Below are 72,089 nucleotides of genomic sequence, written 5' to 3' on the forward strand. Positions count from 1 at the left end.
TCTAAAGATCAAGTATTTGATAAATTCAAAGAATGGAAACTCATGATAGAGAAGAAAAATAATAAGGAAATTAAATAATTAAGGATAGATAATGGGTTGGAATTTTGTAGTGAGGAGTTCAACAAATTGTGTAGAGAGAATGGGATTACTAGACAGAAGACAGATAGGTTTACACCTCAACAGAATAGGGTGGCAGAGAGGCTGAACAGAAACAGTCATGGAAAGAGTCAGATGCCTATTGTCTAATGTCATTCTTAGTTTTCTGAAGTTGTTGCCTATATAGTTTACACTTTAAATAGGTACCCACACACATCCCTAGACTTCCTAACCCTTGAGGAGAAGTGGTCCAAGCACCCACATAACCTAGAAAATCTAAGGGCATTTGGATGTGTTGGATACATACATCAAAACCAAGGGAAACTCAAGTCTAGGGTTGTTAAGTGCATGTTTGTGGGGCTCACAGATGGTATAAAAGGTTCCAAAATGTGGAATTTTATTGAGAAAAAGTTTGTAAAGCAGAAATATTACTTTCAGAGAGAATGAAATGTTTATGCAAAGGGAAAGTTGACTGTTGAAATCCCTAAGAATCCTACCACTAGAATTGAGGTGGAGAATCCTAAAAATTCATCCACGGAAGACAATCCTCTAAGTGATTAAGAAGAAGAAGAGGTAACTATAGTGAGCAAGTTGAAAATATTGAAGTCCAACCTGATTTGAGTCAATACTCGTTAGTTAGGGATAGATAAAAAAAATAAAAAAATAAATAAAAATAAAGTGATTATTCCTACAGCTAGGTATACCAAGACCAACTATATGAACCTAGTTTTGAATACTACTGTGGTCCCAAGTGACCAAGAGCCAATTACTTTTGATGAGGCAATAAGTTGCATTGGCTAGAAGTTGGATTGAAGCTATGAGTGAGGAAATGCAATCACTAAGTGTGAATAATACTTGGATCCTAGCTTCTCTTCCTAAATGATGCAAGGCAATAGCATCGAAATAAATCTACAATCTAAAGAAGAGTATTACTATTGATCAAAAGTGTAGACTGTTGGGGTTGATGCTCTAAATCTCGTAAGGTCCTATAGTTTGTAAACATTTGTATCAACAAACATTTTTATGATTAATAATGTATGATATTTTATTCACTTCTGTCTATGAAATATATGATATTTTAGTTGCATTAACCACAAACCAATAAACTAACATCCATGGTTATCGTTGTAACTTAAACATGTATGTAGAGACATACAGGTGGATTGTGTTTAAATGATAACCTAAATGATCTATAGTATATGGAGAAAGTTGGGTACCTTATCCTGGTGACACTATGAGTATGACCTGCTTTGTAGGTATTACAAATGTTGTAAAGTGCTACAAATGATTTGATCCTACTACAAATGATTTGATCATGATCATTCATGTATTAGACATGCGAGCGGGGATATTCTATACAAAGGAGTTTGTATAAGACTGGACCACAAAATGTTTAGTCTCGTTATATAATGTCGTTCATAATTGAGACTTTCATTTCACTAGGATGACCATAGGTAACATAACCTTAGTTCTGAGTTGTGAACTCCTTCCTATAAGGGTGGTCCTTTGATTTGCATAGGTGAGAGTGGCAAGATCACCGACTCAACAAGACAAACATTTTGTGGATTCATCTGATTGGGGGCTGGGAACTCAACTACACAAGATGAAATTCACTCATTCCCCAAAGCAGGGGTAAGTAGATAAATTGCTCCCTTAAGGGTTGATTCCGGGTCTTGAACAATGTGACGTCACACCCTCTCCTAATCTAAGAGGGGTTTAGTCATAGTGGAACTACGATCTATTGTTCATTAGAGGGATCAATGGTACTTAAGGAGTTACATGTAACTACGGGGAAAACGGTAATTTGGCCCAGCTGTACTTACGAGCGATTTGTGAAGATTCATTGTACCAGTTGATTGGTTATATCCAATGGACACAGAAATATATCTGTAGTGCGAAAAGTGCAGCTGTCAGTCTTTAGTGTAGTGCCCAACAATTAACGGATGGTGGGTAATGTGATTAAAAAGTGTAATCAGTTATTCATGTACCATTGGAGCTTCAAGCTATAAATCTATAAGGTCCCCTTGGTAGCTCAATGAATTTAAGTTGAAAATCAGTTTTTGGCTTAATTTGAAATGTTCAAATTAATAAGGAAAATTTGATTATATATGATATAATTAAATTAATTAAATTATATATGGTATAATTGATATAATGTATTTGATACATTATTGTTTGATTGGAGGAACTAATATTTGAATATGATTCAAATATATTTTCTATGAATTAGATTTATAGTTATTAAATTTAATATAAATATAATTTATATTAAATGCCATAAAATAGAGAAAAAAAATTATAGTTTATATATTGTATATGATGCAATATTAAAACTATAGGTTATAAATATAATATGATAAGTTGGTTACCATATTAATTTATAATTTATTAATTATTTGATAATTCTCCATTTTTCTCTCTAACCACCCTTAGTGGGGAGTTATTTGGTTTTATGGCAAAAGTGGGATAAATGAAAATTGGTTTTGATTATGCCAAGTAAGACAAGCTTTCACGATCGAGTAAAAGAAAAAAAAAAGTCTTCTACACGATTCCTTGAGAGACTAAACGATCGAGTAATATAGTCTATGCGATAGACTTGATCGTCTACACGACAGCTTTGTTCTCTTCCTCGATCGTCTTCCTCCTCCAACTTCAAACTTCCCTCTAACCCAAATTAGCCAGAACCCACCACTCCTAGATTCTCACACCGAGAATATCAAGGTCACTAAGTGGTAGTGTCTTTGTTGGTTCGAGTTCTCATTGTTGTTTGCTACTGTTTGAGGAAAGTTCGTGACTTGATCGACACGTTCATGAACGAATTTGATCTGGGGATTAACTTGAAGAACGGTTCTTCAAAGGTACAATCTCTAAACCTTTTGTTCATTTATTAAAAACATGTTGTAATTTAGTTTTATGCATAATCTATTCTTGTTGACTGTAAATGTATATGTTCAATCGAAATGGGATTTGGACGATCCATTTTTGCTCAAAGATTCTTTGTCAAAAGAGTTCATTCATAGACAAGACTAGACTGGCAGCTAAGGGATTTATACAAAGGGAAGGTATTGATCATATAGAGATTTTTTTGCCAGTTATAAAGCAGACCTTTATCAGACTCTTATTGACATTGGTTGCTCATAATAACCTAAAACTATACCAACTAGATGTCAAAACTGCCTTCTTACATGGACATCTAGATGAGATGATAAACATGGTGTAACTTAAGGACTTTGAGGTAAAAGGGAAAGAAGAGTTATATTGTCTTCTAAGTAAGTTTATCTATGTACCTAAACAATCCCTTAGATACTGGTACAGAAGGTTTAATGACTACATAGAGAGTATTGGGTTCCAAAGGAGTACCTATGATACATGTACCTATGTTAATTCAATTTCCTACAAGAATAAAGTGTTGGAGTTAGCATGTAACTAGCGGAAGCAAATAGAATCAATAAACACTCTAATCCCCTCAAGTTTAGCAATTAAGCAAGCATGTTCATAACTAAAATAGGTTTTTAAAGATATACCTTTGAAGAATAAGTCAATCTTCGAATCAACTTGAAATTTCTCTCCAACAAGTTGTAGACCACCATTTGATCTTCCTTACAATTCTCTAGGACCTTATATTGGAAGGTGGATTCCAAAATGAGTAGGAATTTAAGGGAATTTTGGAGAGAAAAAGACTGGTAAGACTGGTTTTCAGTTTTTAGTTGAAGAACTCTTCTTTAACCCTATTTCTGCAAAATTAGCCATGCAAAACTTTGAAACCAACTCAAATCAGTTGAGTTTTTATTTAACTCAAGCATGCATCCAGAATGCAACCAAGATTAACACCACTAACTTGTAGATTAAGTGGGAATTAAATGTCTAATGTGGAATAAATCCACTAAGTTGATAATTTGATCTTAAAATCAATTTTAATTAAGAATAAAATTTTCAAATTTAAATTTAAATTTCCAAAATTTAAATTAAAACAAAAATCGATTTTATTATTTTATTATTTGAATATTCATACCATTCAAATTTCAAAATAAAATTAATTCAAACAATTAATTTTTAAATAAAATTTATTTATTTAATTAATTAAAATAATTTAATATCCAATATTAAATTATTAATACACTAGTTCCACAAACATGAATCTCTATTCATGTAATTAATATTTAAATCAAATTTAAATATTATCCAATTATCCAATTCCGTTTAATTTGATAATTAAACGTGTAATTATATTGTATATAGTTACTAATTCCCTTAATTCGAATTTGAACACTTCAAATTGTCTCATTACTCTATTCAATGGTTTAGTCCGTTTATGAGCTAGTAATCCTAATGGACCTATGGATCATGGGATCTAACGATCCAAGATTAACCGGTTAAACTCTTTAACCTAATTAATCAAAATTTGTTAACTACTGGGTCACTCCACTAAAGTCTAGTAGTTGCATTCCCCTCACTATAGATATATATTTGTCCACTCGATATAACCATAATTAGCAAGTCAACCCTTCATAGGTTATTCGTAATAACGGTTGGGTCAAAAGTTGTTTTACTCCCGAGATTACATCTTGTTCCTTAAGGTCCATTGATCCTCTAATGAACAATTGGTTCGTGATCCAATCACCAAACTGAGTCCCTCTCGGGCCAATGAGAGGGTGTAGTCCCTTATTCAAGACCCGAAATTAGCACTTAAGGGAACAACCTCTCTACTATCCCTAAAAGCGGGTAGGAGTGAATTTTGTCTTGCATCCTATGTCCCCAGCTATCTATATGGTCTTATCCCTGAAATGGGAGGCTTATTGAGCGACGTTATTGAGCCAACTCTCACACATGCAAATCTAAGGATAATCCCGAATAAACAAGAGTTCATAGTTAACTCAGAATTAAGGTCAAGTTACCTAGGTCATCGCTTTGAAGTAGTTAGTCTTAAATAGTAAACATCGTTAAAAAGTAAGAGTGACTTATTTCTTTGTTCGGTCTTATACAAACTCTTTTCATAAGACGCCTCCACTCGCACGTTTCCACATGAACGAATTAGGATCACATCGTTTGTAGCACTTTACAACAATTGTAACATCTACAAAGTGGATCATATCCGATAGTGTCCCCAGAATAAAGTACCCAGCCTTATCTATATATTATAGACCATTTTGGCTATCTACTCAAACTTGATATACTCTTATATCTCCATATAAAGTTCAAGTACTCATGTAATAGCTATGAATTTTAGTTTATTAGATTTAGGTCATTTCTGAAATGAAATGAGCAATTCGTTCATTAAATAACAAATTTATTGAATAAAATTTCAATAATATCTATATTGATTAACAAAATAAGTTTATTGTTTACAAACCACAAGTTTTAGGACATAAAACCCAAAATAAAATATATCTACTTCTCTATGTTAATGACATATTACTAGCAGGGAGTTCTAAAGAATATTTAATTCATGTTAAAGATCTCCTAAAGAGAGAATTTGATATGAAGGATATGGGTCAGTCAATAAAGATCCTAGGGATTGAAATCATAAGAGACGAAATTTTCTCTATTCTAAATATCAGTCAAGCTAGCCACTTTACAAAATAGTCAAAAGATTCGAACTATCTAATGCCAAACCAGTTACTATCCCTATAGTACGTCATTTTAAGTTGTCTTTAGCTAATTTACCTATAGAAAAAGACATTGAACACCTAAAACAGATGCAAACAATACTATACAGTAAAGCAGTTGGCAGTTTAATGTACTTGATGATCTCAACAAGGTCATACCTCTTCATTGTGCTAGTTTAGTGAGTAGATACATGTTTAACCCCGACAAAAGACATTGGGAAGCTACTAAATGGATACTCAGGTGTCTAATTTGGTCTAAGAATGTAAAGCTAACCTACAAAAGCACATAAGAGATAGAACGCAAATTGTATGGTTATTTTGACTCTGACTTTGTAAGGGATTCAAACAAAAGGATATCTGGCTATATATTCTTATATGGCCCTAATTTGCTAAGCTAAAAAGCTATTTTACAGTCAATCACAACAATATCTACTACAGAGTCAGAGTATATGACACTAGTAGAAGCAATCAAGGAAGGATTGTGCTTAAAGAGCTTGATAGCAGCCTTTGGTATATTATAAACAGTAGTTGAAATCTACTCTGACAACCAAAGTGTTATCCATCTTTCCAAAAACCCGCAGTACCACTGAAATACTAAACATATAGACATCAAGTATCCTTTTGTAAGAGACAGAATTGAAAAGGGTGAAATTGAGGTGTTGAAAGTACATATCTTTGAGAATGCGGCTGACATGCTCACGAAGCTTGTCTCAAAGCTCAAGCTCCTCAAATGCATTGAGCTAATTTACTTCAATTTACTTGAGAAAGGATGACAAAGTCAGATCTGGAAGGGTGAAAGCAACATGCATATGAAGGGATTAGATCCCACAGCAGAAGCGTTTTGTTAGAATGCCTTGCATCCCGCAAATCGATTTTACATCAACAAAATCATTATACAAAACAAAATATATAAACATGAAAATTAGTGAGGAAAAGATTAGAGCAGTTCTTACCTTTGTAGATTCCCTAAGTTCCACAAACAATACTCTTCAAGGTTCCAACGAACGGATCTCCAAACGGTCTTGATCACAAACAACTCCTTGAGCGATCTCGAACACTACCACGAGAATTATCGTTATTCTCTGGGATTCCAATAGAGAGATATGTGGTATCCAAATATTGGAAGAGAGATAGGAGAATAAGGTTTTAGAGAGTAGAGAGGCTCAGAGAAAATCCTGCACAATAACAAGGGAATTGTATATTGTTAGAGTTTCTCTATAATAAGAATTGTGTATTCAGTGCATTCCCAAAGGGCCATGGGGAGATCTTTATATAGAGAAGGATCAAGCTCCTTTCCCAATATATTTTCCTTTTCTATAATTAATTAAATAATATTTATTTAATTAATTAGCCCATTTAATTAAATAACAATTATTTAATAAATTGGCCCAATTAAATAACACTTATTTAATTTGCACAACTAAATAACACTTATTTAATTTTAATTTGCACAACAATTAAATAACTATTTATACATTAAACCCAATTTACTGTATACATTTAATTATCATATTCATCCCATATATATGTTCTCTCTCTATTAATTAATTCCTTGTGAATATAATTCACTTGAATTAATTAATTTGAATTTTATTCAAGTATTGCCCTCCAATTTAATTATAGATCATATCCATAATTAGTTATATATTAATATCATTAATATATAGTTTTTGTAGGATTGTATCAACAACAACGGAAGCACAAGGATCATCTAAGCATTCGAATTCACTCATTTTGGCAAAATATAAAGCATGTTTTTGCAAAAAAAGTGAGTTTCAAGACATACCTCTTGTAAAACATCTTCAAAGCTTCATCTCCAGTTGCTATCTTCTCCATATCTTGTTGTAGACTACCTCAAGATCTTCCCCTCTATTCTCTTGATGCTCTAGATTGAGTTGTGGGACTCAAAACAAGCTTGAATCAAGAGATGAAGTAGAAAAGCTCACTGCTGTCACCTTGTTGAAGAACATTTTCTTTAAACCAGTTTTTCTCTCAAAAACTCTATAGATTGCATGCCCAATTTTCACTCCAATATCTTCATTATATTGCAGACCAACATGCAAATAGAAGAGTTGTATAAACTGCAGTTCATGCTTGGAGAAGACAAGACAATGTCAATGCTTCATGTGTGAGCTATTTAAGTGATGGATAATGGAAAAATCCATTTTTCCATTTTGTGTTTTTGTTTCCAATTTTTCCAATTTTATCTAAAAATCAAAATTTGATTTTATAAATCTATTTTGATTTTAAAAATAAAAATTTAATTAATTTCATAAATTAATTATTAAATAAAACTTAATTAATTTAATATCAAATATTAAATTAATTTTAACACATATCCATCTTTATACATTTAAATCATATTTAAATATATAAATTCTACTTTTCCGTTTAATTCTAAAATTAAACATAATTATATCTCATATAATTATTAATTCTCTTAATTCTAATTTGAACGTTTCAAATTAATTTATCACGCTATTCTAGAGCTAGTCACTTACGAGTTAGTAGGGGGACCTCACAAACCGATAGATCATGGGCTCCAATGATCCGAGATTAATTGGCTAAACTCATTAGACCAAATTAATCTCCATTCGTTAACTCGGATCGTTGGAGCCCATGATCTGTAAATCCGCAAGAAGGGACTTAGAGGAACAGTTGAAATTGAATTCTCGACGGCTGGTAAGACGTTGGGACTTAGAGGAACTCCCGACGCAAGAAGGGACCGTCGAGAATTAGGGAAACTCCTGACATGAGGAAGGGGTCGTCAGGAGTTAGGGGAACTCCCGACGACGTATACTAGGTGTTAGGACTTGCTGAACAACTCTCGACGGTCTTTTTGAACTATTAGAAGTTCTTCTCCCGACGGATTTCTCCCGACCATCGGTACGTCGTTGGGAGAGGATCTCCCAATGCATTTTCTACCATATACCGATGATTTTGAGCGTCGAAAAAGGTGTGTTTTTTGTAGTATGATAGAGAAAATTTTAGATTATATATTATTACGTACTATTTTTCTCAAAATATTATATTGTATTTATAAGGAAATGAGTTATGTTATGGCGCTCAGATCTCGTTTGCCCTAGGTTACTTTATCGGTGCCTAGTGGCCTTACCTTCAGCCTGCGTCCCTCTTGTCTGATCTCAAAGTTGTTCGAGCTGACCTGTGTAAAAGATTCTCAAACTAATATGTTGTTGAACCCACGACACTTTGATGTCTAAGTTAGTATAAGGAGTAAAGAACTTAGCTAAGCACTAAGAGAAGTAAGGTCGGGTCTTTCCTTTATAGATCGATTATTATATATTTTCTTACTAGCTGATCGATCTAAATCTTAAGGCACTGATATTTCTCTTTTGGGATTTGTGCTCCTCTATGCTCTTTTCTTTGTACCCTTTGGGCTTGGGTCGACCCTTAAGTTATGGGTCTTATCTTGGGCAACCCTGAACAAGATAAAAAGTTTGAATTATGAAATGTATTAAAGCTTAGTTGAAATCACTTATTAGATGAAAAGGAGAGAGAGAATAGAGTAAAGATAAAAATGGTAGGTTGTTAAAATGGAGGAGAAAAGACGGAATCACCCTAGAATTAATGGTGTGTTTGATTTAACTTTTCAAGTGTATCATTTAAAAAATAAGTCATTTTGAACATTGAAATGTTTGACAATCACTCAAAATAATCTTCGAACCATTTTTAAAGTATGTTTAAAACCATTTTTATAAAAAGAGTTTAATAAAAGTGACTTTGTTTTTAAGAAAATATATAGAATGTTAGATGTAGAGATGGAAGTGAAGAGAAGAAGGTGGAGGAAGGAAAGGGAGTTTGTGTTTAGTGAAACATGAGTAGGGAAGGCTTTTAATTTTAATTTAGGAGTATAAGATGAGACAAAATAGGAAAATATGAAAAAGAAAAGGGAGAGAAGAAAGAAGGTTATAGATGTAGGAGGTTGTGTTTATAGCGGGGGGGATTTAGATTCTTTTTGGGGTAATAAAAATAAATTAAGTGGCAATTGGTAGGGGTGTGGAATGCCAATTATATATTTTAATTGAAAATTAAAATATTACACAACTTTACATTTTTATCCGTATTCTCTCTGTGCTATAGGCTGTCTCTCCTAGAAATTCTAACATATATAATAATAACTAATAAGTAGAGTAGTAAGTAGTAACACTTTTTTTTTTTTTTTTTTATAATTTAATTCTTTTAAAGTTTTTATAATAATAATAATAATAATATTGTAACGGCGGTGGTCATGTGAGAGAGAGGTGGGTGGTGGGTAGACGTTGTTTCACTTTCACTGCGTTTTATAGATTAGAATAGAATCTTCTTGGTCTTTGGCTCTTCAACATTGAACATACGAGGGAGAGAGAGAAATAAATAAATAAATAAATAAATAAATAAATGTGTGGTTTTTTGTTTTGTTTTGGCAGTCATGGGTGGTGGGCTCGGTAGGATCTGTCTCAGTTGCTGACGATTTTCAAAACAAAGCGATATTTAAAAATAAAAAAGATAGAGGAAAAAGAGAAAATATTTATGAATATAGTTGAGTGGGGCCGGGTAATTGTTTCTTGTTGAAGGAGGAGTTTTGTCTAATATTATTCAAACAACAATCATACTGCTTTCTCTTACTTACCCATCATATGATCTTCATCATCTTCCTATGCTTGATTCTTGGACCCACCCCTTCCCTTCCTTCCCTATCTTTCTCTTCTAATTGCCATCCCTCTTTTATTTTATTACCACTTACACTCCTATTCCCCTTCTTCCGTTTTTTAATTCACTATACTATTCCATTTCTTCTCTTCTAACATGCACCAAAATGAATTCCACATTTCCACCCACATGAATAATTTATGGACATTTATCACAAGGATAATTTAATTTACATTCTTTTTCCATCTAAATTATTATTTACTAATGTAACATATCCAGAGAGATTAAGAAGGAAAATTTTCTTTATTGAAAAGATGACATTCCCACTTCAGTCACATTTAACCTACATCAACTGTTAAAGAAATTTCATTTATAATTACTTAAAACTATATAGATTTAAATAAGGTGACTCTTACTGAAATTCACTCATACTACAAAAGATTTGGCCCATATTCTTCAAATCAAGATAAATCATCATCGCTTCAAGGGTTCTAACTTTACTGCAACTAAGGATGAACTTTGTACCAGCAAGATTGATAACACCCAAAATGTGTTATCATGCTTCGCTTAATTCAAAGTTGTTCCTAGATTTTACGTGTTTATTTGATGATTTTATAGGTTTTGGACACCTAAGAAGTAGAGTCAGGTGTTAATGACGAAACAAGTTAAAATGGTGTGAAACGAAGCTTAATTACATCAATTGGGAATGAGAGTGCTTAAAATTATCGTTTTGTCCCTGCGTGCATGACGTTTTGGCACTCTATGGCGCCATGCTCAGCAAGGTAGAATGCCCAATTTTCTTGAAAAGCGCACACGTCGCAACACTACCTCAAAACGCCACAATGCTCCGAAGTTTCATCTGCGTGCATGTCCGTTAACGTAGCGTTGTGCCACCATTCCGATAATTATAAATAAATCTCCAACCACCTAGGTTTATTCGATTCCAATTCCAATCGAATTTCTTATGTTTTCTATCTGATTTTCCTCTATCTCTTCATCTTTGATGTACCAAACTTTACCTCGTCGATTTTAATGTCGATTATGGATTAAGGTACTCATTCTAGCTTAGGCGTGAATAAATTTTCCTTATATTGTAATTTGTGATGCTTAGATCTTTCTATAATTCCATATATTGTTCTTTGGATTCTTTTGCTGTTGTTGAATAATTATGATTATATTTTTGCTTTGAGGTTGTATGGATAATTAGCTAGGGTTCAAATTACAATAAGTGGCATATAACTGTGATTTGATTAAAAGTGGCAAAGGGTTAGATTAGCTTATAAACTATTGCATCTAATAGTGAATAATGCTCTAATCAATCTAGGGAGAATCATGATGGATATTAATTTAATTAGGAAATTCCTAGTTGATATTCATCTTAGCGAAAACTTCGAGATCCGAATTCATAATGCGATTAGTCCAAATTAATTATGTTGCTTTCATCTAATTAAATTGACCAATTAGATTAATTGGACTCTCACCTAGTTTTTCTAGGTGAATTGGCTAAGTTTAGACAATATGGAAATTAATTTGATGAACCTATAATCAAGTTGCAATTGAAAAAATAAGTCGAAAACCTAAGCTGGACCATTTAATATTACTGAATTTGATCTTTATTACTTTTTTGCAATTTATTTTTCATGCAATTGAACATATCAATCTCAAAACCTCCCTCGATGACTTCGGATTGTAAATAATTTAATTAAAAAATTCTTCGATTTTCTGTATTTGACCTGTGCTACCACTACTGCATATTTGGTAGAAACGATAAATTATTTGGTCTAGAATTAGGCGAAAAATTCCGTCGACCAAAGATGGACACGACATAAATGGTCCCGAAGTATCCACCCAAGACCTCCCACTTTAGATTCAGGATTCTAAGCAGCATCAATGTTTAGTTTCTAAAACGCCACCGCGGGTGGCTGCCACCCAAAGGAATCAGTGGAAGTAGATGATCGGGTCTTTGTCATGCCTTTCCATCTAAACCCACCTCACCAATCTGCCTCTCTTGTATACGTCGGCCAGTTAATTCACTAGTGAACTCAACATCAACCAGCTGCATATAACACATCATCTTATTCCTTGTCTTCCAAATTTTCCAGACAATGATCACAACTTTATTTCAATCCATGACGGAGACATGATAAAAAAGCCAATATAATTAATCTTTATAGCTCCACGAGCCTCTGCCATCACAAAGAGGGTTAATATTAATAGAAATGAACCAAAATCATATCTCTTTGACTACCTGACATTGCCACATAAGATGGACAGTAGTTTCCACATAATTTTTAAAAAGAAAAAAAATGAACAATTAGTTAGAACACCTCTCTTATCCATATTAGTTTTAGTCAGAAAAATATCGTGAATTATTTTCCAACAACAAATCTTAGTCTTATGAGAGGTCTTCCATAAGGATTGGTTGATGGTGCGTTTGGTTGGTTTCAAATGCATATTTATATTATAAATTTGCCCCTGTCTAATTTTATTTTTATGTTCTTTTTATTTTTCTTTAAAATTGAATGATTGGAATTTTTTAAATAAAGAGTACATATAAGTTTTCAAAAACATTTTTTTTAGTTTTCAAAATTCTAACATATATTTGAAACATTTTTTAAGAGTAGATAGTAAAATCGAAAATTCGAGTGAGAGGAGCAAAGTTAGACAGACTCTCGAATGTTTGGTTTATAGAATTTCTTATTTAAATTTCTAATCTGACAAAAATTGTTTGTAATTCTTTTTATATCCTTTGATGCTTGTTATTTCAACAAAAAAAAAGTTGAAAACACGGGTGAAAGTATTATAATCTTTTAAAAAAAAAAAAAACGAAGAGCTAAAAGATTTTATACACACAAAGGAGTTAATAATTGATTAATGTCTCTTTCATTTTTAGTTTTTGAAAATATGTTCTTTAATTGGTAAGTGATTTTTTAAAACAAATTAATAAAGTTTTTTTCAAATTAGAATCAAACGTCACTTATCAAATCAATTACCTCCAACCTTTTGATGAAACAAGATATATGTCTTACCAATTAAAATATGCTTAAGTTTGCATTATCTTTCTTAAATTAAATAATAATAATAATAATTTACATTTTTTAATGTCTCACGTTTCTTTTTTCATGTACTCCATTCCTCTCACTCTAAACCGAAACTTTTTTTTTTCTTCCTAACTTCTCTCTAAACTCTTTTCTCCATCATATTTGTAAATATTGATACGATGATAGAGTTCAAATATTTGATAATTGTGAATAAAAACAAAAATGCGATTTCATCATTATTGCATTGTCGACAGAAGAATCCTAGAACACTTTCTAGAGTAGGTTCGGAAAGTTTTTTTTTTTTACTCATTATTTTCATTATAATAATATTTATATTTATTTGCGTAAACAATTTTCAACTATACAAAAATAAATAAATTTATTTATAAATATAATAAAATATCACTATTTATCCGTGATAGATATCATCTATCTGTATTTATTACTGATACTTATCGATGCCTATTAGTCGATAGATACTGATGGATGTCTATCAATATTTATCATATATTTAAAAATAATTTTAATATTTTTATCATTTATATATGTGAGTGTAGAATTCTACTATTTGATTTCTTGATCAAGAGTTTATGTTTCATGATTGTCATATTTAGATGAGTGATAATAATATTATTTTTAAGTTAAACATTTATGTTTGAAGCATTAATTAGATATTTCCGCTCATAAAATACTATATTTCTACTCAAATAATATCATAAAATACTATATTTATGTTTGAAGAATTAATTAGATATTTCCAGCCATAACATACTATATATATTTAATTACTTTGAACCATATTGTTACCAAATACCACAAAAGATCAGTAAAGTACTTTTGGTTGTCTAAAAGTACTTTTTTACCATTTTAAAAGTTGTATCATATTTTTCGTGAATGAGAATCTTCTTTTCATTTTGTGAAAAGAAACTTCAAAGTTTTTTTTTTTTTTTTTTTTTTTTTTTTTGAAAAAACTTTTATGATTGATATAAAAAATGTGCTATTGAAGATCCTAGATATTTTTAGGGCAGCACAACATTAGAAAGTGGGAGATTTGGTCCATTAAATATATTTCAAAGTTTTTCAAAGGTATTTAACTACATATAAGAAAGGGAAAAATATCCGTCCATAAATTTTAGTTCTAGTTTTAATTGGTTTATAGATTTCAATAGGTTACACTTTTAATCGTCAAGTTTTAAATTTGATTTCAGTTTAATCATTTTGTTTCAAATTGTTAGAATTTTACTCTTAAGATTTAGATTTTGTTTCAATTTGCTCTTTCAAAATTTAAAATTTTAACCTCAATCTTTTTTACTAAATACTCACTTCAATATTTGGTGTTAATGTTTATTAATTAATTTAAAATAATTATTAAGTGAAATGTTGAAAATAATTTTAATAGTGATACAAAATAGTGAAACTTAATTAATTATAATTCTTTTAAATTAATTTATATGTATTGCCACTAAAGATGAAAAAATGAGCATTTAATGAAGGATCAAGATTAAAAGTATGAATCTTGAAAATAGGGACCAAGTTAAAACAAAACTCAAATATCAAAGGTAAAATTGCAGCATTTTAAAACGGGTGGACTAAATTAAAATCAAATTCAAAACTTAAGGACTAAAAATGTAAAATTTTAAAACGTATGGACCAAATAAAAATTAAACCCAACCGAAAAAATTTGAAAGTGTCTCTAGAATACTTTTAACTTCATTTATGACAATTTTATTCATGGTTTTATGTACAAAAAAGTAAAGGTGAGTTTGATAATCATTTAATTTTTTTTTTTTTGAAAAATTTTCATAGATAGAAAAAATATCAAATTATTTATAGAAGTAGTGAAAAAAACATTGATAGACATTGATAGGCTTCTATCAGCTATCAGTGATAGACTTCTATCAATTTCTATCACTATCATATCAATGATAGACTTATATCAATTTCTATCATTGATTGATACTGATAAACTTCTATCAGCCTTTATCAATAATGGTCTTCTATAAGCTTTTTATCACTGATAGATACTAATAAACTTCTATCATCGTCTATCGGTGATAGACTTGTATCAATTTCTATCAATGATAAAACTTCTCTCAGTTTCTATCGTTGATTGACACTGATAGACTTCTATCAGCCTCCATCAATGATACTTATATCAATTTCTATTACTGATGAATACAGATAGACTTCTACCAGCATCTTTCAATGATAGACTTGTATCAGTTTCTATCACTGACAAACGCTGATAGATTTCTATCAACATCTATCTGCGATAGACATTAGACATTGATAACAATGTTTATCACAACTATCTAAAAGCAACAAAACTCAAATATAGCATCTAACTTCATGGATAAGTCATTTTTAACACCAAAACTTAATGGGTGTTCAAAAACCAAACAAAAATAACCCAAAACGTCCAAAATCTTACCCCTAACGACCAAACATCCGACGAACTCTAGTGCTAGCAGCGACAAGATAACGACGACAAGGATTGGGTTGCATGGATCTAAGAGTGAGAAGAAGAGAGAGTGAATCGGGTAGAGAGAGAAAAATCAACTCACCGATGGCGATGTACGACGAGATTTGTGATGTAGATCCAAATGGCGGTGGATCAACAGTTGGGTATGAGTGGTGATGATGATGATGATGATGAAGAAGAAGAAGAAGAAGAAGGGGGAAGATGGAGAAGGAGGAAGATGATCAATTTTTACTATTTTGTGTAAATAGTTTTCCTTATTTTTTTATTTTTAATTTTTTTTTTTAGTTTTATGTAGTTTAAAATTATTCTTATTTTCAAGAAGAAGAAGAAGAAATGGCGAAGAAGACGACGAAGGGGGAAAATGGAGAAGGAGGAAGATGATCAATTTTTACTATTTTGTGTAAATAGTTTTCCTTATTTTTTTATTTTTTTTTTTAGTTTTATGTAGTTTAAAATTATTCTTATTTTCACATATATTTTTTTGGGTAAGGTTTTTACCTTTCTTAAAAACACACCCTAATTTTAAGTAAAATTTAAAAAACAACATCAAGTATTAAAAAAAAAGTTTATTTTATTTTATATATTTTTTTAAATGTGGTTTGGTTTTGAATATATGCTTAAAAATAGACAATAAAGTTAAAAAAGGCACTGTGATCATAAACTTAATTTTATTTTTTTTAGTATAAATTGGAAATGGAGATTTGAACTATGAACTTCTTAATCTTTTGTACAAATAGATATTAATTATTAAACTCTTATCGGCTAAACTTAATTTTCAAAAACATAAAATGAAAACAAAAAAGGGTTATAAAATAAGGCTTTTAAAGTATGTTTCCAAGTTGTCTTTTAAATTTTAAAAAGTTCCAATTTAATTCATAATTAATTATTTCATACAAAAAAAAAAAAGAAAAAAAATATCATTATTAAATTAATTGTTGAACATATTTATACGCATCTACGACACATACCAATCTTAAAGTGCCATTGGGCACATAAAATTGAACTTGTCCATTAGCTAAATCCGACCACTAAGTATGAATAAACAAAATCTATTTCTTATCTCTAAAATGACATGCTCGTACATGTTCAAATTATATAAGTAGAACAAAAATGGCACATCAAACTTTTTAGTAATACAATATAAAATTTTTTATTAAGAAAATTTAGACGAAAAAATCTCATCTCACTTTCATGTGTCACAACAAAAAAAAGAATGAAGTTATAATGATGTATTTCTAAAAGAATGATGTAGGATTAATATTTTCGTCTTAGAATTAGAAAAACTATAATAGGATGTAGATTTTTCTTAATTTTGAATAGGTTAAGGATTAAATTTGACTCAATGATTAGTAGATCCTAGACTTATTTGAACTCATGTCCAATTTTGATATGGTACCTATAGTGAAATAGAAGCAATTGAAACGGGATTTAAAGATTGGAAGGATAATGAAATTGAAGTAATATAGAATGAATTTGAGTATATAGTTTGAAGAGGGTGAGTGATGAGTGAAGAAAAGAGCAAATATTCCCAAAAAGAGACAAGTTAAGATGCATAGGGGAATAGGGGAATAGGGTGGTGGGGATAAACATAGTTAATATATAAAAAGCAAACCAACAAAACAAGATTCACGAGAATACCCCCATACTCTTACTGCACCCCACGCATCAAATGACTGAAAATAAAAAAGACCCAAAACAAAACAAAAAACCAAAGAAAATTGTTTTTGTTTGGTTTTTTTACCAGCTTTTGAATAAGTATTATTGTTGCCGTTGTTGTTACTTGTTAGGAAGAGGAGGACTTGGTTTTTTCCGTGTCAGCCGCTGTGCACAAACCTCAGAAAGATGAGTCTGCAGAAACAGAGTGTAAGAGAAAAGATGAAAATGTGGACAAAATACAATGTTGAAAAGATAGAAATTTCAAACATTAAAACCACAACAAGATGCCTGAACCCAAACCACAAAACCAAAGGCAAAGGCAGTATATAATGTTGGATATCACAACAACAGAAACTCCTTTCTTCTTCTTTGTTCTTCCTCTTTCTAGAGCAAGAAAAAGTATATACCTATTTTCATTGATTATCGGGAATTGAACTCTTCAAATCACTTTCTTGCCCCCTTTCTATATTTATGTCCTCAAACCTACACATTAACAACTCTAGCTCTTACCTACCTTCACTTTCTCCACTTCCATTTTTTTCTTTCACATTTTTCCATATTTGTTTTTTTTTTCTGTCCATTAATAATTTTAAATAATCAAAACATTTTTGTATTGTTTAATATCTACCTAATGCTATCTAATTGGTCTTGCATATGGAAAAATGTGCATGGTATAATATTATTAGTTATAGAACACTTCAGATCTCACTTGAGAGAAGAAAAATAAAATCTATCAATCAATATTCGAATTCATTTCTTTATTTTATTACCAAATATTGTCATTCTTCCTTCTGCAACTATATCTATATACAGCTTTATAAATCAACAAGAAATATTCCTTTTTGTAAGAAACATGAGGAGAGACTTTTTTTTTTTTTTTTTTTTTTGATAAAAAGATAAATATAGAGGTAAGTTAGAGAAAAGGTAGAAACATTAAGTAGTAACATCACAAATACAAAATAACTTAGATTTGGTGCATCGAGTAGTAGAAAAATTAAGTGGATGGACTTTTCTTTCTTTTTTGATACATTATGTTCAATATTTTTATGTTGGAGTATTAATATAATATTCAATTTACCTTTATTCATTAACTTAAATTTTTGAATAAATTTGTGATTTATTATTATTTTTAATTAAGCACAAGTAAAACAATATTTAACATAAAAAAGTACTATTTTATGAAATCGATATTCTAAATGTTCGATTATTTTGTGGTTACGTTACCCAGTTTTAATAAAGTTTTTTTTTTTCAATCACTTATGGAGTGAAACTTAAAAAAATAAATAAAAAAGAAGATAATAATAATAATGGGATGGATTTTTTAATCAGTCAATGTCCTGCATACGGTTATTTATTTGGATAAATATTAATTTATATCCTTCGACTTTTCTTATGGAATAGAATTATTGAAACTTTTAAACATAAAAACAAAACAAATAAATGGTGTGCCGCAGTTAAAAAGGAGAAAAAGAAAAAGAAAAATAGGTATTTTTTTTAAAAGAAGAAAGAGGTGTACTATTCAAGAACTAAAAGGAAATATAATCTTTAGATATTTTTAAATTTAGTTTATGGTTTTTTTTCTTTCTATTTTTGGACGAATAAAAAACAGTATGCATAATCAATAATTACATATTTATGTTTTAATATTGAATATAGACATCTTATGGTTTCATCAATAAAAGAAAAGAATAAGAATGATGATAAAAAAAAAGGCGCAAAAAACGATGTGATAATTAATGAAGTTCAATCTTTTTTCTTGAACATTTAAACCAATTACAGCTGCTTTTATAATAGTTAATGGAGAATGTTTTACAATTAAAACAAAATAAAAAATAGTACATTACTTCCTTAATTAATAAAAATATATTTTACAAAATATAACCTCTCAGTTAAAAACTTCTAACCTAACATGGATTTTGTCCCTCATATCCATGTTATATTTTTAATTTATTCTCTCAAATTGTATATGAATTAATAATCCACTTCACAAAGGTACTCAAATCTTTACTAATGTGGTATATATTCTTTTCACATAGGTAAATTTAGTTTTGAAAGTTAAAGCTGAACGGTGGATAGAAGAAAAATTTTTATAAATAGAAAAAATGTCAAGCTATTTATAGAAATGAAAAAAAAAACACTAATAAACATTGATAAACTTCTATAAAATAATATCAATGATAGACTTCTATAAATTTCTATTATTGATAGACATTAATAGACTTTTATCAACCTCTATTAAAGAAGATTAAATTTTACTATTTTATGTAAATAATTTCTTTTATTTTTCTATTTTTAAAAATTATCCGGATAGAATTTCAGACAAATAATTTTTAAAAAGATATAAAAGAAAGTGAGATATTGTTTTACAAGGGACTGATGATTCTGTTTTGTGTTTGTGGTTTTCCCAATAATGAGAAATGGAAGTGGGCATGCATCATAGAAATAATCAGCTGCATATCTATTTACAAATAATTACTCATCATTTTCTTAGCCATTCTATAGAGTGCTTGCTTTGGACCCTACAAATACTGTTTCTTTTATTATTATTATTATTTTGAAAAAAAAAAATGAATGAGAGTAACTTTATTTTTAAACATGTAATTTTAATAATAAATTACAAGTATTTAAAAAAATCAGTAGTTAAAGGCATTTTTACTTGCTCTAATAAATCGTAGGTTCTAACTCCATATTTCTAATGTTATTTAAGGACAAAAAATGGTTGTAGATTACCCAATAAATTAAGTGATGGTAATCAGTATATTTGCTGGTTTCTTTTTTTGATGTCACAATTAATCATTAATTTTTTTTAGAAAATTCTTAATCATTAGTTTAACATAGATATATATTGTTTTACTTTCATCACAATTATCACTAGTTTACACATGTTATTTATTATTTTCTGTTTCTATAATAACCTTTTAATAATTGATCACAATCATGCTAGATTTATAGTTACAAAATTACATCTAGCATAAAATTAAGCTTGTCTTATATACAAGATCTTTCATTGAACAAATCTCCCAACAAAACGAAAATCAAGTTATTGAATCACTTATTTCTTTGAAGTTTCTTTAATTTCATATCGTTTCATTAAAACTTTATTAATATAAATTGCAATACTTATTTATACTTTAAAATTTAAATTGATACATCTTCGGGTAAAAAGTAAATACAAATTTAAATTTATATAGTGATACCGATAGTTACATTTGATAAGAAAGTAAAAACTTTTTACATATGGGATCCCTCAACCTATGCATACAAATATTTGTCTTAAATCCACTCATTGCAAAAAGTTTCCACACAATATTGTTGAAATGATGACACCTGTATTAATAGATATAGGCGACCCGTCCTCCTTCCAAAAAAAAAAAAAAAAAAGAAAGAAATATTTCCCCCATTTTGTTGTGTTTGCTAAAATACATTCTCCCCTTTTCGAAATTCAATCCGTCATCATATCATCCGCTACAAAATTCAAAACTTTATTGCCTTTTTTTCCACCAAAAAGAGAGAAAATAAAAACATGGAAACACCAAAGTATAAAGAGAAAAAGAGAGATGATTGTTAATTATAATGGAGAGAGGGGGAGAGATTCTTATTTCTTGGATGACTACAAAGAAAAGGAAAGCTGTAAAAAAACAAAAGAAAAAAAAAAAGAAAAGAAAAGAAAAGAGTTTTTATTTATGGAAACTTTTGAAGGCAATAATTCAATCACCTGGACACGTCATAAAAAAAGGAAAGAAAAGAAAAGAAAATAGGTGAAGGGATTTGAATAGAGCCAAAGGGAGAGGCTGAAAGGGTAAAGGCAGTAAGTTTTGAAATTGTAATGTAGTGATGTTAGAGAGAGAGAGAGAGAGAAAAGGGGGGAAAAAGAGCATAAAATGATGTGAGTGAGTATTGAAGTTTGGAATATTAAGAAGAAGAAGAAGAAGGAAGGAAGGATATAGAAATTAGAAATAGAAATAGAAAAATTAGAAAGAGAAGGAAATGGAAGAAATGTCGTGAGGAAGAAGGCAGGCTTTAAGTCCCATCACGTAGTTCGATGTATGCTTTACCTTATAATATCTATCTTCTTTCTCTGCCACTACAAAACAGAAACATTGTTTCATTATTATTATTATTATTTTCATGTGTAGTGTAGTGTAGTATCAGTATTAGTAGTAGAAAATGATGGGGATTCGAATTTCAACGCACTTTGGTGCTCTTATATATTAAACAACAAAAGCTAACTTACAAACATCTCTTCTCAAACTTCCTCGGGAAAACATCATCACTTTTTACCACTTCTTTTCTTTCATTTTTATTTACCTAAATACCCCTTTCCTTCCTTCTATCTTTCTTATTTATTTCATTTATGTATCTCTGTTTCAGGAAAAGACACTCTTTTAATTTTGCTTAGTTGTCAGCATTTATTATACTGCATAACCCAAAACTATTAGTCTACGTAAAAACAAAACTGTATGTTTGTGTGTTTGTGTCTTCTTAATAATCAATATCCTCTCCTTTTCTTTTCTCTTTTCTCTCTTACATTCCGTTTCTTATTTTTGTAAATAGTTGAAATTGACGCACAGTAAAAAAAAAAAAAAAAAAAAAATGAAAAAAGAAAATTGAATGGTAAAAGAAAGTGAAAGAGGGTTTGACTGCAGCATATATCACCTCTTGTGGTGATTTTTAAGTGGGTGCGGAAAGGGGATGAATGTCAGTAGAGAGATTAAAAAAGAAAAAAAAAAAATTATATGTCACGGGTTTGTCTTGAAACACTCTTGTTTCACAGACACATATTCTCTCTCTCTATCCCACAAAACCCACCACCCAAAATTTCTTAATATAAAATAATAAAAAATAAAAAAAACTAACTGCACACCACACGACACATTACCTTTCCGCATTCCCTTTTTCTTCTCTTTTATTCACTCATCTCATCTCTTCTCAACACACAAACACAAACACAAACTCAAATGGCTCTGATGCTTGATAATTGTGAAGGCGTTTTGTTGTCCTTAGACTCCCACAAAGCAATCCCAGCTCCATTTCTCACTAAAACTTACCAACTTGTTGATGATCCTTCCACTGACCATATTGTCTCATGGGGTGAAGATGACACTACCTTCGTCGTTTGGCGTCCTCCTGAATTCGCCAGAGATCTCCTCCCTAACTATTTCAAACACAACAATTTCTCTAGCTTCGTCCGCCAGCTCAACACTTATGTAACTATCTTTCATCATATTCTTTTCTTTTTCTTTACGTTTATCTACTTGACTTGACTTGACTTTCCATTTCTTTTTTCTTTAGGGTTTTAGAAAAATTGTACCCGACAGATGGGAATTTGCCAATGAGTTCTTTAGAAAGGGGGAGAAGCATTTGCTGTGTGAGATCCATAGACGCAAAACCGCTCAACCACAAGTTACCGTTAACCAACACCATCAATCTCATTCTCCACTTGGTATCAACAATCCCGGATTTTACCATTTTCCCGGCCGAGTTAGTATCTCCCCTTCCGATTCCGACGACCAAAACAATTGGTGTGACTCACCGTCGCTCTCTTCTCCTGCTCCCCATAACAACAACAACAACTCCGTCACGGCTTTGTCGGAGGACAACGAACGTCTCCGCCGCAGTAACAATATGCTGATGTCGGAATTAGCCCATATGAAAAAACTCTACAACGACATCATTTATTTCGTTCAAAACCACGTGAAGCCTGTTGCTCCCAGTAATTCATATCAATATTCAACCACGTCCTTACTTTCGGACAGGTTTCCGGTAGTGCAACAACGGCCACCAAACCACCACCACCACCACTACCATCAACAAAGTCAGATCCATTTGGTGACCGGAACTACTCCGACTAATAATAATAATAATCATAATAATAATAATAATATTATTATTAACAATAACAGTGGAACGAAGAGCTTCGTGACGATTCTAGAAGAACAACCGACGAAAACGAAGCTTTTTGGAGTGGCGATTCAATCGAAGAAACGGTTACATCCAGAGTATGGGAGTAACAACATTGGCAAAGAGAACAACAACAACAAAGCTCGATTGGTTTTGGAAAATGACGATCTAGGCCTCAATCTCATGCCTCCTTCCACTTGTTAGTTCCAATTTTCCTTTTTCTTTTCTTTTTTTTTTTTTTTTTTTTTGAGAATTTTTGTTACAAATCCCAGAGTGGGATCCTTTTCCAGTGCTGCATTATTCATCATAATTGAATTAGAAAAATGTGTGCGTGCGTATATTGTTGTTTGTGATAGCACTGTAAGTTTCTATGTATATAACCCTCGAATCTGCTCTTTCAAATTAACATCACTTTTCTTCTTCTTATTTTTTTTTCTTTATTCAAATATTCAAATTGCTTTGACCTTGAATATTTGCGGAAGCATTAATGTGGGATAGCGATCAGTACGAAAAAGAGGTTCTTAAATGGAAAGTTTTTTTTTCCTCTTTCATTTCATTTCAGTTCTACACAGAAATAAGGGCAAATTATATTTTTATATTTTTATATTTTTCTTCAAAATATTTGTATGAAGAGAGATGAGAAAGACAGTGAGTATTAAATGAATAGGGTGTGTATGCTGACACGAAGGAGAAGAAAGAAAAAGAAAAAGGACAGTTTGTTTCTTCGTCCCCAGATAGTTAATAATTATAGTAGTCACTAATTAATTATGATACTTAAATAAATAATTTTTGTCAGGGCCCAAAATTTGATTTTATATGATTTTATCAGAAAGAAAGCTATCATATCATTTGATTCATGTTGGCCGTATTTTTACTAATCAAACTCTCTCTTTCTCTCCTTTCAATGGAAAGGCTAATTAAACAATGATTCCCCAACATTCATCCTAATCTAATATTCTCTTATACCCCAAAATTTTAAAATTAAATATATATTTTTTGAGATTTGTAAATATTTGAAGAGCAAACCCAAACCCAAACCCAAACCCGGCCCATTAGAAAACTTAGGTTTTTGCTAATTAAAGTATGAGAGGAATGAATTCGCAAAACCCTAGGGTTTTGAATATCTCTCGCCACTGTGTTTCAATGGAGGGTTTTTTATGAGTTGTTGGTTCGAACCAGATAGAGTGATGATTGACTGTTAGATAAACCAACCCACTTTGCCGAAATGCCACTCTCTTTTATGGTTTTACTTTTGTCTGTTTTCTGCAGAAACTCCATTACTAGTATTAAAAAAAAAAGAATTAGAAATTGAAAAGTTTGACCATGGCAGGCCAATGTATAACTCTGTGTCTCTATTTTTCCCCCTTTTTTTCCATAGGGATGGGGGCATTTAATTTCATGACATAAAATTTTTCAACTCTGAAAAAAAAAAAGAAAAAAAGAGAATACAGCTGTTTGAAAACGCAGAGTTTTATCTAAAAAGAAGGATAAAAGAAAAAAAAAAAGGGTTATAATGCAGTTAAAGTGTTTTAAAAGTTTGGAATATTAGAGAGGGGGTTTGGATATCTTTGTCGTGCAATGATTTCCACTCTCACACATAATTTCAAAAGGCAACCCAGTCGTGAATAAATAATAATTATATAAAATATGAAAAAAGACATTGTGTGATACCTTTGTTTAATTACACTACTGATCAAGGCGTTGTCTTTTCTCATGGGGGGGCCTCGCACGTGACTTGGATGTGCACGTGAAGCCTAAAACTATGCAGTTGGGTTTTTGGGGAAATAAGGAAAACCTCCATTAAAGATGCTTTAAAGGACTTCATTGTATTGTAGGTTTTTGGTTGCCAACCAGCAAGTTCTTTACTAAAAGGAAAATATTATTTTTTTTCTAAGAAAAATGAATTTCTTTTAGTAAAGAGAAATGCAAGTCCACTTTGTTTGAATCAACTTTATTGACATTTTTCTACTTTCCTTTTCTTTTCATACTGCTTTATAAATGTAATTTCAGATTGGATTTACGTTAACTCCAGGGTATCAAAGGAAGATACTAATTTTTGTTATTTTTAGCTTTTTTTCCCCTTATAATTTATTATATATTTTAGTCAATTACTATTTGTGATCCGCCCTAGATACAATAGAGATGTTCAAAAAGTGGTCCCAACCAACGAATCAGATTGGACCGGCTGGTTTGGTTCATTTTTTTTTTTTAAATTAAAAAAAATTTGAGTTTTTCAGTTCAGTGACAGAGAAAACCAAAAATTTGGTTCAGTTCTCAGTTGTATAAGTTGAAAAAATCATAAAAATAGAATCAAATCGAAATTTAATAATATATACATATAGACAACAAGACAAATAGCTAAATTTAATTACTAAATTGGAAAAAAAAAATAAATGTCTTTCGTTTTGTTAATGTAGCTAAATAAAAAAAATCAGAGATTTTTAAAATTAAAACGATGGACCAAAATACCTTTATTGGTTCAAACAAAATAAAAAAAAAGATTTAAAACAAATATAATTATCCCTAAGATCTAGCTAACAAAATCATATTTAAAAACAAACGAAAAGATTATAATATAAGTTAAATCTAAAAAAGTTATAATCACGTCATTTTCACTCTTTCAGTTTCCGCTTATGTGAGAGATTAAAATTAAAAGGTACATAATAAGAACATGAAATATAAAAATAAAACTAAAATACACTGTATAAGTATTCTTAAAATTAAAAGGTACATAATAAGAACACGAAATAATCTTGTTTTTTTCTTTTCATTTGAAAAACAAGTGAACATCTGAACTTGAAATTATGGATTCTGCAAATCCTACAATGAAGCATCACTCCATTTGAAAGTAATCTAGATAGACTAAACAGGGGAAAACAAAAATAAATACAGTAATTAAAATAAAAAGGCAGAAAGAAAAAACACCTTCAATATGTTTATTGTAAGGGAGAAAAGAATATACCGTGAGTGAAAAAAAAAAAAAAATTCAGAACAACTGCACAATGATTAGAATGTCGGAGGAAAAAAACGATGAGCGATCACCATGATTTAGATTAAAAAAAAAAAAGGTATACTTTGGTTTAAAATTCAAACAAAAACAGAATCTAGAGATTAGGAGATGCAACAAATCTAAAACAAATAAAATTCATTAAAAGTGCAATAGAGCGTAGGATTTGGAGAGGAAAGTATATTTGAATTTAAAAATTAAACAGAAACCGAATATAAGAAGATAAGCAAATTAATTTAAAAATGCAAGAGATAATTAGATATTACAAACAATAGAAAAAAAATCATGATATGAAATATGTTGGTTCCGTATAGGTAGTGTAGCAGAAAATATGGCAAACGAGGATTTTTGGGAATGAAAGAGGCCCAAATTAAAAGAGGGAAAATACAAATGGGCCATTGATGTAGATCGGCCCAATAAGCCCAATTTAAAGAAGTAACCCTTGAAATTAGTTCGGTCTACAATTTCCCCCATCTAACTCTGCTTTTCATCGACTCTATTCTTTTCGCCGCCGTCTCGTTCGGGACTGAGACAGACGCATTTGTAGCGGCAGCTCTGTTTTTCATCCACCGCCATAAATATTCAATTTGAAATTGAAGCTCAAACCCTCTCTCAAGCTCTCTGGTCAGAATGGTTCTAGTGGTTGCTTCGTCGTCCATTGATTCGGGAATTGGTTGCTGGGACCTCCACACGGGTGCAGAACAACTACGTTACAAGTCCTGTGCTTCTCCGGCACACGGTCTTGTTTGTGTTGGTGAAAGGTTTCTCGCCTGCTCTCAGCTTCGCGATCCCGCTGCTACCGCAGGCTCCGTTCTCTACTGGTCTTGGTGTAAGGTACTTGTTGTTGTAACAAAACTCCGCCATCTGTTACTCGATACTGTGCTTAAATAATTTTTCATCCCTCCCGGCAGCCTCAAGTAGAAGTTAAGAGCTTTCCGGCTGAACCAATAATGGCCTTGGCTTCCAACGATGAGGGTACTTATATCGTTGGTGGTGGTCTCTCTGGAGATATATACTTATGGGAGGTAAAGCTTGATTAGAAATTTATTCTGTGACATTGAACTCTAAAATTCCCCATCTGTGGAAAACTATATTTGTCCTCCCCCATTCCATTAATTGGCACATTCTTGGCTGTAGTATAAGATGGCATGCTCGTTGTTGCAGGTTTTGAGCGGTAGACTGCTTAAGAAATGGCATGCTCATTATAGGGCAGTTACTTGTCTCGTATTCTCCGAAGATGACTCCCTGCTAATTTCCGGTTCTGAAGATGGCTGCATTAGAGTTTGGGCCCTTCTAACGTATGAAATTTCATCCTTTGGCCCCGTGTGTGTGTGTTTAGGTTTTTTTGGCACTTGTAGAAATTCTTCTTACTAGCATGTTTATTCCAGGGTATTTGATGATGGATGGCAAAGGGAAGCAAAACATTTGTATGAACATAGTTTCACTGGGCATAATCTACCTGTTACTGATATTGTTGTTGGCTATGGAGGATCCAATGCTATTATAATCTCTTCCTCTGTGGATCGTACGTGTAAGGTTTGGCAGTCTATTGAATATAACACTTCTATGTTGAATATAATTTTGTGATGATATTACCATGTAGTTTGGTGATGAATTAATTTTACAATCACTTTGGCTGTCTAATTGCATTGACTTGTAAATCTTCCTTTCTTACAATAACTGCAGCTTGACGTTTAAGGTCTGTTTACATTTTCTTGGAATTTAGAAACATGTTCAAGAATATTATCTAGACTAAATTTGTAATCTTGAAAGGTCAAGGGCTAAATAGACACAATTCAGGACTAAATTTGTGATGTAACCTATAAAACACTGGAATGGACAATGTATGTGAGGATGAGTTGGCATAAGAATAATGAGTGCAGAGAGGTGGATATTATTATCCAAATACGATTTAATTCAATATACGTTCCCTTCTAGGATTTTAGTGTTTTCAAAGTGATGCTGATATATCATATGTCAAACATGTTTGTTTATGATTTATCACCAATGAGTAATGACTACTTTCCTATCCTAAACTATCGAATTTCCTTCTGGTGAGTCATCTGTTGTTCGTTACCTTGGCTTTTGTAGGTGTGGAGCTTATCGAAGGGGAAGTTATTAAGAAATATCATATTTCCTTCAATCATTGATGTAATTGCTTTGGATCCTGGTGAACATGTCTTTTATGGTGGTGGTAGGGATGGGAAGATCTACACTGCTGCGCTTAATGCTAAATGCCCATCCACTGGTGACTATGGATTGCATATTCTTGGCTCATTATCAAATCAAAGGTTTGTATTTATATATTTGATTTTCATTCATCATAGAAGATGTTTTCCGTTCAACTTTCATCGATATATCTTAAAGTTAAACATCAAGTGTGTTTGGTTTAACTTTTCAAGTGTTCAATTTTGAAAATAAAAGTCATTTGGGTAAAGTTTGAAGGGTTTTGGCAGCTACTCAAAATAGTGTTTGTAACACTTTTAAAACGTATTTTAAACCCTTTTTATCAAAAGCGTTTAAACGTAAATGACTTTTTTGAAAAACCTTTTTTCTCTGGTCAATCCAAACAAGCCCTAAGTTTTCCTGTAAATTTGTTTACCCTTTTCAATATAATTGTAATGTTCCGACTTTCTAAGACACTTGATAGGGTGTTACTTCATACATGCATATATTTGTACATAAACATTTACATTTAAAATAAGAAGGTTGGACTCTTTTATTTAATAAAGAATTCAAACAAAATTTTAGCTCTAAATTTCATAATGTTCTGATTCAGGGTACCCCTAAAACATAAATTTTAAAATAAGAAAAATTAACTGAAAAATCTCAAACATCTAACTTCTATCAAAATCTAAATCATGAAAAGAAAACATAAAAAGATGGAAATGACACAAGAACTAGTATGCGAAAGCGTTTTTTGGTCCCATTGGCACTGTCACGGATTCCACTTGTTAGGCGCCCGTGTATCTTTGTCCTTACCTGAAAAACATGTAAATAAAAAGGATGAGTATAAAATACTTGTAAGTGACCCCACTACCGGGATCAGGCTAAGATATCATATGTAGGGAATGCTTGGGGTTGGTGGAACATGCATACTGTCACTATTCTTGAATAATGATCTAATGGGATAACCTATCGCGCTCTAACTCGCATGCCTAGTGGCTTGATGGCGCACCGTTAAAAAAATGATAAAAGTGATTTTAACCATTTTAAAATCACTTCCGCACATAAAAGTTCACTTAAATGAGCAATCCAAAACAAAATAAACTAAAAATGATAAAAACATAAAAAATTAAAAAAAAACTGAGAGGTAATTAAATCTTTATTTTTCCCTTATCTCTCACTATTTAAATCATGATTCACACCCCCTTCATCCTCAACTTCATTCTTCAATCTTCATCTTCTACTTATTTCCTACCGTGTACTCTAGTTGCTCAACAATGACTTGATGTTACTAGATTTTTTTTCAAGTTTTCACTCTCTTCCTGAATCTATTTTAATCTAACTTAAAATAAGTATTATAGCAATTAATTAGATATTATATTATATATATAATGTATCTTCAACGTATATATATATAACGTATCGTAACGTATCCGTATCATGTATTCGTATCTGTGTCTGTGATTCTTAGTTTAACACACATTGTTGAAAATAGGGTTTAAGCCCTAGGGGGCATTATTATCTTTTCACTGTACTCTAGGGTTTCTCTCTCTCTCTCTCTCTCTCTTTCCTATTTAAACGTGTAGCATCTATGTATCTGGTGTATCAAATCTTAATAAGAAAAACTCTATATTGTGGTTTTTTCTCCTTGTATTAGGGTTTTCCACGTATTCCTGTGTGTGCCCTATTTTTCCTTCTCTTTCTATTTTTCATGGTATCAGAGCAAGGAGATGAAACCCTAGCCACCATTCAGAAAAAATCAAACAGGAGAATCACAAGTGCCATCTGGCACCACAACCACAGATATTGCCGTTGTCATACAAACCACTATAGAACGGTACTTCCAGATGGTCTTGCCTCATCTTCATCAGCCGATTGGAGCAGCCCAACTCGGAGGACAGGTAGCCGATTGGATTAGAAACCAACACCGATCGAAGATAGACGCAACTCGTCCGGCGCCCACCCAGTCGTAGCCTTCTGGACCGGCTCCGGTCGAGCACAAACGTCCGATCGTCTCCAGTCGCCGTTCGGTTCCAATGCAGACGTTCGCGCGTAGACCCAGCCATTCGGTTCCAGTGCTACCATCCCAGCCAACTGCAAACCTTCAGACTCGAGCCGTGGCTCTTGCCCAGTTGCACCTAGGGTTTTCCCTATTCCAGCCGAGTGTGGGTAGTGGTTTCAGCCAAGGAATCCCCGTGGGTGGCAGATTGGAGATGGGTGAATCGTCTTCGTCATATCCGGAACAGAAACTTAACTATATCCAGGAATAGTTCACTCAACTTCAACTCTAGATTAAACAACAGAATGAGTCAGTTCAACAACAGAAGACTACCCTCGAAGAAGTTCTTGGAGCTACCTCTAATGCCTGATAAGAACTCCCTCAAGTCTACCAGCTTACTCAGGAATCTGGTAACCTCTTTCCCTGGCTTATCTATAGCTGATTTATTTTCTGGGGCAATAGGAAATTCTGCTAGCTTTATTGTAGGGGAGAAATTAAATGGTCATAATTACTTTTCTTGGTCTCAATCCATAAAAATGGCCCTCGTGGGTTGTTATAAATTCGGATATCTAACGGGTGGAATACCGAAACCAAGACCGGTGACCCTCAAGAACGTATATGGAAGGGAGAAGACTCCTTACTTTGGTCTATTCTAGTAAGGAGTATGGAGTCTCAAATTGGAAAACCCCTACTATATGTGGCCACTGCACGAGACATTTGGGAGGCTATCTAGAAGCTGTATTCCTCAACAAAATGGAGTAGCCGAACGGAAAAACCGTCACCTTATCAAAGTTGCTCGGTCCCTTATGTTGTCAACTTCTCTTTCGTCCTATTTGTGGGGAGATGCTGTTCTAACAACTCATTTGATAAACTGAATGCCTTCTTGGGTCTTAAAATCCTAAACCCCCTTATACTGTTTCAAAGACTTCTATCCTGATAATCGGCTTATCCTTGATGTTCTGCTTCGGGTGATTGGGTGTGTTGTGTTCGTCCATACCCATGGTCCTGGCCGAACCAAGTTTACCCACCGTGCTCATATGTCTTTGTGGGATACCCTCTTCATCAACGTGGGTACAAATGTTACCATCATTCCTCACGGAAATAGTCTCAATGGATGTGACCTTCCTCGAGGATCAACCCTTATTTCCTATTAGTCCTTATCAGGGTGAGAGTACTAGTCAGACTAATTGGGGTTCGAGTCCATCAGTCTTACCTGAGCCTATTCTTGACATAAGTATCAACGAACCTATTCTGCCTACCGAACAAGTCCCATGGATCACGTACTATAGGAGGAATCTCAGGAAGGAAATAGCGCCGCCGGTTACTTCTCCGATTCCAGTCCATGAGTCAGAACGTGTGTCAGTTCCAGGTACTAGTAATCCTATCCCTGATAATGGTAACATTTATGTTGAAAATGATGCTTGTGTTAAAAATGATGTGAGTAAAGACAGATAAGATAGTGACAACACCAATGACTATACTGAGAATGTGGTTGATACAAATGATGGTAGTTGTGAAAAACTTGTTCCAACAAAGAACATTATTGAAGGTGGAGGAGATCCCTTAGAAGATAAGACACATGAGCAGGAGGCTGAATGCAATAGGGAGTCAGAGGAGAAGAAAGACCATGATGCCTCTCTTGACCTTCCTATTGCCTTAAGAAAAGGTATGAGATCTTGCACGAAGTATCCACTGCAGAGTTGCTTATCTTATAACAACTTGTCTCCTGTGTTTAAAGCCCTCACTATGAGCCTAGATACAGTTACAATATTGAGTAGTATACATGCAGCGATGGAAATTCCCGAATGGAGAATTGCAGTCATGGAGGAAATGGGGGTGCTTGAGAAAAACAACACTTGGGACCAGGTTACCCTTCCAAAGAGGCACAAGGCAGTAGGGTGCAAGTGGTGTTCACCAATAAATATAGGCCTGATAGAACGATTGATAGGTACAAGGCCAGATTGGTTGCCAGAGGCTTCACTCAGATCTTCGGAATAGATTACTCTGAGACTTTCTCCCCAATAGCAAAGTTAAACACTGTTTGTGTTCTTCTCTCAATTGCGGTTAACAAAGACTGGCCTCTCTACCAGTTTGACGTGAAAAATGCCTTTCTTAATGGAGAATTAGAAGAAGAAGTTTACCGAAGTCCTCCCCCAGGATTCGAGAAACAGTTCAATCATCGAGTATGTAAATTGAGGAAGTTTTTGTATGGGTTGAATAGTCTCTAAGAGCCTAGTTTGGCAGATTCACTACCTTTGTGAAGTCACAAGGGTACAGTCAGGGACACTCAGATCAAACCCTCTTTACAAGGAAATCAGTATCTGGGAAAATTACAGTTTTGATTGTGGATGTAGATGATATTGTCATTTCAGGTGATGATGCTTCAGAAATTGACAGATTGAAGAGGAAAATAGTTGAGGAATTTGAAATTAAGGATCTCGAAAAATTGAGGTACTTTCTCGGAATGAAAGTGGCTCGGTCGAAAGAAGGGATTTTGGTTTCTCAACAAAAATATACTCTGGATTTACTTAAGGAGATAGGTATGACAGGCTGTAAACCAGTGGACACTCCTGTAGAAGTTAATGCTAAATTCAATAAGTTGAGTAACAGTGCTCCGGTTAACAAGGAAAGATATCAGCGACTTGTTGGAAAACTAATCTCTCTCTCTCATATCAGACTAGATATTGCGTATGTGGTCAGTATAGTTAGCCAGTTCATGCAGTCTCCTTATTAAGAACATATGAGAGTAGTGGAGCGCATCCTGAGGTATTTAAAAACCTCTCCGGGCAAAGGGTTGATGTTCAGAAAGTTCGATAGACGGTGCGTCGAGGTATATACGGATGCTGATTGGGCAGGTTCTGTGGGAGACAGAAAGTCGACATCAGTATCCTTCGTGTGGGGTAACCTTGCTATGTGGAGGAGTAAGAAATAGGGTGTTGCCAGAAGTAGTGCCGAAGTTGAATACAGGGCCATGAATCTGGGGATATGTGAGGAAATTTGGCTGGAAAAGGTCCTAAGTGATCTTGATCAAGATCATGATGATCCGATGAAACTCTACTGTGATAACAAAGTCGTAATAAGTATCGCGAACAACCCAGTATAACATGACATAACGAAACATGTGGAAATTGATAGACATTTCATCAAGGAGAGACTTGATAGTGGCAACATTTGTATTCCCTATATTTCTTCCAGTCAACAGATAGCAGATGTTCTTTCAAAAGGGTTTTCCAGACAAATCTTTGACTCATGTATTAGCAAGTTGGGCCTCATTGATATCTACACCCCGACTTGAGGGGGAGGGTTGAAAATAGGGTTTAAACCCTAGGGGCATTATTGTCTTTTCACTGTATTCTAGGGTTCCCCTTTTTTTTCCTATTTGAACGTGTGGTCTCTATATATCTGGTGTATCAAATCTTAATAAGAAAAACTCTATATCGTGGTTTATTTCTTCCTATGTTAGGGTTTTCCACATATCCTTGTGTGCTCTATTTTTCCTTTTCTTTCTATTTTTCATCATACACAAACATATTTCTTCTATTTCTAAATTCCAAATTAAAATTCAACTCACAAATCTTTAATCACCCATAAATTTAAATTAATTTAATTTCTAAAATTCAGAATACAACCCAATTAATTCGAGCTAATTAAATACAAATTACTTAAAAATTTGAGATGTCACAATAATGAAATGTTGAGGAAATTCTAGTTGCTATGTTCAGTGCACAATTTACTTGCAGTAGGGGTATTTTTAACGGTGTCTTGATTTCTTAAGAACTAGGAACCAGTATTCTACCAAATCCAAGTTGATAATAATTTTGTCGAGCATTGATAAAAGCCACCTTGTGGTTTATTTGAAGAATCTGGACGCGTTTTAATATGTAATCGGGTTTTCATGCAGGATATTATTTGTGTTTATGAATTTGCTATGTTGCCTAACTTATTGTGCTTTTGTATTTTAACTAGCAAGTCTGTTACTGCCTTGGCATACTGCTCAAGTGGTAATTTGTTGATCTCTGGATCTGAGGACGGAGCAATAAGAGTTTGGGATACAAGAACCAATAATGTTATTCGTGTTTTCAGACATTCAAAAGGTACTAAACCATTCAAATTTTGTTACTCGAATAAGCATCAATGGAGTTGCATTTTTACTGACCATCTGACCTAATTTCTTGCATAAATTTCTCTATCAAGTTGCTTTTTATTTTCAATTTTAACCTTAGCTAAGGCTTTAGGGCACATCTTATTTCATCGATTTTTCCTCTGCTTTGTAATTCTAATCGTTAGAGATTGGAGAATGGTATATTTAAATAAAAAAAATGTTTTGAAGCTTGATGCTCTTTTTTATCTCTTTCTTTTTAATCTCTTCCACTTTTATGAACTTTATTTGATGATTTTATTTTCAAGTACATTCATCATATACATATATATTTATTTATTAAATGTACATTCCTTTATTAATTTTCTGCATATTGATTTCCCTAGCTAGTGTAGCTAGCTTTTGTTTACTTCATAACCAGGATTTTTATTATATTATTTCAATGCAGATACACTGATGTTCCATATTATTACGCAGGTCCTGTAAATAATATACTACTTGTTCGACAACAGGTCCTCCCTAAATCACAGTCAACTTCCCAAGGTTTTTTGAGAAAGCACCGGTCACTGCTACCTCCTGCCCTTGCAAAATTTGAAAACTCAAAGGACGAGGATGAAGACACTGGTGTTATCATTGGTCCAACAGGTCTTCCCAAGGAATCTATGGGGTTTCCCGCCCTTAGTTCTCATGTTATGGATAATCAAATAACAGAACTTCAGGTGCTTGCTTCTGTTCTTTCCCCCTTCCCCTTTTTTTTCTCCCCCCTAAATTATATTGCATCTTATGCTGTTCTGGGAGAGGCACACAATACTTTTGATAATCCATATTCTTCTGTACCCTTAAAAACGTGTACTAACATGCGGTTTTCTCTATTTCAGCAACAAGGTTCTGCTGCCAATGGAATGGAGTTGGAAAGACTCAAGTATGATTGTGGAAAATCCATGCAAATGCTACAACATTGGAGAAAAATGTACGACAATTTACATCAATTTTGTGTTAATGAGCTTCTGGACGGCGATCAAACTAAAAATATACAAGGCAATTCCGCTTGAGCATTGCTATTATTTTCTTTATGTATTCTATTTGTTTCTTTTCCTCTAAATTTTCCTTTGTTCCATCTAGTGTCCTAGAAATTGTATAATCAAGTTGAACAGTATTTGATGGAATCATTAGGAAGCCATCCTTGATTAATTAAAATTCGAAAATCCTTTTTCTGGGATAAGAAATCTGTACATGATACACTGAGAGGTACCCTTAATTTATAAGAATATTTTTTGTCATGTGGGTTTCTTTTATTCTTCTTGTATGTTCTGGACATGTTATAATTTTTGGGGTAATCTTTTTCCATGATTGGCAAGGTCCAAGGACTGCCAAATATTTTCCCATTCTAAAAGAAACGGAACAAAAATCAACCAACAGTGGAAAAAAAAACGTAAGAAAATAGATGATGCCCCATAGAAATCAAGTGGAATAGAGATGCTGTTTGATGGAATGATTCGTGCAAAATAACCCAATCAGTCCAAAGTTGAATGTGATGATGATTATCATGTAAAAGAAAAGAGAGTTGAAATTGATATTTCAAGGGGACCATTTCCACTCTGTGTCTGTTTGTTATAAATTTGTGGGTCTGTTCGGTTTCAGTTGTATTATTTTAACATATCTATCTTTGAACAACTATTAATAGGCTGAGTGGGGAAGAAAAGATAAGGTAGTGTAAACAAAGAAAAAGAAACTCTCGATAACAAAGTCTCTCTCTTTACCATTGGATTCTTTTTTATCTAAAAGAACATCTTCTGCAGCGGAACATGTCTCTTTATTCACATTTTATGTATGTGCTCTAAAGCCCTTTACAAATGATATTATAGTTTATTACTTTCCTCTGTTTGTCACATATCGAGAGAGATTTCCTTGATCTGGGCACCAAATCAAAATGTTGGCGCCAGAGAAATTATACTGGTAGCTTTTCATTGAGTTGAATGATTGTGCCAGATTAAAAGACAGGTTTTTTTTCTCATAGAGACGTTTTTTTTTCCTGTTACAATGCAAGTTTTTTAACGTAAGTCTCCATTCTTTCCCTTGATGTCAGCTGAAAAAATGGCTTGCTTCATATTTGTTTCTTGTGCCTTGTCGGCTTTTGATGATTTACCAACTTTCTTTTTACCTTCAAAACAATTTCAATTCATTAAGTATTAGGAAAACAACAACACTTCCCACCACCTTACATTCCTCATCAGATTTTGCCCTTTACTATTAAACTATTTGAGAAGGTATTCAACCACCAAAAAGGAGTCTAAAAAGATATAATTTTATTTTAGTTTAAAACTTTTTGGGCGAGCGAGTTCGTTGGCAATACAATACTTGCAGATTAAGCAGGTAGGGTTTCAGAACCTGATCCTGATCTGCCTCGAACAGCGTTCCCAACGTTATCAGTTGAGAAATCTCACCCTATTGCAGGCGGCAGCAGCAGCAGCTTCCTAGGCTTCTAATTCAAACGGTGACGTATTGGATCCCCAAATCCACTGTTATTCTCCCAGTTGGTTGGTTTCTCCACCCCCCTCTTGGTGCTGATTGTTGCCACGTACTCACCGCCGGAGGATCAAACGGCTTATGTTCCTCACCGCCAATTGTAAAAAACTTTGAACTTGCTCCTTCTGAGATTTCTGACAACTATCATGTGGGGTGGGGCTATTGGGTTCTTCCACAAAAAAAAAAAAAAAAAAAGCGAACATTTTTTTTCCTTTGGAGTTTGGACTAACCTCAACAATTCTTCCACCGAGATTTTAGGACCCAAGAAACGAAAATGATGCATGCACTAAAGAAATAGTGAAGGAAAACAAAAACGTCTTTTATTTGATTCTTGAGTTTTTATTTTTAAAATTAATCCTATAAATATTACTTCTACCTTAAATTGATTTTTTTTTATCTATTTTTCATCAAATATTTAAAAAATCAAGTCAAAATTTGAAAATTAAAAAAAAAAATTATTTTTATATATTTTTTTAGAATTTAGCTAAAAATTCAATTATTATGTTTAAGAAAGATGCAAATTATATGTAACAAGTGAGAAGGGAATAGATTTATTTATTTTTTTTTTTAAAAAAAAAATGCAAAACGGTTGTTAAACCAAGTCTAAAAATTTCATTTTGATTCCACAACCAAAAATTTTAAAAAAATAATTTAGGTACATTAGTGAACTACGTTCATCTTTGTGTTTTCTATTTAATTGTCAATCATAATTTATAATATAATAAATTCTTCTTACTTCTCTTTTAAATATTTTTGAATATGTGTGATTAGAATATGATACACAAAAATAGGTGCATCTCAATTATTCCGTTCAACTTTTTATACTTAAATGAGATGAAAAGATTTTGAATAAGAAACTTAATTTTAACCAACATGATCTATCCATTTTAATTAAAAACTAATAATCTTATTGAATTTCAATTCAAATCTATATATGTGTTGCAATCTTGAACTCTTTAATAAAATCTCACCCAAATTTCACAAAAGATAAAATTTTCTCGATGATATATTTAGTGAATAATTATACAACTTATGTACAATACAAAATTGATAAATTTTTTAAAAGACCATGTTAGAGCTTTTTTTTTTTTGGTCGAAACTAATGAATTTTTGTAAAAGTATTTAACTTTTAATATGTATAGTCAAACTTATTTTTATACCAAACTTTATTTCATTGAAATTAATAAGTGTATCAGAGATAAATTACAAAATTAATTTAAAGTTTATACTTTGAAATATTAGAATTCAAATTGATTTAATTTAATAAGTTTGGAGTCAAAATAGATTTTTTTTTTCCCACTAAAAACTTTCATTCAAATGTTTAATGAAGAAGTATGTAGTCATACAGTAGTTAGGAAAAACAAAAAAGAAATAGAAAAAAAGAGGGTATTTGGTGGAGAGATGGTAACCGTTGATTAGGTGGGGGCATTTCATCTGACATTACACCATCTCAACAGCGTTGGATTGATGTGGTGCAAGATTTTGATAAAAGAATTTTGATATCTTGTTGTAGGCAAAAAGATAAGATGTTGTTGTTGTAACAATATTTTAATCCAAGCATTGGGAGTTTCTGCTTAGGCATGAATCTAACCCCTCCCCTTATCCTGTTCCCCCTCCCTTCAACGGCCACGATCACTTTGATCAAACTCTGCCATTGTCGTTTCAGATAGATGATTATCATCTAATTTCAGGTTGCAATAATCACTAACACCCACCAAGTCCTTTTCATTATTTATCGTTTCCATGAATGGCAATCGATAGAGACTTTCTTTTCGAATAAAGAAAGTAAATAAATAAATAACCTGATGCCCAAAAAAGGAAATTTCTTTTTCTTCTTTTTTTCACCTTCTTTTTTTCTTTCCCTTCATGGAAATAAATAAAATATATAAAAAAGTAGTCATGTACTATTCAACCCATTTGTTATATATGGAATGGCCATCAAATGATAGCGTGTTCTTTGTATATTGTTAGTTTTTCTTCCTTCTCTCTCTGTTTCGCTCTCCCCAATTTTCTGAAACTTGGTCACTTGCAAAAATATGACACAGGATCTGATCGGATCGGATCGGTTCAGAGATTTCAATCCTATGGAAAATGATGATCTAAAATCGGAAGATCAGATGGAGATTATGATGATGATGCAACAAATGGAAAAAATCCCTGAATTTTACAATGATTTCTCACCGCCATCCTCTGATTTCAGCTCAAGCACCACCGATCACCCACATTGCCACCTGGACTCCTCCTCCTCACCGCCTCCATTATTCATCAACAACCCACCTTATAATTTCCCCCAACAATCTACTGTTCCATTCCCGGCCACCACGTCACGGTGGCGAAACTCCGGTGGTGAAACGGAGAGTTTACGGAAACAGAGGTCAGTAGCGGCGATGAGAGAGATGATATTCCGAATAGCAGTGATGCAACCAATTCACATAGACCCAGAAGCGGTGAAGCCACCAAAAAGAAGGAACGTCAAGATTTCAACTGACCCACAGAGCGTAGCGGCTCGGCATAGGAGAGAGAGAATTAGCGAAAGAATTAGAATACTTCAAAGATTAGTCCCTGGAGGTACTAAAATGGACACTGCTTCCATGTTGGATGAAGCTATTCATTACGTTAAATTCTTAAAGACCCAAGTTCAGTCCCTTGAAAGAGCCGCCGCCGCCGGTGCCGGTGCCGGGAACCGCCCAATTACTGGTGGTGCTGCAATAGCACCTAGCGTTGGGTTCCCTTTGGAAACGTCAACCGGGAGCTACATCCCTAATCACTCACAACCTTGACCAATTTGGAGATGTTGCTTAATTATATTATTATTCTAATTAAGAAATTAGGATGAATTTAAGGGTTGTGAAAAATGAAAGCCCTCTATTATATCTCTCTCCGTTGTATCTGCTAACTGTGAAGAGTACTCATTTGGTATGGGTAAAGAGAAAAAAGAAAAAAAAAAAAAGAACTGAATGAATAAAATGCATGCATGTGCTTTTGTTTACTTCAGTTTCAAGTTTCAAAATATTCAACAACCCCCATTTGTGTACTGTATTTCTTTTGTTTGTGTTGTATATTATTGCAGATATAGAAGAAAATGTCTTCAGCAACAATAATGTCCCTCTGTTTTTGTACCTATGTAAGGTAAGTAAATAGGAATAAGTGAAACAAGGGGTGGGTGAAGGTGGGGTGACGGTGGGGTGAGTTTATCAGGGCGCACAGGCGGTGGAGAGAGGGAGCAGAAGGGGAAAATCACATGAAAATCTGACATGCCCTTCACCGATTTGGCAACGGCGCGGTGACGTCGTTTTGTTTTTAAACAGAAAAATGAGCATTCAAATACATTCCCTCCGCCGCGTCCAATCATCAGCTACCATGCTGTGCTTCGATCCTTTCTAAATTCATCTTCTTCTTCATCTATCCTTGGATTTACATCATATCCCTTTTTTTAGAAAAAACGGTTCATTCGATATTGGCTTTCAAGAGTCGATATGAAAATTTTCGGTGCAACCAGTTGTGTACACCAATTAAAAATGGATAGGTAGTAATTCATTTTTTTTTTTTTTTTTAAAAAATTATGTGCAGAGAGAAGGGAAGAATGGGATTTGTGCAGTCTAAATCTTAATCTTTTCATATTGTGTTATACATGGATAATATTTATATTTCAAGTTTGATAATTTGATAATTTGATATTTTTGAACTACTAGTTAAGTATTTGGATTATGTATATTGACAATAAAAATAATTTAATAGATCGGATATTTTATTTAAATTAATTAGGAGGCTTAAAAAATTTATTGAAGAATATAGAGATCGAGAATGAAATGGAGGGAGGAAATTATTAGATTTAGCTATTTTGTATAATATTCATCTCCACTAGCTCCATGAACATCTTTAATCACAACACTAAATAGTTAGGTTAACTTTTTATCCTATTATCAAGAGTTAGAACTAGAAAAAGAAAAGTTGGGGCATGTGAAACTTACATAAAAGAAATGATTATGAGGCTGTCAGTTAATAGTTATATATATATATATATATATATATATATTAGAGGTATGAGTGAGAAGCATCACAAATTTACATCTTCATGTTATTGAAAGCATGTTAACATTTTAATCCACGTCCGATTGTTGTTAAGCCATGTAATTAAACGAAAATATTGAAAATTCGATAGTGAGAGAGATTATATTCCACTTAAAATAGAGTCAAATCATCAATCTCTTTGACTTTTACCATCTATTTGATTTTAGAAAAAGGAGATTAAAAATGAAAAGATAGAAGAGAATAAAAATCTACATATAAAAATATTTTAAGTTTTAAGATAAAAGAATCTTTTGCACTTGACTTACATTTTCATTCATCCGAACATCGTAGATTTCAAATTATTTTTTTGTTGGATTTGTATTAGCCTTTCAAGTGTTTAGTTTTGAAAATAAGTAATTTTAAAAAAATTAAACTATTTGGCAATCACTCAAAATAGATTTTGTAATGTATTTTAACTAGATTTTGTAAAAAATGTTTTAAAAAAAATGATTTTTTTAAAACATATTTTTTCTCTAGTCAATCCAAACAAACTCTTAATCTTACACATTTATTTATCATTTTCTATTTATTCCCTATTTATAGAAAAGCATCTTAGAGATAAGCAACACTACAAGAAAATACTCCTTTTTCGACGCTTAAAATCACCAAAAAATGGTAAAAAAACATGATGGGAGATCCTCTTCCGATGACAGACTAGTCGTCGAAAGTTTGGTTGGGATATATCTATTGGGAGAACATCTCCCGACGCGGCAACATATATCGTCAAGAGTTTGTATAAACTCCCGATGTGTGTTCTATGGCGTTGGGAGTTTGGAACTCCCGATGCTGCCTATACATACGTCAAAAGTTCTCCGACAGTCGTCGGGAGATATAAGAATTCCTGATGTTTTTCGTGGTAAATTGTCTTTTTTTTTTAATGTTAATTTTATTTTTTTATTTGATCTAAATAACCTAAAATGTATAACGTTATTAAGTAAATAAAAAATATTCACATAAGGAACAAAGCAAACAAATAATGTCGATAGTATTCTTTATTATATAAGAGAAAAGTTGACAAAATGGTCTATAAAAGAAATATGTCTTGACAAATAATACATAGAAGAAAGAATTCTCACATCATCTCCAACACATCTCCAACAACATTTTCAACATCATCTCTAAATAGCATCCAACAAAACAACAAAAACCAAAAGGTGAATCTTTCAGTCCTACAAAAGAAAGAAAATCCTACAATCCTACAAAAGAAAGAAAATCATACAATCCTACAAAATAAAGAAAATCCTACAATCTTACAAAATAAAGAAAATGAACACACTTCCATGACTACATGTTCTCGACCTTATACTTCCACAAACACACAAAAACCACTGAACTCCAAAAGAATAACTAATCTCGTCCTACACAACATTTAAAATTCATTAACCTTCACAATAAACCAAAAGCAATAAGATAAATCCTACAATCCTACAAAACAAAGAAAATCAACACACTTCCAAGACTACATATTCTCAACCTGAAACCTCCACAAACACACAAAAACAATAAGTTGAACTCCAAAAGAAAGATAACTAATCTCAACCATCCTACACAACATTCAAAATTCATACACTTACACACAAACAAAAAATTCCAAGTTGAACTCCAAAACAAGTATAACTAATCTCAACTCACCCCACACAACATTCAAATTTCATAAACATCCACAAACACGCAAAAATTCCAGAAAACACATCAAAATCCAGTTGTTTGACTATCATAATTGCATGATAGCCAACAATTCATTATCATAAAGATATTAGTCACTATAAGAAATATCCTTTTTTTATAGTTTGTTATTGTAGCATCTTAAAAATTAGTGTGATATCCTGAGTTTCCTGAAAATTTAGGATAGTTATCTCGAATTATTGAATTATAGTTTCCTTTAATTTCAGGAATTTGGGATCAAATTGAGATAATTGTAAAAGCCTTATTGGTTATTTTGAATTTAATTGATTAAGAAATTTTTTATTTAATTATCTCCTTTTAATTTTAGTGATAATTAAATTATTTGGATTTAGTTGATATTTTGATTTTGGATTTAGATTTGTTAATTAAGAAGGAAGAGGAGAAGAATTTGAATTTATGAAAGAGTTTAAATTGAAATTGGAACTTATTTAGGAAAAAGGACGTGGGTGTATATTTATATGTAGGTGTGCCTAGGGTTTGAGAAAAGGAAAAAAATTGTTATCATTAAATAAGTGATAAACCCTCGGTAAGTGCGCATTTAATAATAATAAAAAGAAATAAAAATAAGAGAGAGACTATTCATATTCTTCTGAAGCCGCTGCGAGGACCGCTAGCCTTTTGTTCGGGTTCAGATCTTATCGGTGTTGTCGTCGTGAGTTCGTCGGAATTGGTTTTGGGTAAGTTTTTAGTGAGTTTTGGTAATTTTATTTTATCGATCTTGGATACCCATCGAGGTTATAGTTTATTGATTGTTTTCAAATTCAATTTTTGGAGGTTAGATTCAAAGTTTGGAGATCAGTGTTTTCTAGTGGGATTAAAGATTATGTTTCGATCAATTCTTTGGTTTTAATTCTAGTAAATTGTAGGAATTGGTTGCCGAGATAACTTTTCTTGACTTAATTTGAGGTAAGTGGTTCTATTACCAGTGCCTTCGTGCCAGACGCTCTAACTTAGATTTATCAGGTTATTTAATGACTTCTAAAGGATTGATTTGGATTGTGCGCTACCCTTTTGGTTTCGTGAATTTTATGAGTAGCTTGAGCATGTGTGAATCTGTATAATATGTTATGATTTGTGTTGTAGGATTATTCATGAAATTTATTTATGTATGTGATGCATGATTAGACCGGTAGGAGCAAACTACCATCTCGCATTGATGCATGTTTTATTTCAAGGGACCAACGGGTTCAACTTCATGTTTTGACGGTGTGTGATGCGTTGATTTATCATGCGATGAAAGGGTATGTGGATGCGATGATTATGCAAGTTTTCCTAACAAAGCCCAAGTATAAGCCTTCTTAGGGATTACTCATATGCGACAAACTCTATCTCTGATCTTATCGCTATTTTAAGTTTAAGAAGTTGGATGGTGATTGACTTTGATTTCTTAAGACGATGGAATTAAATGCAAAGCATTAGAAGAGTGGTGTTGTAACAAATATGCGATAAAGGGTTCAGAAGAAGTTTTGTTAACATTTCTTAAGATATTCTACAAGTCATGCGATCATGCTATACACAAATATTAAGCACTACATTTCTCAATGCATATGGACACATTTCCTATGTCTAGGATGCATGCGATGTGTAGGGAATGCAGCAGATAGAACTTATTTCTAAGTCTCCGCTACTCTTGCTTATGAGATCTAATCTGATTCTTTCAAGTCTAGATTCTATGTCTTTAGACTACTCTTTCAAGTATTCAAAGTGATAAATGAAGCATACATAAGACAAGATGCTGACTGCATGAAGTGCATAACTTAAGTCATGTTAGCTAAGTACTTCTCAACCTTCACAAATTTAGCTACTCATGTATGGTGTGAAAAGAATGAACATAGATTGAAATGTAATTTCCATTCTTGCAAATAAAATGCTCAAGTACAAAACAATAAATGATGTAAGTGTAAAGCCAGTAAGCAGTGTCTTGCTTCCTCTGGCGTTTACACGATTTTTAGCACTCCAATTCTTTTCTAATTTGTAACTCTTGTTCTCACAAGGGTTAGGTGTGGGTTGGTGTCTCTTTTCTGTGTTGTTTCGGCAGTCTCTCGACCTCTTCGAAAATTAATTCTCCTGGTTTGGTAGCATTGAATGGTATTTATAGACCTCCAACATAAATAGTTCTTCATCTCACTAATGATTGTATGGATGGGCAACATTAATTTCTATATCCTGTCGTGCCATCTGATGGTCACCAAAGGTTCAACAGATTTGCAACGGTATGGTCTTCAACGGCCGCCAATTGAATTTCTAATTTGATTGCTATCGGCTTTATGTCCCATCACGTTTTATCACATTAGGTCACCGCCTTTATATAAGGTCATCACACGTTCGTCTTTGAAGTACCATTGGATTGCCAACTCATTGCGAGATCGTGCTATCGCCTTGTTCCTACACAGAAATACAAGATTAACTCAGTTTAATTGCTTTTATGCAATGAGAGTTAGCGATCGCGATTTTGCTTTTAGTTTGGTGCGTTCAATCGTAATATTGCCTATTTACTATCGCCTTCTCTCATTGTTTTAATAATTTGAGCTTTAATAACTTGTATTTCTACAAGTTATCACACCCCTAAATTTAAAACAATGCTTGTCCTCAAGCATAGGCTAAAGATTTCTCAAAATTTCAATCGTCTTTATCCTGCCTAGACTTCTCATAGTGCCTCATTCAAACCGCTGAACCGTTATCATTATTAATTTCTATCCTAATCTCTTCCTAAAATATTTCTAACCTTTAGGGACCGTGAGCTTAATCTTCAAAAAAATCTTTACTCATTTTTCAGGACATCACATGATTTATTTTAAATCTTATCAAACCGGGGTGTTCAAGTGGTTTTGGCCTTCGCATGATTTAAATCCTAATTTTGTGATCTTACACTGTGCCCAACCTTCGTTTTAGCTTACCCCCATGAGTGTCATGCGAACATCCAACTACGAGCGAGACGTTCTTTTCAGTCAAAACTCATGCCTATCTTTTTATTTGGCAGAGGAGTTACGTTCACTTAGTTTCTGCGTTGATCACGATTCCCACCTTTGTTTTGGCTTGCCGCCACAAGTGTCATGCAGACATCCAACTACGAGCAGGATTCGATCTCAACGTTATATAATATATATGTATATATTGACTGAAATGTATCAAGGCTGAAAATATCACCCCCCAAATTTAAAACGCAACAATGTCCTTATTGCTGAAAACGAAATAATTCATGCGATGGACTCAGAAAATTTTGTGAAAATAGTTTTGAAGTAAATCTGGTAGACTAACTAAATTTTAGAAATGTTTTGTGAATTGAATGTTCTGAAATTAATCTGACACTAGTTCATGCGATAAGAGAAGAGGCATATATTTCATCATTGAAGTCGTAATGGGCAAAGGATAAATGTGGTGACCAAATGTTAAAGTAATAAAAAATTTAGAATTGAGTCAAATGAGTTAGAATGCGATAGTAGAATTTGGTAATATTAAATTGAAACTAAAGTACAAGAATTGAAATAAGACATTAAGGCAAGGAGGGACACAACCCCCAAATTTAATTTTCGCCCCTATCATGCTGATCACGTTCTTCGTGAGAAGCTTCAAGTAGGTCTAAGGGCACGTCCAGATTAAGGGGGGAAGCGATGGTACCACCATGAGACGTGACACGAAAAATTCAAAGTAATTTACCATTAACAAAACTGGTCGTGTTGTCTCTGAGCCATTTGCCTGATGAATCCATGCGTTTGCCTCTGCTGATTGCGTATAATTTTCTTGAGCTCCTCATTTTCTTCTTATAACTTAGTTACTTGAGATTGAAATGACTTTTGTTCTTGCAAGAGCTCGTCGAGACCTCTTAAAATTGGTTCGCGAAGGTCATCATGAAGAACTTATACCATTCATCTTCAGAGTCGACGTTTGCGGTCACATTAGAGTGAGCTTGTAGCTGTTCGTCATCGGGCTGCCGCATACCAGTTTCACCAATGTCTGAGCTATTGCCTTTTTCAATATGAGGCGATAGCTAACTTGGGTCATCAATAGGACGCGACGGGCTCTTTTGGTGCTTAGGCGATGGTTGGGGAGTTGGGTGTTGAGTGGCCAAAGGAAGGGCGATGAGAGGATCAGTTGGCGTATTTTCTGGAAGGGGTGGAGTGTTGAGATCGACGCCAACTTGCGTTTTTGCGATGGTGGGTAGAGGAGGGGATTTTTGAACTTTAGGGGAGAGGGCCAGGCTTTTATCAACCATCTGCTTCTTTTGCTGAGGGCCTTCAGTAGCTGCGGATTTGGGAGGCTGCCACTTTTGAGGAGTCATGGATGGGCCTTCTCCCTACGGTGGCAATCTCATCAGTCTACATAGAGACTTGTCTGTGAGCACGACCTTGATTGCCACATCCTCTTCTTCTTCAAACCATCCTTGCGCCACACATAGCTCTGTAATGAGCGACGGGAAGAACAACTGCCCCTTTGGTCTAGAGAACAATGTCCAAATTTGGTCGTCGATTATCTTTCCAACGTTGATTGGGATGCGACGCATGATGCAATAGATCGCCATGACTTTTTTTCGTGAAATGGTTTGGTCGTGAGTTATTGGCATCAATTTCTGCTTGATGAAGTAAATTGGCTTCAGGTGTCAAGTCGTGAGGTGATAGCATCTTAACTCCTTTGACAGAAATGTTTCATTTCTTTTCGGGCAATGTTACTGCCTTCAAGGCATTTTTCTGTTCCTCAGCGGTGGGGTTTTCAATGATTTGGTTTCCTTCAGCGTCACCAGTGTCTTTTAAGTTGAAAATTCTATTGATCTTTGAGACGTCAAACCTGATTGAGCCATCCCCAATGTCAACCTTATAGCGTCCCGAGTGGGGTTTCCCTTCATAGAATGCAGTAATTGCGATCGGCTTGGCTGTCTTCGCTCCCGTGCAAAAATCGTGCCATCTCAACGCCTCGATCGTTTGCGCAATGAAGTTAGGGCGAGGCGATGCGGATGGCAGAAAACTTATTTCTATCAGGATCGAGGGTCTCTTCTTTGGCACTCATTCCTCCACTAGAGTTGCCTTACCCTTGTCCTCTCTTTGCACCGTTTGTTTCTTTGGTGCCTTCTCTTTTCTTGCTGCGCTATTTCTAGCGCCTTTTTTCTTAGCCTCTTTTGCTTGCGTTCTTTGAGGCTGACGCTTAGTGCGCTTTCCTTTCTTTTGGCTAGCTCGCCTTTCCCTGTCACTTTCTTCTTGCATTTCTCGCTCAAATTCTATCGCGACCCGCTCTATACTGTCCAAGGATTTTTTAGGTTGGGGTGGCGAACATTCTAACTCCTCATCGAGTAGTTCATGATGAAATTTAGTTGTGGCGATGAACGCTGACACATCCTTCCGAAGGTTTCCCAGATCTTTACGTATTTTCTTTGTTTTTTTTCTAAAACTCCTTGGCTAATGCCTCGACAGATAAGGCTGCAGCACCAGAACGGCTGCTTTTCTTAGGTTTGTGATCACTTGAGTGCGATTGGTTGACGACTTCCTCATCAAGTTGCTCGAGTGGTTTGAGGGTTTAAAGGATATCGCCATAAACCTCGCATTCATCTCTTCGTCTGACCTTGCTTTCAGTGGCGAGGTCTTGAGGGTTTTGGCCGTGTGATGAGGTGGATTGCGAAAGGGCAGGGGCTGAGACGATTAAGGTAGGAGTGAATGGATGGGCGGAAGCCACCACAGTTGGTGGCGCGTATGTGGGTGGTGGGGCGATTGGGTAGGCAATGAGCTGCAACAAAGTCATCGGTGAGACAACTTCGAATGTGGAACATGGGTTGGATGAATGGGTTGAGGTAGGGGTACCCTTGCTGTTTGCAATTTGGAAAGAAGATTGCCGAAATCTGAAGGGAATGATGGTCGGAAAGGGATATGCTAATTCGTCAGAGGTTAGAGGACTCGAAAGTTTTGAGAATAGTGAAGGTGAAACATTTGAACAATTGGGGGAGGGGGAGGGGGGAGGGGGTTTAAGTAAACGAGGAAGGAGAAAGGATGGGGTTTGTGCAAACCCTAATCATCACCTGACGCCACATTAAATGAGGTAACAGTTTTGACGTCTTTTCAGTCTCCAGAGGAGACGTACGATGTCCTTGTTGGGGTTGATTCCCTAAAGTCTCGTGTCCTGTAGTTTGTAAATAGTTTTTACGAACGCTTGTGTTGTTTAATATATGATATTTACTTCACATATTGTTTTTTGCCCAGTTGCATGTTTTATTTGCTTCACCACAAACAAATAAACATAAAATACCTGGTTAAGCATGTATATAGTGACTTACAAGTGGATCATGTCTTGAGTGATAACCAAAATGGTCTGTACCATATGGATCTAGGAGGGAAACCTTATCCTGGTAACGCTACGGATACAACCCGCTTTGTGGAATGGCCACAAGTGTTGTGACTTGTCACAGATGCTGATCATTCGTGTTGGGGATATGCGAGCGGGGGTGTCCTATACAAAGATTTTGTATAAGACCTAACCACAAAGTGTTAACATCTCGTTATATAACACCGTTCATGACAAAGACTTCACTTCACTAGGATGATCATAGATAACATGACCTCAATCCCGAGTGAGTTGAGAACTCCTGCCATTGAGGGTTGTCCTTTGATTTGTATGGGTGCGAGTGGCCAGGTCGCCGATTCAAACCTACCATTTTGAGGATTCATCTTATTTGGAAGCTGAGAACTCAGCTACACAAGATGGAATTCACTCCTTCCCCAAAACAAGGGTAAGTAGATAGATAGCTCTTCAGGGTTGATTCTAGGGCTTGAACGATGTGACGCCACACACTTTCTCTTGGTCCGAGAGGTGTTCACATATAGTTGGACTATGTTGTATTGTTCATTAGAGGAATCAGTGGTACTTAAGGAGTGAGATGTAACTATAGGGGCAAAACGATAAATTGGTCTAGCTGTACTTACGAGCATCTATGAAGGATCATCGTACTCATGATTGGTTATATCTGATGGACATAGAAATATATCTGTGGTAAGAAGAGTTCAGCTGTTGGTCTTTAGTGGAGTGCCTGACAGTTAACAGATGGTGGATCTTGTGGCTAAAGAGTTTAGTCAGCTATTCATGAACCGTTGGAGCTTTGAGCCACAGGTCCATTAGGTCCCTTGGGTAGGTTGGATAAAGTCGAGAATCAGTGTTTGGGTTAATTTAAAATGTTCAAATTGACAAGAGGGAGTTCGATTATATATGATATAATTGAACTGGTTGATTATATATATAATTGACTAAATGTATGAGATACATTATTTTGGAGGAAATTAGATATATATATGATTTATATCAAGTAGAGGAGAAATTACTTTAGTAGATATGTGATATCAAACTATAGGGTAAGAATATAATATGATTATATTTATTAATTATTAAATTGGTTAATTATATGATAATTGACCTAAAATTTCTCTCGGGCGTGCGTTAGTGGGAGCAGCCTCATTCGGTTATGGTAACCAATGAATAAAATGAAAATTTGTTTCATTTTGCAAATGTTCGGAAAAAATTGGCATTGGTGTGGAAACGTAAATGATCGCCTAGTCGAGAGCCTATACGATAGTCGCTCAGCACTTAAACGATCGCACACATCGTGCCTAAACGATCGTACGCTAGTCTCTAAACGATCGCTTAGCTTTCTTAAACGATCGCATAGTGTGTCGTGTTTTCTAAACGATCATCCACCTTTTACTAAACGATCGCTTAATAAAACCTACACGATCGTGTCGCTTCTTCTAAACGATAAGCATTTAGCTATACGGTAGCTCATTTTCTCTCCCACTTGCTTATCGTCTACACGATTACTTCCTTCTTCAACCTCTACCAAACTCACTAAAGACCACACTTTGGATTCTCACTCCGAGAATACCAAGGGCTCCTTTTTGGTAGTGTCGTCCTCGTTGTGTTCACTTGTTCATGATAGATCGTGCTGCTGCAGACAACTTATATGTTGGGCGATAACGATTGTGTAGAGGTTTTCCGCTGCATCTGAGTTCTAAAGCTTGAAGAGCGTCTTCAACTGATATGAGAACTCTTCCCTTCATATTTATATTGTTCGAAGCATGCTTTAATTAGATTGAATTTGCATAACTTTATGTTAGAATGTATATGTTATATTTCGGTCACAGTGAAATCGGAAAGATTCAAATGCGCTCATGGATGCTCATCATTAAAAGATCCTTCAATTGGTATCAGAGCCAGGTTTCGATATTCCAATTTCATTGTTGCAACGAATTACATATATATTCTTGGTAGGTGCATGTCTGCTCTATTTAATTGTTAAATTGCTGTGGATGTGCGGATTAATGGATTTTTTCGTGGATGTTAGCCTCAGTTTGATTTAATTCTTCTCTATTTAAGGTTGTTTGTAAAGGTCCTTGCGTTTTTGGGCATTAATAATCTTATCGAGTCTGTAATTCAAAGTCTATTTGAGTCTTGAGTCATTTGTGAAGAAGATCGGAGCAAGCGTTGCAGTTCTTCGAGGAAGGGGATGATTAAGGATTGATCGCGTCGTGTAGACGATGGGGTAAGCGATCACTGAGTATTGGGTTGTGTAGATGATGGGATGCTCGTGTATCGTTTAACATGCACGCGCACTAGACGATTGTTTAGGTCAGCAAGCTTCATCGCTTAGTAACTAACTAAACGATCGCTTAATATCGCAAGGTAAATCGTTCACCTTAGGGTATGCATTGATCATGCTGAAGAAAATCGACACTCAAGATTTTCGTGAGCAGCGGAAGCAAGACTATTCCAAATTACAATCATGAATCAATAATACATTATAGTCGACTTCAAAACAAACAGTTATATAATTATACAGAGAAATTACAGCATGAACAATACAGAAGAACAGAGATCAAACTCTATAGAACATCGGTAGAAGAGTCTCCACGCTCCGATGTACAACTCTGATCGAACAACAACAATCATGAACGCTCGATCTACACGACCACAACACCACATGAACATAGCACGAACACTTCGCACTCGTCCTCAACGATCTCCTCGGTCACGAACTCCTCCGCAACAGCGAACGAACACCACGCTTGTCCTTAGCGACATGAACGACCTCCATAACACCACGAACGACCCCCAGAAAACCTCGACAGTGTCGAGTTGAGTCTGACACCACCAACAAGGCGACCTTGGTATTCTCGGTGTGAGAATCCAGAGAGTGGGCTCTATTCGGACTTGGTATGAGGCATACGAATGGAGGAAAGAACGATCGCGTACACGACTGGATAAGTGGAAGAAGTCGGAGACCTATCGTATAGGTCGATGCCCAATCGTTTAGATAAAACTATGCAATCGTCTAGCAAAAGCTATGCGATCATTTAGCTCTATCGTTTAGCTCAGTCTGTTGCCTACAGACTCCATATGATCGTTTACCTTGGGCCAGTGATCGTCTAGCATATCTATGCGATCGTTTAGTAAACATTGTACGATCGTTTAGCTCGCCCAACCGTCGTTTAGTAAATTTGTATTTACTTGACGACTTCTGTGAGTATCTTTTCGCCGGAGAGAAAACTCAAAATCTTTTCAATCTTTTGTAAAAAAAAACTTCTTTTTCAAAATAGGAAACCACTTCCTTTTAAACTCACGATTACCATGATCCAATAACCACCCTACTTTGGTTATTTAAAAGAAAATGTATTAATTATCTAATAATTAATATTATTATAAATATAAATGATAACCAACTTATCATATTATATTTATAACCTATAGTTTTAATATTTCATCTCATGAAACATATAAACCATAGTTCTTTTTCTATTCCATGGTACTTAATGTAAATCTCATTTACATCAATCCTCCACTTAATGTAAACTAATTGGTTTAAAAGTGATTTAGTAAAATCTAATAATGTTTTGTTTGTATTTTCAGCAACAACTTTTTCAAAATGGCAACAACCATGTTGGCTTTGTTAAGCGCCGAAAAATTGACTAGCGATAATTTCACAACATGGAAACATATGATCACGACGACCCTAATCATCGAGAATCTCATGTTCGCTCTCTCGGAGGCTTGTCCTTCTATTCCAGCTCCAAATGCTGCTCGAAATGTTTGGGAGGCATACGAGCGATGGACAAGGGCGAATGAGAAGGCTCGAGCCTACATCTTGGCAAGTCTTTCTGAAGTCTTGGCCAGTAAACATGAGCCTATGGTCTCAACGCGTGAGATCATGGAGTTCTTGGGGGATGTTGGACAACCGTCTGAACAGCTTATGCATGAGGCCCTTAAATATATATTCAACTTCAAAATGGAAGAAGGCACCTCTGTTCGTGAACATGTGCTTAACATGATGATCCACGTTAATGTGGCTGAGTTGAATGGGTCTACCACTGATGAGGGCAGCCAGATTAGCATAATCCTGCATTCTTTTCCGGAGAGCTTCCTGCACTTTGTTAGCAATGTGATTCTTAATAAAGTGAAATATAACCTTACAACTCTCCTCAACGAGTTGCAGGCCTACTAATCTTTACTGAAAAGTAAGGAGAGGAAGAAGGGTGAGGCAAATGTTACTTCATCCTCTAAGATGTTCCATAAAGGTTCGACCTCAGGAACGAAGTCTGCACCTTCTACTTCTAACTCTGCAAAGGGGAAGAAGAAGAAAGGTGGTAAGGGAAAAGGGAAGGCGCTTGCTAACCCACTTCTTGTCGTCCCAAAGAGGCGTCCACTGATTGAAAAGGGAAAGTGTTTCCACTGCAATCAGGATGGACACTGGAAGAGGAGCTGTCGTCGCTATCTAAAAGAGAAGAAAGCAGCCGAGGCTAAGGCCAAGGCCGATAAAGGTAAATATGATTTACTAATTCTTGAAACTTGTTTAGTGGAGAATGATGATTTATCCTGGTTAATTGATTCAAGTGTCACTAACCACGTTTGTTCTTCTTTTCAGGGGGATTAGATCTTGGTGACAGTTGGAGGCTGGTGAGATGACGATGCGAGTAGGCACCGGGCATGTCGTCTCAACTGTGGCAGTGGGAGGGCTCCAGTTAGCTTTACGGAATAGGTTTCTTGTTTTGAATGATGTATATATTGTTCCCGAACTAAAGAGGAACTTCATTTCTGTAAAGTGGTTATTGCAATGTAAATATACTATCTCTTTTAATGTGGATAAAGTGTTTATTCATAAAGATGGTGTTTTTATTTGCACAACAAATATGGAATCTAATTTATATGTGCTAAGGTCGTTAACTGATGTGTGGAAAATGGAGTAAATAAATATGCGTTCATCGTTCGTTCTCCATGCGTCACTGGTCATACGTCGGATATGCAATATGTATCTAAGATTGTATGCAATGACCATGCGTTCCTGCCATAAGTTTTCTTACTCTCTCGCTAAGTATAACGAGATCGCAAGTTTTTCGGGTGATCCGAGGTCGAACTCAGAGACTTGTAGCTAAATGTTATGAAGTAAAGTGTTTGCAGCGAAGAATAAAAGAATATTGAAGGTTATGGGCTATGCACTACTCCTACTCTTAACTAACAGATTAAGCAGTGGAAGTATGACTGTGAGAGATAGAGACAGACATCGTTAATGTGTAATAAAATGCATGGAAAAATAGATAAAATGGCGAGGATGACTTCACCGCAACACTAAGCTTGATCGCAAGGGTAACCCCAGCCAGTGCAAGCTATGCAATTATGCTATACACACTTGACGAAGATGCATGCGATGTATATGCGATAGTGTCGAGAGGCCTCATTTCTAAGTCTTTATTCCTGCTCACGTGCTCTCACACATAAACGAGATGACCACATACCACCATATCCTACTTCTAGACGCATGCGATGTGACCTCATACTTTCATATCCTATTTATAGGGTGCATGCACTGTGTAATCGAAAACATAGCTCATTCCTAAGTCTCCATTCTTGCTTATGCGATCCAACCTGACTCTCCCGAGCCTAGATTTGGTTTTTAGACTACTCTCCTAAGTATGCGTAAATGATGAATGATGCGCTCATAAGATAAGGTAATTAGATAAAACATAGTTGACATAAGATTATTCCTATCTCTAGGGACACTTGCTTACTTTGCTTAGTGAGTTCAACTACTTACCCTTCCGGGCAGTTGGTTGCTGCTGATTCTACTCATAGACAAGCATTGTGTCCGCTTATAGACAAGCGTTGGTATAACTTCACACTAGGCAAATAGGATTTTCTCACAACACTCGCGCAACGCACACCTCTCGGTGGTTTGCTACATGCTTCATATCTCTATGCCGCATGATTAAGTATGTGATACTCTAGCAGTTTTACTTAGTGGTGCAATGAAAGTAAAGGATGCTAAGTACATGAAGATGGAGATGGAATCGAAGAAAAATATAGAAATACATTGATCACAAAATATATTAATCTCTTAAGCCACAATGTAATACAATACAAAGATAGAAGAGATATGGAGGGCCAGATGGAAGCAATGTCTTGCTTCCCTCAGATGTGTGTCAAGGCTGCTAGTGGTGCCATGGATGGGCAGTGGAGTAGTCTCTCTTAAGATCTAACTCCGACGGAGCTCTGGTCGTCACTCGGAATAATTGAAGGGATGAAAAACTTTTAAGAATTCTCCTCACGCTTTTATCTGGATCACAAGGATCTGCCCTAAGGCAGAAAACCTTCGATGCCTTTAGGTAGGGAACCTTGGATGATCTAAAGTTGGGCTCTAAGGCTTCTATTTATAGAGCTTGATTGCCAATAGCATTAATGGTCCTTCTCTTAAGTTCTACTGCTAACGACGTGATGGACCTGCTCTGAATCTCTACTGCTAATGGCGTGGTAGGTGAAATGTCAACATCACTTTTTGATACTCCCGACGCGTTCATGCTTGGTTTCTGGAGTATCATCGCATTCCACCACCCTTGCGGTCATCCCTCTATTATGGTTATGCGATGGGCGCATGCGGTTAATGGCCACAACATCCATGCGTCGAGCGTATACGACACCTCTACGATGGCGAGATTCACCGCATGCGATCGATTCCTGCGTTTGCTACAAAAAAAAAATAATAATAATTGAACGCATTATAATGCATAAAAGTGGGTTAGCCGAGATTCTTAACGCTGATCGACGTAAGCTCATTTTCTCATGAATTCTTAGTATAATCGCCGCATATTCTACTTAAGAGCCCTCATAATTCTAAATAAAAGCCCTATAATAACGTATATTTCTGCCCGTCATCATTAACCATTAATTCCCTCCATAATACTGAATTTTTTAGAACTGCTGTAACTCAATCAAAACGTCGACGTATTTCTCCAAAAGAAAATGCCTTGGCATCTACGTTTAGGGCACATCAATCTCAATAGGATTAAGAGATTGGTGAAGAATGGACTTCTAAGTGAGTTAGAAAAGAAATTCTTTACCAGTGTGCGAGTCTTGCCTTGAAGGTAAGATGACTAAATGACCTTTTACTAGAAAAGGTTATAGAGCTATGGAGCCTCTTGAGTTAGTACATTCAGACCTTTGTGGTCCTATGAATGTGCGAGCCCGAGGTGGCTATGAGTATTTTATCAGATTTACTGATGATTACTCCGGGTATGGGTATGTTTATCTTATGCAACGGAAGACTGAATCCTTTGAAAAGTTCAAAGAGTTCAAGGCTGAAGTTGAAAATGCATTGGATAGACGGAGTAAAACACTTTAATCGGATCGAGGTGGAGAGTTTTTGGACTCAACATTCCAGGACTATTTGATAGAACATGGAATCGTTTCCCAACTCTCAGCTCCGGGTACACTTTAGCAGAATGGTGTTGCGGAGAGGAGAAATAGGACTTTGTTGGAGATGGTCCGCTCGATGATGAGTTACGCTTCCTTACCAGACTCGTTTTGAGGTTTCGCAGTGGAGATTGCGGTATATATACTCAACTGTGTTTCCTCCAAGAGTGTTGCGAGAACACCTCTGGAGTTGTGGAACGGGCGTAAAGCTACTTCTGCATTTGGGGTTGCCCTGCACATGTGCTTGAGGCTAATCCCAAGAAGTTGGAACCACGGTCGAGGTTATGCCTCTTTGTAGGCTACCCCAAAGGTTCACAAGGGGTTTTTTTTTTGTGATCCGACGGAAAATATGATGTTTGTTTCAACGGATGCTACTTTCTTGGAGAAGGATCATATAAGGGAGCACAGTCCATGAAGTAAAGTCGTGTTGCGTGAGCTTTCCAATGAAACTATTGAAACTTCAACAAGAGTTGTTGAAGAGTCTGCTACACGAACAAGAGTTGTTGATGGGAGTTCATCTAGTAGGTCGGTTCCACCTCAAGAGTTGAAGGAACCTTGACATAGTAGGAGGGTTGCAAGCCCACCCGTTCACTATCTGTGTTGTACGAAAATCCTTGTTATGGTAGCAGATGGCGACATTGAGGATCCATTGTCTTATCAGAAGGCAATGGAGGATGTTGACCGGGATGAATGGGTCAAGGCCATGGATCTCTAATGGAGTCGATGTACTTCAACTTAGTATGGGATCTTATAGATCAGCCTAATGGGGTAAGACCTATAGGTTGTAAATGGATCTACAAGCGCAAATGGGGTGCTGATGGGAAGGTACAGACCTTCAAGGCTCGATTTGTGGCAAAAGGTTATACCCACATAGGGGGAGTCGACTATGAGGAGACTATCGCTTGTTGCCATGTTAAAGTCGACCCGTATCTTTCTGTTCATTGCAGCTTATTATAATTATGAGATCTAGCAAATGGTGAAGGATCTCTTACCGAAGAGTTCCATAGCGCGTTCGGATCGCTCCAATCTCACAGTGAACGAAATACAACAATATACATTCAAACGTACAGTTTCGAAAACACACAATAATTATCGGCATGCTATGAACAAGATATAACAAGGGAAAGAGTGCCATACCGGTTGAAGACAATCTTCAATCTTCGAAACTCAATGCAGCGGAATCCTCCACCCGATCAACCAACGGCTAGCAGTAGCATCGACTACAGCAGCACGAACAACTGCATGAACACGAACGTCGTGGGGACGACACCACCAGAAAAAAGCCTTGGGTATTCTTGGAGTGAGAACCCAAAGCGTGGTCTTTGGTGAATTTGGTAGAGGAGGGAGGAATACCAAATCGTGTAATCGATAAGTAAGTGGGGGGAAAAAGGCGTTATCGCATAACACGTTGCTTATCGTTTAGGAGACACTACACGATCGTGTAGGTTTTACTGAATGATCGTTTAGGAAAAGGTATACGATCATTTACCAAACTCCGCACACACTATGATCGTTTAAAGAAGCTATGTGATCGTGTAGGAACTAGTGTGCGATCGTTTAGGTGCGAGGTGGACGATCGTTTCGGTGAAGAGTGACTATCGTATAGGCTCTCGAAATTCTTAAGCGATCGATTAGCTTTCACCAGCGCTCTCTCTCTAATTTCTCTTGAACGGACGATTGAACCAATGATTCCAAATGAAACAATTTCATTTTTATTTCATCGGTTACAATAACCGACGCTTGCCCTACTAACCCACGTCCAAACGTGATTTTTGGGTTAATTATCATATCATTAACCAACTAAAATATCAATAATATAATCATATTATAGTTTTAACCTATAGTTTGATATCACATATCTACTGTAGTACTTTCTCCTTTACTTGATATAAATCATATTTATATTTAATTTTCTCCAAAATAATGTATCTCATACATTTAGCCAATTATATCATATATAATTAACCAGTCCAATTATATCATATATAATCGAACTTCCTCTTGTCATTTTGAACATTTCAAATTAACCCAAACATTGGTTCTCGACTTTATCCAAGCTACGCAGGGGACCTAATGAATATGTGGCTCAAAGATCCAACGGTCCGTGAATAGCTAACTAAACTCTTTAGCCACGAGATCCACCATCCATTAACTGTTAGACATTTCACTAAAGATTAACAGCTGAACTCTTCTTACCACAGATATATTTCTGTGTCCATCGGATATAACCAATCATTAGTACGATGACCCTTCACAGATGCTCGTAAGTACAGCTGGGCCAAATTATCGTTTTCCCCCTGTAGCTACATCTCACTTCTTAAGTACCACTGATTCCTCTAATGAACAATACAACATAGTCCAATTATGTGTGAACACCTCTCGGGCCAAGAGAAGGTATGTGGCACCACATCGTTCAAGCTTCGGAATTAGCCCTTAAGGTAGCTATCTATCTACTTAACCCTGCCTCGGGGAAGGAGTGAATTCCATCTTGTGTAGTTGAGTTCTCAGCTCCCAAATAAGACGAATCCTCAAAATGGTAGGTTTGAATCGGCGACCTGGCATCTAGCACCCATAAAAATCAAAGGATCGCCCTCAATGGCAGGAGTTCCCAACTCACTCAGGATTGAGGTCATGTTACCTATGGTCAACCTAGTGAAGTGATGTCTCTGTCATGAACGGTGTTATATAACGAGACGTTAACACTTCGTGGTCAGGTCTTATACAAATTCTTTGTATAGAATGCCCCTGTTCGCATGTCCTCAATACGAATGATCAGGATCAGATCATCTGTGACAAGTCATAACATTTGTGACCATTCCACAAAACGGGCCGCATCCGTAGCGTTACCAGGATAAGGTTTCCCTCCTATATTCATATACTATAGACCATTTTGGTTATCACTCAAAACATGATCCACTTGTTTGTCACCACATACATGCTTGAGTTACATATAGATAACCATGGATTTTATGTTTATTGGTTTTTGGTAAAGTAAATAAAATAAGTAATTGAGCAAAATAGTAGATGTGAAGTAAATATTATATATTATACAACACAAGCGTTCGTACAAACTGTTTACAAACTACAGGACACGAGACTTTAGGGCATCAACCCCAACAATCTCCCACTTGTCCTAAAGCGAAGTAAGGTGTACAATAAACTAGGGCATAAAGGCCCAGTAGAAGAAAATCTTCCACTTGCCCTAGTCTAACCGCGAGCGATCCTGTAGACCCATGCTCCGTAGGTGACCCTCAAACACTGCCGTAAGAGCCTTCATAAATAGGCTTGCAACATTAAAATGGCCTAGGTTAGACTGATCCATCTCATCTTCTCAACCTCTTGAGGCTTCTTAGGACACATGTCCTTAGACAAAGCGACTCCATGCCTGAATGGCAGTAGGCCCCTCCTAGAGTCCTGCATCGAGTACTTGAGCAACATTTTGTCAATGCACGATGCCTGAGACAATGCTAGCACTTTGATCTTACAATCTTGAAAGATCTATACTTAGAATAAACTGAGCCTCTCCCAAAGCTGTCATTTGGATTTGGGTTGCTAGCCAGTTCTTAACTGCAGTCAGTAGACTTACATCATTCTCAATGAGTAGGATATCGTCTACATACAACACTAAGAAGACTACTGAAGTGTTGATGATCTTCTTGTAAACAAGGTTCATCATCGTTTTTGTCAAAACCATATGACTTGATTGCAGTATCAAACTGTATGTTTCAAGATCGAGACACCTGTTTCAGTCCATAAATGGACCGATTCAGTTTACAAACATTTTGTTCTTGACCTTGGGCTATGAATCCCTCGGGTTGCACCATATAAATGGTCTCCTCAAGATTGCCATTCAGAAAGGCTGTCTTGACGTCCATTTTCCAGATCTCATAATTATAATAAGCTGCAATGGACAGGAGGATGCGAATCGACTTTAACATGGCAACAGGTGAGAAAGTCTCCTCATAGTCGACTCCCTTTACTTGGGTATAACCCTTTGCCACAAGTTGAGCTTTGAAAGTCTGTACCTTCCCATCAACACCCCGTTTTCGCTTGTAGATCCATTTACAACCTATAGTTGTTACTCCATCAGGCTAATCTACAAGATCCCATATTGAGTTGAAGTACATCGACTCCATCTCGAGATCCATTTCCTTGACTCATTCATCCCAGTCAACATCCTCCATTGCCTTCTTATAAGACAACGAATCCTCAACGTCGCTATCTGCTACCATAGCATGGATTTTCGTGAAACCCAGATAACGAACGGGTGGGTTCGCAACTCTCACACTACATCGAGGTTCCCTCAACTCCTGAGGTGGACCGACCAACTGGATGAACTCCCATCAACAACTCTTGCTCATGTAGCAAGCTCTTCAAAAACTCTTGTCAAAGTTTCAGTAGTTTCATTGGAAAGCTCACATAACACGACTTTGCTTTGTGGACTGTGCTCCCTTATATGATTCTGCTCAGAGAAAGTAGCATTTGTTGAAACAAACACCCTATTTTTCGTTCGATCATAAAAATAACCCCCTCGTGTACATTTGGGGTAGCCTATAAAGAGGCATAATCTCGACTATGGTTCCAACTTCTTGGGATTAGCCTCAAGCACATGTGCAGGACAACCTCAAATGTGGAAGTGATGTAAACTAGCTTTATGCCCGTTCCACAACTCTAGAGGTGTTCTTGCAACACTCTTGGAAGGAACACAGTTGAGTATGTATACCGCAGACTCCACTGCAAAACCCCAAAATGAGTCCGGTAAGGAAGCGTAACTCATCATCGAGCGAACCATGTCTAACAAGGTTCTATTTCTCCTCTCTGCTACACCATTTTGCTGAGGTGTATCTGGCATTGAGAGTTGGGAAACGATTCCATGTTCTATCAAATAGTCCTGGAATGTTGAGTTCAAAAACACTCCACTTCGATCTGGTCAAAGTGTTTTAATCCGTTTATCCAATGCATTTTCAACTTCAGCGTTGGACTCTTTGAACTTTTCAAAGGATTCAGACTTCTATTGCATAAGATAAACGTACTCATACCTGGAGTAATCATCAGTGAGACTGATAAAATACTCATAGCCACCTCAGGCTCGCACATTCATAGGACCACAAAGATCAGAATGTACTAACTCAAGAGGCTCCTTAGCTCTATAACCTTTTACAGTAAAAGGTCGTTTAGTCATCTTACCCTCAAGGCAAGATTCGCACACTGGTAAAGAATTTTCTTCTAACTCACTTAGAAGTCCATTCTTCACCAATCTCTCAATCCTATTGAGATTGATGTGCCCTAAATGTAGTTGCCAAAGTTGGGCATTTTCTTTTAGAGAAATTCGTCGACGTTTTGATTGAGTTACGACAGTTCTGAACAATTCAGTATTATGGAGGGAATTAATGGCTAACGACCTTAGCACATATAAATTCGATTCCAAATTTACTATGCAAATAAAAACACCATCTTTATGAATAAATGCTTTATCCACATTAAACAAGATTGTATATTTACATTGCAATAAACTCTGTACAAAAATAAGGTTCCTCTTTAGTTCAGGAACAATATATACATCACTTAAAAAAAGAAACCTATTCTGTAAAGCTAACTAGAGTCCTCCAACTGCCACAGCTGAGATGACGTGCCCGGTGCCTACTCGCATCGTCATCTCACCAGCCTCCAGCTGTCGCCAAGATCTAATCTTCTGAAAAGAAGAACAAATATGGTTAGTGGCGCCCGAATCAATTATCCAGGAAGAATCATCATTCTCCACTAAACAAGTTTCAAGTACAAGTAAATGTCATTTACCTTTATTGGCCTTGGCTGCTTTCTTCTCTTTCAGGTACCAAGGACAGTTCCTCTTCCAGTGTCCATCTTGGTTGTAGTGGAAACATTTTCCCTTGGCAACCTGTGAACGCCTCCTTGGGGCGACACGCGGTGGGTTAGCAGGTGCCTTCCCTTTTCCCTTACCACCCTTCTTCTTCTTCCCTTTTGCAGAGTTAGAAGCAGAAGATGCAGACTTCGTTCCTGAGATTGAACCTCTATAGAACGTCCTGGAGGATGAAGCAATGTTTGCCTCTCTCTTCTGCCTTTCCTTACTTTTCAGTAAAGATTGGCATGTTTGCAACTCGGTGAGGAGAGTTATAAGGTTATATTTCACTTTGTTAAGAAACACATTACTAACAAAGTGCAGAAAGCTCTCCGGTAAAGAATGCAGGATTATGCTAACCTGATTGCCCTCATCGATGGTAGACCCATTCAACTACACCACATTAAAGTGGACCATCATGTTTAGCACATGTACACAAATAGAGGTGCCTTCTTCCATTTTTGGAGTTGAATATGTATTTAAGAGCCTCATACATAAGCTGTTCAGACGGTTGTCCAAACATCCCCCATAGGGACTCCATGTTCTCACGCGCTGAGACCATAGGCTCATGTTTCTTGGCCAAGACTTCAGAAAGACTTACCAAGATGTAGGCTCGAGCCTTCTCATTCGCCCTTGTCCATCACTCGTATGCCTCCCGAACATTTCGAGCGACATTCGAGCTGGAATAGGAGGACAAGCCTCCGTGAGAGTGAACATGAGATCCTCGATGATCAGGATCGTCGTGATCATGTGTTTCTAAGTTGCGAAATTATCGCCAGTAAGTTTTTCGGTGCTTAGTAATGCTAACGTAGTTGTTACCATTTTGAAAATGTTGCTGAAAATACGTACAAAAATTTATTAGATTTTGCTAAACCACTTTTAAACCAATCAGTTTTGAAAAACAGATTCAAGTACCCTAAGTTATAGACTTCTATTTTGCAATGATGCCCCAGTGAGGCAGGAAAAATGTCACCGGTGGGGTGATCAGTTGCCCCTTTGCTGGGATGAGACATTCTCAATCATTAGGCAGAACCAACTCTTGGAACTGAACCTAACAACCACCATTTTTTGGTCCAGAATCGTTAACCTTTAACTATTCCGCATAAGTGTAACCCTTCACTTTCAGTGCCAGAGTCCCACCCTAATGAGCCCACCGTAGGGAAGAAGCAGGGACATGAGACTAAGTTACCTTATCCACTTACAAGAGATCAAATAAAGAAATGCGCAAAACTGCCATACTTTAAGGGAACACTCCGAAGGTGCCCCGAGGCAATGTGTAGTAATTTTATTCAACCTAACAAGGGAGACCGAGGGATATGCTGTCGCACTTCCTACTCCCACTTACTATGTACACTCTCTCCATCCTCCTTGATATTGACCTATCCAAACACCATCCGTTAGGGGGACACACCAAAGGTGCCGTGAGGCCGAGGGTAGATCTCACAGTATAAACTATTTAGGAGAAATGTGAAAGGGTTAAGTGAAGCATCTTATGCCTTAAGTACCTCCCACTGAATGTTCTACTTAGGTTAATTAACCTAGACAATTCGGCTTCTGATTTTAGTCTAAGTCGTCTTTTTAAACTCTGCTCATAAACAATGTTTGTCTATGAGATATGAAAAAGTTCAAGTAATTACATTTAAACACTTTAATGGACTGTCCTTAACTTGCATGCATGCATCAAATCTATCTAATTCACCTTTTCAGGTAAGTTCCTAGGTAGGGGTGTTACGTTTCCGTCAACTTAAATACCCCAGCCTAGATAGAACCCACCTTAGACAAAAGCTCCCTTATAGATAGATTTGCTACACTTTAACGTTTTATTAGCCAATTTAATCCTATTAAACTGATTAAAAGATTAAAGCCTTAGGGTTGCTAATCGTATTAGAACCTTGATCTTAGGTCTATGTGATCCAAGTTTTAAACACTTTAAAACCATGAATTAAACCTAAGTGAGCATGTATGTCTTTCTTATTTCTTTCAGTTCTAATATCTCTTTAACTTTTAAAACGAAACAACTAAAAACATTGCACACAACTAGGTGTTTATAACATTTATAAAGTAACCTATGTGTCATGCTTCATGCAATTTTTAGTCATTACTATATATAACTTTTATATAATGCGTAACAACCAAGCAAACATGCTATCATTCACCCTTATTCTAAAACAATTATAATATAAGGATGATGCATGTCAATGCTTTTTATGCATGCATAAATATAACTCTTATATTATATGATGCATGTGCATGCTCTTACATAATTAAATCATGCTTCTCTAAATTATAACAATTACAATAAAGAGATGATGCATGACCATTACATAACCTAAGGTGGGATTTACTATATGTGCATACCATATGACAAATAAAAAGCATACATCGCATGTAATAAATAAAGGATTAATGGATCGGGATGAGCCTTTACAAACACCGGAATGAAAAAAAACCCTATCTATTACATTTTTCATTGAGCAAACCGGTTCACAGACGAACTTGGCCTTGAACCGCAAGGAGGTCTTCATCGTGTAGTAAACGCCGTAGGTAGACGATCGTTCAACGTGAACTAGACGATCTAAGCATAATTAAACGATCGCGACGAGGCTACAAAGCCTGATCGTCTATGCTATCGGATAGCATGACGACAGGTAAACGATTTACCATGCGTTACTAAGCGATCGTTTAGTCAGTTACTAAGCAATGAAGCTTGCTGACCTAAACAATCGTCCAGTGCGCACATGCGTTAAACGATACATGAGCATCTCATCGTCTACACGACCCGATACTCTACGATCACTTACCCAATCGTCAAAATGATATGATCAACTCTTGATCGCATACCCCTTCGTTAACCGATGTGTTCAACAGCGATCGCATACCACATCTTCTGCATGATGTGATTAACCCTAGATCGCCTCCTTCTTCGAAGAACCACAATGCTTTTCAAGATCTTCTTCTCCGAACGACTCAAAACTTCAAACAAACTTTGAATACAAACTCGATAATGATTATGAATGCCCAAAAATGTAGGGGCCTTTACAACAACTGCAAATGTAAAAGGATGCAAATCAAACCGAGGCTAATTATCCCGATAACATCCATTAATCCACACATCCACAACAAATTTAACCATTAAACAATGTAGAAATGCACCCACAATGAACGTAAATGTCATTTCGTTGCAACATATGAAATCAGAGTATCAAAATCTGGCTCTGATACCAATTGAAGGATCTCTTACCGAAGAGTTCCATGAGCGTATTCAGATCGCTCCGATCTCACGGTGACCGAAATACTACAATATAAATTCAAACGTACAGTTATGCAAACAAACACTAATTATCGACATGCTATGAACAAGATATAACAAGGGAGAGAGTGTCATACTAGTTGAAGACAATCTTTAATCTTATGAACTCAACGCAGTGGAACCCTCCACCCGATCAACCAACGCCCAGCGGCAGCGTTGACTACAGCAGCTCGAACAACTGCATGAACACGAATGCCGCGGGGACGACACCACCAAAAAAGAGCCCCGTGTATTCTCGGAGTGAGAACCCAAAGCGTGGTCTTTGGTGAATTTGATAGAGGGAGGAATACCAGATCGTGTAGGCGATAAGCAAGTGGGAGGGAAAAAGGCTCTATCGCATAGCACGATGCTTATCGTTTAGGAGACACTACAATATCGTGTAGGTTTTACTGAACGATCGTTTATGAAAAGGTGTACGATCGTTTAACAAACTCAACACACACTACAATCTTTAGAGAAGCTATGCGATCGTGTAGGAACTAGTGTGCGATCGTTTAGGCACGAGGTGGACGATCGTTTAGGAGGAGAGTGACTATCGTATAGGCTCTCGAAATTCTTAAGCGATCGATTAGCTTTCACCAGCGCTTTCTCTCTAATTTCTCTTTGGACGATTGAACCAACGATTCAAAATGAAACAATTTCATTTTTATTTCATCAGTTACAATAACCAACGTCTGCCCTACTAACCCATGTCTAAACGTGATTTTTGGGTTAATTATCATATAATTAACCAACTAAAATATTAATAAATATAATCATATTATATTTTTAACCTATAGTTTGATATCACATATCTACTGTAGTACTTTCTCCTTTACTTGATATAAATCATATTTATATCTAATTTTCTCCAAAATAATGTATCTCATATATTTAGCCAATTATATCATATATTATTAACCAGTCCAATTATATCATATATAATCGAACTTCCTCTTGTCAATTTGAACATTTCAAATTAACCCAAACACTGGTTCTCGACTTTATCCAAGCTATCCAGGGGACCTAATGGACCTGTGGGTCGAAGCTACAACAGTCCGTGAATAACTGACTAAACTCTTTAGCCACGAGATCCATCATCTGTTAATTGTCAGATATTCCATTAAAGATCAACAGCTGAACTCTTCTTACCACAGATATATTTTTGTGTCCATTGGATATAACCAATCATGAGTATGATGACCCTTCACAGATGCTCGTAAGTACAGTTGGGCCAAATTACCATTTTGCCCTTGTAGTTACATCTCACTTCTTAAGTACCACTGATTCCTCTAATGAATAATACAACATAGTCCAACTATGTGTGAACACCTCTCGGGCCAAGAGAAGGTGTGTGGCGCCACATCGTTCAACCTCAGAATCAGCCCTTAAGGGAGCTATCTATCTACTAACCCCTGCCTCGGTGAAGGAGTGAATTCCATCTCGTGTAGTTGAGTTCCCAGCTCCCAAATCAGACGAATCCCCAAAATAGTAGGTTTGAATTGGCGACCTGGCCACTCGCACATATACAAATCAAAGGACCACCCTCAATGGCAGAAGTTCCCAACTCACTCAGGATTGAGGTCATGTTACCTATGGTCATCCTAGTTAAGTGAAGTCTCTGTCATGAACGGTATTATATAATGAGATGTTAACACTTCATGGTCAGGTCTTATACAAACTCTTTTTGTAGGACGCCCTTGCTCACATGTCCTCAACACGAATGATTAAGATCTGACCATATGTGACATGTTACAACACTTGTGACCATTCCACAAAACGGGCCGCGTTCGTAGCATTACCAGGAGAAGGTTTCCCTCCTATATCCATATACTACAGACCATTTTGATTATCACTCAAGACATGATCCACTTGTATGTCACCACATACATGCTTGAGTCATATACAGATAACTAGGAATTTTATATTTATTGGTTTGTGGTAAAGCAAATAAAACAAGTAACTGAGCAAAATACCAGATGTGAAGTAAATATCATATATTATACAATACAAGCATTTGTACAAACTATTTACAAACTACAAAACATGCGACCTTTTTGAATGGTAATCTTGAGGAGACCATTTACAGGTTCAACCCGAGGGATTTATAGCCCAAGGTCAAGAGCAAAAGGTTTGCAAACTAAATCGGTCCATTTATGGGCTGAAATAGGCATCTCGATATTGGAACATACGGTTTAATACTGCGATCAAATCGTATGGCTTTGGCCAAAACGTTGATGAACCTTGTGTCTAGAAGAAGATCATCAACGCTTCAGTAGTCTTCTTAGTGTTGTATGTAGACGATATACTACTCATTGGGAATGATGTAGGTCTATTGACTGTAGTTAAGAATTGGCTAGCGACCCAATTCCAAATGAAAGATTTGGGAGAGGCTAAGTTTGTTCTTAGTATACAGATCTTTTAGGATCGTAAGAACAAAGTGTTAGCATTGTCTCAAGCATCGTACATTGATAAGATGTTACTCAAGTACTCGATTCAGGACTCTAAGAGGGGCCTACTGCCGTTTAGGCATGGAGTCACTTTGTCTAAGAACATGTGTCCTAAGATGCCTCAAGAGGTTAAGAAGATGAGACAGGTCCCATATGTGTTTACCGTTGGCAGTTTGATGTACGTGATACTCTGTACTCGGGCAGACATCTGCTATGCTGTGGGCATAGTCAGTAGGTATCAGTCTAACCCAGGCCAGGGTCACTGGACCACAGTGAAGAACATCCTCAATTATCTTCGGAGAACGAGGAACTACATGCTCGTGTATGGTTCTAGGGATTTGATCCTTACTGGATACACAGATTCTGACTTTCAGACTGATAAGAACTCTCGGAAGTTCACATTAGGTTCAGTCTTTACTCTTAACGGAGGAGGTGTAGTGTGGTGAAGCACTAAGTAGGGATGAATCACTGACTCCACTATGTCTAGGCATTTGATGCTCGTGTATGGTTCTAGGAACTACATGCTCGTGTATGGTTCTAAGCATTTGATCCTTGCGAAGCTGCTAAGGAGGCCGTCTGGCTCAGTAAGTTCTTGACAGAACTGGAAGTTGTTCCAGATATGTCTAGGCCCATTACCCTATATTGTGACAATAGTGGGGCAGTGGTGAACTCCAAGGAGCCGAGGAGTCACAGGCGCGACAAACTTATAGAGCGAAAGTATCATCTGATCCGCGAGATAGTGCATCGAGGGGACATGATCGTCACGAAGATCACTTCAGAGCACAATGTTGTTGACTCGTTTATGAAGGCTCTCACGGCTACAGTGTTTGAGGGTCACCTACGGAGCATGGGTCTAGAGGATCGCCCACAGCTAGACTAGGGCAAGTGGGAGATTTTCTTGTATTGGGATTTTATGCCTTAGTTTATTGTTTTATACTAGTTTAATGTACACCCCACTTCGCTTTAGGACAAGTGGGAGATTGTTGGGGTTAATGCCTTAAAGTCTCGTGTCTTGTAGTTTGTAAAAAGTTTGTACGAATGCTTGTGTTATATAATATATGATATTGACTTCACATCTTGTTTTTTGCTCAGTTGCATGTTTTATTTGCTTTAACACAAACTAATAATCATAAAATCTCTGGTTAACTGTATGTAACTTAAGCATGTATGTGGTGACATACAAGTGGATCATGTCTTGAGTGCTAACCAAAATGGTCTGTAGTATATGGATATAGGAGGGAAACCTTATCCTGGTAACGCTACGGATGCGGCCCGCTTTGTAGAATGGTCACAAGTGTTATGACTTGTCACAGATGGTCTGATTCTAATTATTCGTATTAGGGACATGTGAACGGGGGCATCCTATACAAAGAGTTTGTATAAGAGCTAACCACGAAGTGTTAACGTCTCATTATATAACATTCTTCATGACAAAAACTCCACTTCACTAGGATGACCATAGATAACATGACCTCAATCCTGAGTGAGTTGGGAACTCCTGCCATTGAGGGCGGTTCTTTGATTTCTATGGGTGCGAGTGGCCAGGTCGCAGATTCAAACCTACCATTTTGGGGATTCGTCTGATTTGGGAGCTCGGAACTCAGCGCGGATTCTAGGGCTTGAACGATGTGGCACCACACACCTTCTTTTAGCCCGAGTGTTCACACATAGTTGGACTATGTTGTATTGTTCATTAGAGGAATCAATGGTAATTAAGGAGTGAGATGTAACTATAGAGGAAAAACGGTAAATTGGCCCAGCTGTACTTACGAGCATCGGTGAAGGGTCATCGTACTCATGATTGGTTATATCTGATGGACACAGAAATATATCTGTGTTAAGAACAGTTTAGCTGTTGGTCTTTAGTGGAATGCCTGATAGTTAAAGAATTGTAGATCTCGTGGTTAAAGAGTTTAGTCAGCTATTCACGGACCGTTGGAGCTTCGAGCCACAAGTCCATTAGGTCCCCTGGGTAGCTTGGATAAAGTCCAGAATCAATGTTTGGATTAATTTGAAATGTTCATTGACAAGAGGAAGTTCGATTATATATGATATAATTGGATTGGTTAATTATATATGATATAATTGGCTAAATGTATGAGATACATTATTTTGGAGGAAATTAGATATAAATATGATTTATATCAAGTAGAGGAGAAATTACTATAGTAGATATATGATATCAAACTATAGGGTAAAAATATAATATGATTATATTTATTAATTATTAAATTGGTTAATTATATGATAATTGGCCTAAAACTTCTCTCGGACGTGCGTTAGTGGGAGTAACCTCATTCGGTTATGGTAAACGATCGCATAATCGGAGCCTATACGATAGTCGCTCAGCGCCTAAACGAGCGCACACCTCACGCCTAAACGATTGTACGCTAGTCCCTAAATGATCGTTTAGCTTTTCTAAACGACCGCATAGTGTGCCGTGTTTTCTAAACGATTATCCACCTTTTACTAAACGATCTCTTCGTAGAACTTACACGATCGTGTAGCTTCTTCTAAACGATAAGCATTTAGCTATACGATAGCTCTTTTTCTCACCCACTTGCTTATCGTCTACACAATTACTTCCTTCTCCAATCTCTACCAAACTCACTAAAGACCACACTTTGGATTCTCACTTCGAGAATACCAAGGGATCCTTTTTGGTGGTGTTGTCTCCGTTGCGTTCACTTGTTCGTGATAGATCGTGTTGCTGCAGAACAATTATTTGCTGGGTGATAGAGATTTTGTAGAGGTCTTTCGCTGCATCTGAGTTCCAAAGCTTTAAGAGCGTCTTCAACTGGTATGAGAACTCTTCCCTTCGTATTTATATTGTTTGAAGCATGCCTTTAATTAGATTGAATTTGCATAACTGTATGTTAGAATGTATATGTTGTATTTTGGTCACAGTGAATTTAGAAAGATTCGAATGCGCTCATGGATACTTTTCGTTAGGAGATCCTTCAGTCCTTACCTGCGATAGGCTGCTATTGTAATCGCGAAGCATTGGGCTTTTCCAAATGCTCAACTGATCACGTGTTTTAAGCCCATTGCATCACTTCGTCACACCCATCCATTGCGATCAAAATGACGCAATAAAAAGGATAGCATGAAGTACGAAGTTGAAAAAGAGTTGACAGTCATTTAAAGTAGTAAAGATGCAGAAAGTAAAATAGATTCTGAAAGAAAACAAAAGGATACACAAAAGGATATACTTCGTCCCTGATGAATGTATGCCGCTTGTCATTGTAGGGACTGAGTTTTTCTTCTCTATTCTTGCTTACCTAAGTCAATGGAGGTTTTCTTACACTGGAAATCCCCTCCATAATACAGCTTTACTCTCTGTCCATTCACTTTAAATGCATTGGTCCCATCTTCGTTGGTCAATTCCACCTCTCCATTAGGGAATACTTCCTTGATTATGAAAGGCCCAGACCAACGCACTTCAGTTTTCCAAGAAAGAGACATAGCCTAGAGTTGAACAACAATACCGTTTGACCTGCCTTGAGGGTTTTCTCACAAAGACGCTTATCATGCCATCGCTTGGTGCATTGTTTTATAAATTTTGGAATTCTCATACGCTTGTAATCTCCACTCGTCCAACTCTAGTAGTTGAAGTTTTCTCTCTTCTCCTGCAGCCTTAAGATCAAAGTTGAGTTTCTTAACTACCCACATTGCCTTATATTCCAGTTCCAATGGTAGATGCAAGCGTTTCCAAACACCAATGCATATGGTGGCATGCCTATGAGTGTCTTATAAGCAGTCCGATATACCCACAAGGCATCATCTAGTTTCATGGCCCAATC

The 72,089-nt window shown here is 35.6% G+C and overlaps 3 protein-coding genes across 3 annotated transcripts; all 3 read left to right on the top strand.

The window, feature by feature from the left end:
• The first annotated feature begins 21,474 nt into the window (after positions 1-21,474).
• HSFB4 (heat shock transcription factor B4) lies at positions 21,475-23,858 on the top strand. Its single transcript, XM_039041304.2, has 2 exons — positions 21,475-22,738; positions 22,824-23,858. Exons 1-2 carry the CDS (start codon positions 22,490-22,492, stop codon positions 23,634-23,636), a joined length of 1,062 nt encoding a protein of 353 aa, XP_038897232.1. The 5' UTR covers positions 21,475-22,489; the 3' UTR covers positions 23,637-23,858.
• Positions 23,859-26,894: 3,036 nt separating this feature from the next.
• RID3 (Transducin/WD40 repeat-like superfamily protein) lies at positions 26,895-35,983 on the top strand. The gene is made up of 8 exons (XM_039043029.2): positions 26,895-27,273; positions 27,351-27,464; positions 27,604-27,737; positions 27,828-27,975; positions 28,531-28,730; positions 34,571-34,698; positions 35,181-35,422; positions 35,582-35,983. Exons 1-8 carry the CDS (start codon positions 27,070-27,072, stop codon positions 35,753-35,755), a joined length of 1,344 nt encoding a protein of 447 aa, XP_038898957.1. The 5' UTR covers positions 26,895-27,069; the 3' UTR covers positions 35,756-35,983.
• Positions 35,984-39,152: 3,169 nt separating this feature from the next.
• LOC120087062 (transcription factor HEC2-like) lies at positions 39,153-40,246 on the top strand. Its single transcript, XM_039043906.2, has one exon. The coding sequence runs from the start codon at positions 39,266-39,268 to the stop codon at positions 40,007-40,009; it is 744 nt and encodes a 247-aa protein (XP_038899834.1). The 5' UTR covers positions 39,153-39,265; the 3' UTR covers positions 40,010-40,246.
• The last annotated feature ends 31,843 nt before the right edge of the window (positions 40,247-72,089 follow it).

Source organism: Benincasa hispida, chromosome 9, assembly GCF_027475165.1.
Source record: "Benincasa hispida cultivar pf3 chromosome 9, pf3_genome.v1.1, whole genome shotgun sequence".
Taxonomy (NCBI): Eukaryota; Viridiplantae; Streptophyta; class Magnoliopsida; order Cucurbitales; family Cucurbitaceae; genus Benincasa; species Benincasa hispida.

Excerpts from the sequence above, each read along its gene's own strand:
- HSFB4 (XM_039041304.2), top strand. The coding sequence starts at position 22,490 with ATGGCTCTGATGCTTGATAATTGTGAAGGCGTTTTGTTGTCCTTAGAC. Across the intron at positions 22,739-22,823 it reads TCCGCCAGCTCAACACTTAT|GGTTTTAGAAAAATTGTACC; the intron begins GTAACTATCTTT and ends TTTTTTCTTTAG.
- RID3 (XM_039043029.2), top strand. The coding sequence starts at position 27,070 with ATGGTTCTAGTGGTTGCTTCGTCGTCCATTGATTCGGGAATTGGTTGC. Across the intron at positions 27,274-27,350 it reads TCTACTGGTCTTGGTGTAAG|CCTCAAGTAGAAGTTAAGAG; the intron begins GTACTTGTTGTT and ends CCCTCCCGGCAG. Across the intron at positions 34,699-35,180 it reads TGTTTTCAGACATTCAAAAG|GTCCTGTAAATAATATACTA; the intron begins GTACTAAACCAT and ends ATTATTACGCAG.
- LOC120087062 (XM_039043906.2), top strand. The coding sequence starts at position 39,266 with ATGACACAGGATCTGATCGGATCGGATCGGTTCAGAGATTTCAATCCT.